We start from the raw sequence: 50,883 nt of genomic DNA, 5'->3' as shown, positions 1-50,883 counted from the left end.
GAGATAATCTCTCAAGAAATTTGACCCCCTCACATTCACACAAACAGACCTGGGAATGCTAATGCTTGGAGCTCAGAGAAAGCTTTGTTTTCTGCTTTGAAGATGTTTTCGGAGAACGTGTATGTAGGCCATATCAAAAAAGATGAATGAATTGCTTCCATAACATCATGATTATGTTCATGTTCCCCCCACCCCCCATCTGTTTGGATGTTATATTGTACTGGATATTGGGCAGAATAAGCTCCTGGGAGCTTTAAGCTGCTCAGGAAGGACATTCCAGTTCTGGAGTGTCCTTCAGTAGCAAGTGTACTAATAAAGGCAAGGGGGGGGGGGGGGGGAGGGGGGAGGAAGGCCATTCGCTTTTGAAGTTTTTCTTCTTTCTTCTCTCTGAACCTGGTTTCTACTTGGCAACTCATCTAAGGCCTGCGTGGCTGAGCCTCCGATGAAACACTGACAGACACAGTTGGTGACAGCATCCAGGAACGGAGGGAGAGCGGTGCTTAGATCCGTGGGCAGGGGCCTCACGCACTGCGGTCCACGGTATGCTGTGCCGCAGTCCTTCGGGACCCGACCTTTGGGATTAATTCCCTTCCACTGTCACTCAGACCCTGTGTATTTCATTGTAATAAGGCTAATCCTGCTTGAGTATTGCACTCAAAAACCTGCGACCAGGGAAAAAGACAATTGCTTCACATTGTAAAGAAGTCAGGAATATGAATATGTATATATATATATATATATATATATATATATATATATTAGTTGTTATATAAATGAAAGGATACATAAATTGCTAAAGAAGGCATTGCACCTCGGTAATACAAAGAAAATACATTGTAGGCAAGCCATTGTCATCATCACCCAACATATTGGAAACAGATGAAATGTAGAAGCATTGCTAATGATTTTTCGAGGAGGTTATGATGTCATGCCATGGTGTTTTTTTAGGCGTGATATCGCCGGTCTGCTCCGAAGTGGTCACATGGATCTGGTGTCTCTTCTTCAGTAACGTTTGAAACTCAGGTTACGCGTGCCTTTGGAGTGAAAGTGAGATGCTATGGCCGCCTTGTTTCTCTGCAGAGCTGGGGGCAGTTTAAATGACATCAGACATACCAGCACCTCCCAAATGTGGAAAGTAGGACAGGAAGGGGAAGAGGGTTTAAGATCATTCTAAAAATAAAGATAGCTTGAGATTGTGATGATTGTACATCCATGTTTCACTTTTAACTCCAGTATGATTAAATATTAGTTCATACCAATACAGTGCAAAGTTAAACGCCATTTCAAGGTTCTGCTTACAAACCAAACCGCTTGCAAAAGCCTGATAAATTATATGAGCCCCCAGTCATATGTGAACAAATACCAATTGTACCTACACAGTAACATGCTGTACAGTTTGGTGTATTTACATTATTCTGCTTACTTGAAGGATAGTTCGCTTCATAGTTTTTTTTTTTTTGATGTTTCAGTTTTAGTGTTTTTGATTGGCCCAGACAGGTTGAATGTGCAATGTAGGATATTTTAGACATTTACAGAAGTTTCTGAAAACCTGCCAGCTTTATAATAGTTGCTAATGGACATTTGGGGGTTGTGGTTTACAGCAAGAAAATGCAATTAAAGTAACTCTGTACATATGAACAAAATAATTTAGTTTATTCATAATTATAAACATAAATATCAGTTTTTATGCCTATACTTTGAGTCCAACCAAAAATAATATTAAATGTCTTTTTTAAAGAATAATCAGGCAATATATTTTTTGATGGACTGTCTATTCACATAAGCTTTCTAACAATAATTTATGAGAACAATTTCAGCACTCACCTTGTTGACAATATCCTGGGTAATTTCAGCAAACAATGAGTCACAGTTTTCCTCTATAGGACATGCACAAAGCAATGCATGTCTGTTTCTATACGTATGTCAAATTTGGAATGCCTCCATGAAATATTTTAAGCCATTCTGTCTTCACTACGCATGCGAGTTGAACAAATTAATTTGTTGCATTAGTTTTTGTCTGTAAGCTATCCGTTAAAAGCATTTTACAACCTTTTACACATCAGCAAAAAAAAAGTTTTTGAAGTTTACTGGCTGGGCTGTTACGTGCCTTAAAACATGAACCAATGACATTTTCTATGGCCAAACTAACAAATAGATAATCCCATCGCCCATCAATCATGCTGAAAAGCTGCAAGGGTCAATATTGCGTTGCTGTGCAGCTGGACTTCGATGAACATGTGTGAAATGCAAGTGTTCTGTAGCAGGAAGATTTACACACACTCCCCCAACACGCACAGAGACACACACACAGACACACACTCCCCCAGAGAGAAAAAAAAACACAGCACAATGCCCATGGAATAGCTTAATTCGACAGGCTGATTTACACCCGTCCTGCCCAGCACCTGCTCACATTGTTTCCCAGGATGGGGGAATCCTTTAAAGAGGGTAATAAAACAGGAATGCAGCTTCACAACAACCCCCCCCCCCCCAAACCCCCCACCCCCACCCCCTCCTCCCATCCAAAAAAAATGAAAGATCCCTTTATATTTTGGAGGGAAATCAGAGGATTATTGGTTGCATACGAGAGAATGTAACTAAATGAATAATAAACCACATTTAATAGGACCAGAATTGCATCACTGTGCATGCTTTGGTCACATGCTAGGCACTCCGAGGTAAAACTCTTTAAGTTTTCCCACTTGTGGCTTTTAAACTGCCAGAGACCAGGAAAAGGCGCACGGCTGTGCGTGGAAGGGTTCCCAGTCAAAGCGGCTCCAGAAAGGCCGACGGTTCGGAGGGGTCCCTGCGGAGTCCCGTGTGCGTCTTTTGTCTCTTTCCGGCAGTTGCCTGGGGCCATATGGACGTCTGCCTCGGCGCGGTCTCTGACCCCCTCTGACGGGGCCCGCGAAGTCACGGAAAGAGTGAGGTCACCCATGTAGTGTTCAATCTGCCCAGGCCTCGGCTGCATTTCATTTCCGCTCGGCGCCCCGCTCTCCTTTACGCGGCATCTGACCCAGAGAGCAAAAAACCTGGCAACAGGCAGCTGCCTTCTGCATAATGCACAGGCCCTCCCCCCTCTTTAATATTAACCACCGGCTGTCACTAGTCAACCCTCTGGCTTTTTTTTTTTTTTTATTCTTCTTTTTTTTTTTAAAAAAAAACAGGCTCTTGACCTGAAATAGGCCTCCTTGACTGGGCATAAGTCATTATCACATTCAAGGAAAAGGCAGGAGCTAAAATGCTAAAGAAACATAACCTAGTTGGAAGTGGATCTTTTAGTATGCGACATATTTGTTTAGAAAAGTTTATTGCAAATCAGTATGACAATTGATGTAGCTATCTCAGTGAATTTGAACTTATGAACTTATAACCTATGTGAGTTAAATTAGCAAATTCATATTTTCATCCCTCTGACAATAGCTTTTTTGAATTAAATTAATGAAATTCTTATCCCAGAAATATCTAATAGTCTACAATCTGCTTCCATTACTTTTTTTTACAGTTAGCCTTGTACTTCTCTAATTCACTAAGAGCTACTGCAGTTTGGATCAATGACATTAATCAATAAAACGCCTGGATGTAATCCATCCTTTGTTTTGCTTTTTTCATGCACATACTTAGACCAAGGTCATACCACCATAAATTCAAACTGTATGCTGTAATATGACTCTGTAAAGTATTTGAAGGAAACAGAAAGGGAACGAGCCGTGGATGGATTTCAATGTGACCTCACCTTGAAAACAGATTGGAGATATGAAAGTGATTTTCACTTTCATATTCTAAAGCCTAAATGTGAAGTTTACCAAAAATGGATTATTAAACATGCCATTTTAGAATGGCCATTCTCAAAAAAAATGTCATGGTTGCAGTTGATTGTTAGTGAAATACATATTTTATAAAGCAGTATGAACATTTAGCCTTTTACATCGACTAAAAGAAACTCAAGTTGTATTTGTCCACAGTTCAGTTGTCGTACTCTAGTGTTTTGTGTATAAACAGTTTAAACTGAAATAATATGAAATAATGGATTTATAAGTTAAACTGTATCAAACTAAGTGGAAAGTGAGGGGGGGGGTATTGCAGGCGTTTAGAGTACAGATATTAGATTTCAGCAGAGGACTTGTCTTCCTCGGAGAGTAAACCCATGTCCTTCAGTATAACCTTCTCCAGGGCCAGGTAATCTTGATACTCCTTCTGGGCTTTCTCCTCGATCTGTTCCACCAGCATCTCTGGCACGACCGACTCCTGAGAGAGGAAAACAATCCAAATGAACTCTAATGAAACACACTCCCCCAACCCCCTCCACCTCAATTATCTAAAAGACAGTGTGATTGCTTTCAGGATGACTGTAGTTTTTCAAAACACAGCAAATACGCTGTTTCCAAGGCATCAAGCCTGGACTGATTGCAACCAACAGTAGTCATCTTAATGTTTTAGTTATTGTTGAACTGACGAAAAAGCTTGATGATGTTTGTTTTTTGATTTTAAAATTTCAATTTCAACCAACCAGCCATTCTAGGGAATCTCAGGAATACACACAGCTCTACAAATGGTAATCAGCTGTGTTTGTTTTATTTTTCAGTAAATTGTAAACAGGAATTTAGTTAGCGATATTTTACTTGCATGTAAATATTGTTGAGACGCTCATTAGCACATTCAGACCAGCAATAAAATCAATGTACTTATAGCAGAGTTAAGACATGGTGAGAACACGAAGACAAAGAACCTAGTGACTGAGCACCATGTTTTTCCTTTTTATTGTTTACCATTTTCTTCCTTAGCTCCTCAGCGTCCATCTCCCTCTTCTCTTTTGCTCTCATCTCCAGCTGCTTCTCAATGTAAATCAGCCTCTCCACCTCCCTCTCAAAGTATCTGCCCACATTGAGCTTCTGTTAGACCATCAAAAAATGTTCAATGTTAGTGATACAACCAGGATCAGGTAAGATTGATCATAAAATTGCCAAGTCAATAATGAACAGCAGTACAGCTGATTGATAAATCCACATGGTCAGCAAGCCCATGCAATGTTTGGATCTACAACACAGCCTTTAATTGATTGCAAACAATTAAATACCACTTTAGCAAGCTGAGGCTACTAGACCCAGGTTGACATTGAGGATGCAATTCCATTTGAACAATAATCACAGAGGAAGGTGGTCTTGATATGCATACAAGGAACCGCCATAAATAATCAAACTACAGATGGTCTAGCTTTTAACTTAACTATAAAGTTGTTTGTTGGAGGTTATGCATGACGGAGCCTTCATTGACAGAAAAAAAAAGACTGACCTCTTTGCTCTGAGGACTGCGAAGTGCCCATGGAATCTCTAGAATATGGACCGTGCCAAAATGATCAGAAACGGCCAAAAGGTGCTGTTTAGCTGGAAAAAAAACCCCACAGATATCAAGTAGTGCTTGTACGCAAGATGAGCTCATTTTACTATCGAGTAAGAGCATTTAAAGATGTTTCAGTGTTCATGTTTCAGCATGTGCCATGTGCCAAAAACTCTTTTAATAATCATGATCAACCATTGGGACCCCAAATGAAGTGACACACAGGATACTATCCAGGGCTTGATGCTGGTGATACGGGTGGTGCTGATGTTCTGGGTCTGTATCGGCTCGTGGGTCTTCTCCAAGAGGTCCCACACCTCGATGTTTCCATCCTCTTTCCCAATGAAGAACACTCCCGGTCTGGACAGGGACCAGTGTCCCACAGTGCCTCTCTTCGCTGCACAGGACACCTGAATGAGGGGTCCTTGCTGAAATGAAATCAGCAAGACTGGGATGAACCAAAGAGGCTTCAAATAAGCTTTACTATATAGGGGGAAAAAAGGTGATCAAGCACTGCATAAAGGTCAACACAAGAGTCTGAGGACTACTTTAGCAGGTATATTTCTGGCTTCCCAAGACAATTTAAATTGCATTCATTTAAAATGAACATGTTAAAAGGTATCCGACTGTTTTGTCACTCAAAATTCAATGTCTTAAGTTTGTTTCTACTTGTGTTCGCAAAGATTTACTCTTCTCAGTCACATTTTCCGCACTAAATAAGGACAGAATGGCCTTTTAGAACACTAAATCAAACATACAATATTGATTGCCCTCTCAGCCCTGTATTTAGAACACAAGAAAAATAAAAAAGTTTATGAACCCATAATGGCAAAAAGTCACCTTCCACTATTGTGCTAAACTAGGTCAAATTGGAGCATTATTGTATAAACAAGGAGGAAGATCGCTCCTTGTTTATGTTGCCATGGGACGTCACATGTTCAATCAATGCCCAATCATTATTTAAAATCAATGCACATTAGGCTTATAGTCCACCAAACAACATGCATTGCATTTGCACAAGTGGATGCTTTGCGGGCAGAGATGCCCTTAAACTTGAAACAAAATACTAGCTTTTGTTTTATATGCATTTGTAGACAGATGGAACAATACTGGGAAGAACAATGTTCCCCCTGAGGGGTTTCATAAGGGAATGCCAAGGATACTAATCTTAACCATTTCTTAATACTGCTCGAAAAACCAATATATTATTCTTTTCAAATGACGCTGCTACTTTAAGTCCACATGTGTCAAATTGGCCTGTGCTGCCAAAACATGCCAGTGCCTCCTCGGCCCTATTTAAAACTTGCTCACCAACTGTCTGCAAAAAGCAGCTTCCTTAAAACAGAGCTGATCGGAGTTTGACAGGTCCTGTAGAAGTCTATTGTAGGTTAATTTACCATGACCCCCTCCTTCCAGATGGCCAAAGTCCAGCCTCCCACGGTCAGGATTATGTCTTTGAAAAAAGGTGACCTCAGCACAGTGTTCACTGGGCCATCGTGTACAATGAAGCAGCGAGAGGGCTTGGCACCTGAGGCAGGAAAGAGGTGTGAAATACGGGACAGCTGCGTGCTCGGGAAGATCTGGGGCGCTGAGCCCCGTCCAGCCGAGCACAATGCCGCCAACGCAGCAGAAGTGTTTCCAGGAAAATGAGTGCGAGCGAAGCGGGTGCCTTGTGTCGGTAATGATCTGTTTAAATATTAAGCCAAAGTCTATGTGCCAGAACTCCGGTATCCGGATAATGATGCTGGAGGGGAATGAGTCTATATTCCATGGAAAACATTCTTGTGTTTATAGAGTACTTATGTCCTCACGATGAGAGCATAAATGGAATCACTGAATATAAATACCAAAGATCAATCAACCTAAAGGCTAAGAGTGAATTTGAAATGAAACTAATTAATCGGGACTGTTAGGCCCATTTGCAGACTGGACTAGATCATCTGCACTAACAATGTAATACCCTTGAGAATCAGTCTTATTTGGGCAGTGTAAATGCAAAGTAAAATCCAATAAACTGATTATCCTCTGGCAGTATCTTAAATGGGCCCTCTAGCAGAATAAATTAGTTGCACAACACAAAGTAGTATTCTACAGTTTAATGTTAACATCCAATGCAATTTACTTACTGAACAGTCTTCCGGAGTCATTATCCTTTTCCATTTTCCAATCTGTATATATCAGTTCTCCATCCTGATGTTAAAACAGATTAAAAACACTTCAATAATGTCTTTAGGAAAATGGCTTTGATTAGATATTACATGCATTTTAATTACATCACGTTGAAATTGATTTAACTAATTATTGATCAATTTCCGTATTTCAATTCTTGGTGTTTACTTTTCTCCCATAGCGGAATGTGCAATGCTAAAAGACCAACAGTACTTATAAGCCTCATCACTGCAACATCCTGTCAATTCAAGAGAGCACAGACAAGCATTCTTGTTCCTCTCAAGTGCGTTCTGTCAGCAATCTGTGGCTGGCAGGCACGGCTTTGTTGCAGGCAGACTGCAGCCGCGTGCTCGGCCAGAGAAGTCGCTGTACAGAACAGGGAAAACCCTGCTGACTGGCACCATCCTTCTGTGGGCAATGCTATGTGCAATCATGTGACTCTAGCAAGCTTAATATCTGTAATTGGCACTACATATTGTGCTCTCCCAAGGTTCAGAGATGGCTTGGACATACAGTATGAGATTAGGTGAAATATCAATCAAAATCCATTTATGCAAAGATAGCTTTTCGTTTGGATGCTCAATTTATACTATTCCACTATACTCACCTCCATTCCAATATATAACTTGGTGCTGATATCCTCTAGTACTTTCAGTTGTTTGGCCGAAGGAACTCTCAGCCGTTCATACTCAACCTTTCCTTCAGAGTTCCCTACATTCTGATTAGATTTATCTGCAAAAAGTAAAACGTAAAGGTTTTACTACAGTGTAAGTGGTGATCACATATTTGTGCACTGTGATTGGTGATCTCGTGTCCTTGTGTTGAATACACTCATTTAAGTATATCCGTAATCATTCACTGTCACAAATTCCAGTTGAATTTATCTGTGGAGCAGCAATTCTCTAAACGTGATTGGTGTTACTCAGTAATGTTGCAAGGAATTGATGACTTTTGTTCCAAAAAGACCCCACTGTCAAGAATGACACAGGTCTATTGCTCGCTCTGTTTAATCACACTAGTACTGCTTAGCAATTCCTACATCTAAAAAGCCTATCTTATGCTGTGACCTCTACATGAGCACTCATCTATCAGGGGAAACAGGGGAACTGATAAGCACATATAAATTAATATGGCAAAAAAAAAAAAAACATCCTTCAAACTGACCACTAATATCTGCTTGGATTTATTCCACAGCGTATCAATAACATCACTTCATCAAAGGCATATTAATGACAAAATAAAGCTCAAAAGCGGACTTCTTACCAAAGTGATAAACGCGAACATCATTTGGCCCAAGGGTCCAAATTAGTCAGCTGACAATTGACAATGCTAATACCCTAAACCAAGGCCACCCTGTCTGAGCTTCTGCTTAATAAAAAACTGTATGAAACCGGAGAGGAGAGCCAGCCATGCCCTGCTGATCACGGCGCTCACTGATCCACAGTAGGGTCCCAGACAGAGGGCAGATTGAGCTCTCTCTCTCTCAGCCGCTGCCAACCTCCCTCCCCGGCCAGAGGCCGCGCGGCCTGGGGTCAGCGCTATCACGCACTCAATCTGGGGATCGCGCGCTCGCTGGACGCCCATCCCTGCCCTCCGGCCTCGGCGTTGCCCCGGCGACTCTTTCTCTGACGGAGGGACGGAAGAATGCTCACCGATGCCGCCGCCCGGCTGGTTCTCGCTGGAGTCCATCATACTGAATTTCAGAGGGCTATATTCACCGCTGGAGTCTATCTTCGGCAGATTGACCTGTTGAAGATTATTGGTCTTTATTGCCAGATTGTGAGAATTTATTCAATTAAACAAATAGATTATCAGAGCTCTACCTAAAACTGTATGAGAGCAACTTGCTATTACTCCATGCTGTATTCAGAGCCGTTTATGGGTTGTACTCGGCAAAAGATTTTTAACCAACTTTTTTCCCCACAATTACTACGCTGTTCCTTTTGAGTTAGTGCTGTGCTACCCGAGCCAATGCACCAGGAGCATTGTAGTTGCGAAATAAGTACCCGTCCAATGCATTTGCGTGTGAGCTAGTGACTATTTTCCACACAGTAATACAAGAAAGAACTGGTGGTAATCAGAGAAGAGCCTGAGGACAATTTGTAGCCTGCGGGGGAAACTGGCGCACTGATGGAAGGATCTAATGTGGCAGTAACCTAAGAATCCCTGGCTGATCCACACCCGCCCCACCTCTGGAAGGACAAGGTCAATTGTGGCCTGCCGCCGCAGACTCACGGTCAGAGTCAGCTAATGACACAGGCCAGGCACAAACGTTTCAGGCGCGGGCCGGTGCTCACGGGTAACACCGTCTGAGCCGAGGAGGCCTTAGGGAAATCGTTTTGAGGCAGGCAGAGATTACTGGCTGCTGTACCCGGAACAGAGGCTTCCAGGACAGGTCCAAGTGTTTGAAAGTGTTGGGAACGCCGTGCGGATTCTCCAGCGGGATCTCTTCTTTCTGCTTCTTGTCGGTGACGGACTGCGTGGCCGCCCTTGGAGCTCGGATATCCCAGAACATCACACAGCTAACCGACACACACACACACACACACGACCAGAAACAAAAAAACACGTCACTTTTGACAAAAAAAATATTCAGAAGCATTGAATAGTGTTCACTTTAGCCTGAACAACACTTGAAAAGTAGGCTTCATACCAGTCAGGGGCACAAGTAAGAATCTGTACACACATCAGATTCTTGTTTTCTAAAGGTATCCCTGTTCTGGAGACCTAAACAAAGGAGAATATTGTAATTAGAATTCATTAGATTAGACTACATAAAAGACAACAAAACACAAGATGAATATGCACACTCTATAAAAGAACATTTTATTTTACAGTGAAGACACAGTGAAAATGAAAATGAGAGTATTTTACACTGACCCATCCCTACATCACCATGAAATGGTCAAACGCTACTTTAAAGGTGAATAACTCTTGTGTTGGTAGCTTTTTAACTAGTGCACCTGATTTTAATGTCGTACCACTTTATGTTATAAACCCAGAGCCTAAAGTTTCCCTGTCTGTTTTAACAGAAGCAACTTAAAAATTTTTTTAAAAACTTTGTACCAACTTAAAAAAAAAAAGAATTATTGTACCTAGTTATTCAAATCAAAGCTAGTCATAACTGGTTAGTTAACTAGCTGCCTGATAACTATCAAACTCAGCTAGCAAATAATGCATCATTAGTTTTATTGTCCTTTTAGTTTCCGCTAGGCCTCCAAACAATATAGAGCTGCTGCTCTCCATTTACACCTGCCATCATTTTCATTGGGTCTAGGGAAAAGGCGTTCAGTGCTACTATGCTGATCACAAAGGAAAGTTGGCTAACTGGGGATAATTATATTTTATTGGGAATTCATGTTCACCATATGTTCTATTCTTTCGAAATTGATGAAACTATTCCATATAGTGTTTTGTGTCTGTGAGGTTATGTTCACTCCCCAAGGTCCCCTTCATCACCGTTTGCTGTTGTTAACCAAATGACTGTCAGCTGACATAAAGGAGGCCTTTCTCTAGTGTGAACTCCACAACCCTCTCTGACCTCTCTGGTAGGAGGCTCATATTTACAGCCCCCAGATCCAGACCTGCCCATCACAATATTTTAAAAGCCTATTATGAATTTCACCTTTGACCCTGAAAGCAAAGCTTTCCGTGAGCCATTTTAGTTATCTGTTAATCGAGCTAAGAGTCCTGTCCAAGTCTGAAGTGGTTTTAGTCTAATTAGCTCCATAAATCCAGCAGCACTTCCATTTAAAAATGAGAGTGAAATCACTAAGGCGATGGGTTTACCCTTTTAACTCATTTGTGTAAATATTTGCGTGTAAAGTGGACATGAAGCATTAAACATGTCATATTTTAAATTCCTGGTAGCCTGTGTCTGCATTACATCGGAGAGCTATCACAGTGGACAGCTAAATGGACCCTATAGAATATTTAATTTACACTGAAACCAGTCCTGACATCTGCATGATTTTTATGTCTAGGCTTAATTTTATTTTAATTTATGAAAACCTGCAACCTCAAACACTTATATTAAACATGCAAACACAAATATGAATACAGAAATCTTGAACCAGATACACATGCACTGGTTTCTTCATACACCTTTGGCTCCTAGTGTCCAGGCTTTTCGTACCTCAAAGTAGTCTGGCAGCCATTGTACATCACTAATTGGTGCTTTGTGGCTATTCTCTATGCCTGAAACAGCACAGTAGCGCATTACAGGAGTTTCATTTGCTTGTTTATCTTCAAAGCCTGGCTGTAAAGTCAAATAAACAGAGAAACATTAGTTATGCATTCAAACTCAAACTGCTTCAATAACATGGCTTAAATTCTTCTTTAGATTTCAATTAATTTGTGTGGTAATAAGTAAGCTGCCATAAGCAAGCCATTTTAATGTATCTATTTGTACATGCTTTGTTGTCTTTTTTTCTGATTTCAATAAGGCCTTATTCAGGCATTCATTGAATCGAACTGTGAATGTCTGAAGAGTACAATAATATAAAATCTAATTTGTATTAATATTTCAAACGGGAACAAGTGGGTTTTCAATTACAGACCAGCTAATGCTTTCTTCCTCTCAAAACATCAATAACTTGTCTATGGGGACAGGGCTGAAAACCAGCAGGATTACTTTGGCTAGCTTGACAGCAGTATCGAATCGGATGGTTCCAGGGCATAATATACAGTATATCTCTGATAAGAATGGCAGAACATACAGTACCTACTACTTACGAAGTGTTAGTAATTTGGCAGCAAAAAACCCAGAGATGAGAGTCCAAATTTATAAGCATATTCTTGCTAAACTACCCAGTGTAGCAATATGAAATATTTAGCATGTAAATATAAACAATGCGGCTTGTTTTTGCCGCATTATTAAAGTCCAGGTGAGATTAAATGATATAACCTGATATAACAGCTATTCTACATCTCTGCTATTCACACACTGAACCAGCTATAAAAACAGAACCTTAAGTTGTTGTACTGTGTTCTATAGGTGGTAATGGCAAACTATTTTTAACGGTCTAATCTGTCTGTCGCATCAGCCTTGTTTCACAGTTGGTCTGGATTCAAAGGCAGCGTTGCTTGGGAACCTGACGTCAGACTTTGTCCGACCATCACCTGTAAAATCTTGGACACATACAATGATCATGGTGCCCCGAATATGATATAAAATACAAACTGTACTGATAAAATCCACAGTGTAATGCATTTAATATTAAATTGAAGGGAGTTTGACACAAACGTGGTGCTGATCTTGTATACACAAACAAATTATCTACGGTGAAAACATGATAGTGTACTATGACAAGATCCTAGCTGCATAACAGCAAGAGAGCAGCATGCTGCTAAGTCTTATGTAAACTCCAGGGAATAAACAGTGACAGCTAGGTTTCTGCAGGTTGTCTTACCAGTAGAAAGAGGCCTCAAATACAGTAATTAAAAGATGAGGATTTTAAAAAAATAATTACAAGCTACTGTCTCAGTTTCCTCAAATCGCAACAATATACGACAACCAAATTATTTATCACCTTTATTCACATTTACCCCTTGTATTCTGTGAGGAGGGGAAAAAAATGCACAACAACAAGAACAGCCACAGTCAATAGATTTTCTTTTAAAAAATGATTTCAGTTCCTGGCAGCTATACTCACTAAAGTATTTGTGTTTGCAGAGGCGCTGCCTGCCCCTCCAGTGCGTGCGGTTTGCAGTCGTTCTGCGTAGGCCGATATGTCCCACAGGGCAACCTGGGACCACAACACAATGACTATTTCAGACGGCCGACTCCATTTCAAAGGCCCTGTTGCCATTACTCATCAAAACCTCGCGCTCCCTCCATTTTACACGAAGAGCATTTCACTGTTCTGCTTCGGTGGCATTCTGGCATTAACTTTACACACACACACACACGCGCGAAAAAAGACCTTGAAAAGAAAATGTGTTCATCCTAGCACGCCTGAGACTGAAGGGAACCGCATTCTTGAGGAGGTTACATAACACCGCTTCATAAGAAAAAGCGTCCGTCTGGTGAAAGTCAGAAGGGCACTGAAAAGGAGAGTCAACACCTGTCCATTCATGCAGCCGCCGACGATTATGTCGGGATCGGAAGGGCAGAACTGAAAGGAGTGGACATCGTCCGGGCACTCCAGCACCAACTGCGGGAGACAAAGCCATCAGATCGCTGCGTGACAAAGCAGTGCTTACTATTACCTGTTTTCAATCTTTTCTGTGTCAACTGGTTTCTTGTGTTTCATGGTAGTTAATTTAATTTGGATATTTGTTCTGTAATTTACTGCATCCCTGCAAAGTTCACGCATCAATGATCCTGTTGTATTACGTTCAAATCTAATCAAAAGTCAATATTAAGTTATTGCATTCTGCAAAACCAGTGATGTGCTTTTAAGTAATGGCCGTTCTACATGGACTCTTCAGACTTCATCTTTATTTTTAAAGACTCTCAAACAGACAAAGTTGAGACTGAAAAAATTAGTTGTAACCTGTCAGTGTGGATTTAAAGAGTGGAGGAAAATGAAAGAGGAGATTTCAGCATACCTGGGGGTTAAGGGGATCAGAGAAGTTCCAGAAGAGAATGAGAGAAGGGTTTAGAAGCAGCTTAGTTGAGTCATTGATCCTCTCTTCAAAGGACAGCCTCTCTGTTAGTGCTACTGCGATCACCCCTGTCATAACCACATCACAGAGACCAAACCATAAGATCGAAGACTTCGCCCTGTCAACTCCGCTCCAATTTTTGAATTCTGTGGTTATCCCCATTCCCATTCCAATTGAGGAGTCAAGTGTTGCAATAGCTTGACTCCCACACCACAGACTCTACAGTTCTCAAATAGACTGTTTAAAAGAACCATAAAACAATATAAATCGTCTGGCTAACTTGATTGCATTTATATTACATGTTTATCATGTAGTTGTTCGCAGTGAAGTAGGAACACTGTGAATGTACTAACCAACAACAGTACAAAACAGTTCACTGAAGCAGTTTAAGTCAGGACAGCTACATTACTCAAGGCTTCTGCAGCCAGTGCCTAAACTAGGATTCAAACCTGCAGCCTTCTTGTACCAAATGCTTTTCCTTAACCAAACAGGCCAAACTTGTGTACCTGAGTCCCTTTCATTTTCAGTTCTTTGTTCCAGGTAATCCTTAACGATTTAATTGCCCCTAAGCAGTAGGACCCAATAGTGCTGAATGATAACCATGATTCACAGGTCACACCAATGCCCCAGGGCCTGTAGTGCACTGAAGGTGATGGGGTGCTGTCTTACCGCTGATGGTGGGGTGCCAGTTCATGTAGCTGACGGTCTTCTCCTTGCTGAACTTCAAATCTGTGAAGGACTGATATTCCTTTAAGTGGGTGTCAGTTTTCCCCCCAAAAATGACATCCTCTTCGGTGAGTGCCCGCCAGTCATCGAAGAACACGTCCATGATCTCATTCTGCTGGAGTGCGATCTCAAATCTGTCCAGTGGAAACAAGGCCATGTCCAAACAACCAACAGGTTCACCAGTGTACAAAACAGGCAGTGTATAACATTTGAACAAATACAGGCTTATATTTCATTTGAACCTGTCTTCTGCAACAGAAATGACACCACTGCATAGTAATGATATTGATGATTATGAAGCTGTTTAAGGAAAGGGTTTTGCAGTGTGCTTTGTAATGCATACCTTACTAAGGTTCACAGAATGATTAATATACTTCATGGAGGTTACAGTTCAGTTAGTAAGGAAAATGAATCTGCTTGCAAGCATAGTTCCTGAAACATGCATGTTACCCAATATTTGCCAACAAGTCATAATATGTCAACCAGAAATAAGTATTACCTTGAGGCAACCAAATTGACAAAATTCTTAAGGTTTTCAGAATTCATGCAATTTTCTTTTTCTTCTGCTGTGAACTCTCTGGGTTCATACTGTGTATACATATTCCTTGGATATTTCCTAAAAGACACAGTTGTTATAATTTCATTTAAAATGACAAATCTGCTCTCAAATTACAGGGTATATGGCTCTATCAAACAATACTTCAGTTTTGAATTTGAATTTTGATGTATTAAGACATAGTATGTTCAGTTTATAATTTCCCTTAATTAAAATAAATGAGAGGCCTGGAATAACAATACACAATTATTTCATCACAGGAGAGTAGCAAGCGACAATTCTAATATGCCCTCTAAGACATTCCAGTACATACTTTAATATTATGTATATGCTTTGAACACACTGTACATTATTAGGTTAAATAAATCAGAATTTGTAGCTTAAAATATTCACCATGCAGTCTGAGTGCTGGAACTCTTGAGGCTGGGAACAGCCTGTATCCCAGTGCTTCTCTCCAGCATCTGAATGCTGAAGTTTTTGTCTTGGTAGGGCATGCATTCCATGTGCCCGTGCGGGGTCTCTGAGGCGTTGCGATCTGAGAACACGACAGGAGCTCCGAATTCCCTGCGCACTCTGGAGATCTTGTATTTTAACTGAATGGGACACAGAAGGGCATTGAAAACCTCTGCTCACACAGATGAAAGGTAACTGGAACCACGTTGGACAGAAACCGAAACAGCTGATTATCTAAATATTATTTGAAGGGTATTTGGATGACAAGTTCATTCCAGAAGAACAGATATTTCCAAAAAGATTTTGACATTTGAAGGCAAAAGGTGCCGAATTTAGTTAGTATCGTTATATATGGTTTTCCATCTAAAATGGTCTTTGAAACATTACTAGCATCAGATGTGGACAAAATACGTTGTGGGACAATAATTCTAAAACAAAAAAAGGACAAAACTTGCTTTGATTTATACCCACAATTGTTATAAAATGCAAATAATGTCATTTTCAACAAGGCTTCACATTATGTTCAAATGTCCCTTATTAAGAGCCTCCAGAGGGAAATTTGTTTGCAAGTACGTCACTGATCCAGAAGGATATATTAGGTGGATATACTGGAGATGTTTTTACCCTTGATCTGGTGTCCACTACAGACTCCTCCTCGATCTCCTGCTCGCTGCCCAGGGATACCCATGGCTTGGGTTCCGGCGTCTTGCATATGAAGGAATCTAGCAACTCGTCCTCCAGGGCCTGCTCATCTACTGATACTGGAGGCTGCAAACAACGCTCAGACATTTAAGCATCTTTCCGTAACAAGAGCACAAACTGCTGACAGACAACTCAATGTCCCGAACCAAATTACTATCAGATGTTTCACTTCAAAAGTTCTATTTTTAAACATGGTTGCTGTTTGGCAACATCCCACCCTGTGGCGATCTGAAGCCAAAAACACATGGTAAAACCAAATCAAGTGCAAATGGGACAGATGGGGAAGCTGGAGCAAAAAGCAACATTTTAAAACATGTAATTTGTGCAGCAATATGATCCCCATTCACAACTCTAAATGATCACAGTAATAAAGGATTACATTTTATTGTTTACAATACAATCTTTGCCGTTATTTCACATTTATATTTTATGATACTACCACATTACAGTTGGCCAATGGGGGGACCCTGAGATTCAACAGTGAGAACTGGGACACTGCTTTGTTTTTCCTTTATATACTGTCCAACATACCAATTTTATCACAGGAAATATCATCTGTATTCAGTTAAGTGAATAATGTTGTGAATATTAAATATCACAATATTTACAGAACACATATGTGCATATTTACAGGGAAAACAAAAATAGAGGAGTAATTTTAACTCCACTATAAATAATTTTGACAGCAGTGAATCCTTTCCATAAACAAGAATGCTTTGAAGATAACGAATCGCCTTACATTAAGGACTCTTTCTTTGGCTTCTTCCGTTAAAACAAGATAGAAGCTCTGCCCGTAGGTGAAATCTCTGTCAAAGACCAGTAAGAGTTCATCAGCTGGATAGTTCTGCAGTCAATACAAAAGAAATTCAATGTTAGATTCAAAAAAACAGAAAGGGATAATCAACTTTCATTTTGCAGTGGTTGCGGTATTGCATACATACAACAGAACACAGAGCAATAAAGCTATAACTTTATAAAGCAATAAAAGTTTATACTCATTAGGTTAGAGAATCAGACAGCGTAGACTATCCGTGTTATCGTCCGTGTTATCACAGGACGATTCTCCTGATGTTTAAACATTAGGTCTTTCCCAGTCAGACAATAAGAGGAGGGATATGATCTGAGCTGAAGCACTCCGAGCGGGATCAGTAAGGCTTGTAGGCCCATCTTTCCTGTGGCTGAAACGCTAAACTCTATGGATGTACATTGCAGCTTCAGAATGTTGTGGAAGTGTTCTGAAACAGGGAGGAGAAATGACTCACCAGCACCACCTGCTTGACGGGGTGGAAATCGGACACCGCGGCCCTCTTCTTCATGTCCTGCTTGATGTCCTCCTTTTTGAGGAATTTGAAGGGGTTGTCCTTGGTGACGTCCTCGTCGGCGCGGCATTCAAAGAGCTCCTGTGTCGCGGCGGTGATCACCATGGGGAAGATGTCGTTTGGCACACCTAGTGGTAGTTTTCACATTTCACATGAGTGAGGAGCATATGATAAACTGTCTAGCATTAGTATTACAGCTTCCCAGCACTGGGCCATGGGTCTATCTGACATTAAATACAAAGAGGCTTCTGCACTTCTATAGTCACAACTATGAGGTCCACCTGTTAACAATGGCTGTTCTAGTGGCCCATACAGTACTCTACAGTGTTAACCAGTACAAAGCAGTGCTCTGCCATGGTTAATTGTCAAGCAGTGAACATAAAGTACTGAAAATGGGGAAGTGAATATTTTAAACATTTATTTTGGGGGGAAATACATGTATAATTGGAGAATCATTAGTAAAGTACATTATTACTGAGAATAAGTTATAGCTCAGTACTTGTATTACTTATTTTTTAACGTCTGTTGGTTCATCTTCATGAAGCATGTGAGTAATTTTGGAGGGCACTGTATATTTATAATGGAATCCTGAGGGGAAACAAATGACATTACATGAAACAATTGAAGCGATTCCCTTTTTCCAAAATATTCTGCACAAAATCAACTTTTATAAGTTTAGCAACCAATCCAATTCAACCACTACTAAGTTCTTTGCTCGATAGCACACTACACAGAGCTGACAAAGATCTGCACTACCTGCTTACTGATGGGAATAACCAGTGTGATTTTCGCTTGTTTGTAAACATGCTATTTATGACTACATTAAGTCCAAAAAGGACAACAACATTCAGGCTTCGGCCCTTAGAAAACCATTGCAGACAGATGTGCAGCATACAGACCTAAACCAAACTTTTCAATAGAGCACTTGCCATAGTAAACACAGCGTTGTATAATTACAGTTCACATTGCACTGGTCGCCTCTTCAAAGCTTTTCAACGAGATTGCTGAAGAGATCCAGAAAGCACTGAAGTTATATTCAGTAACCACTTCCAAAGAGGGTGTGTCATCCGTTTTATAAACCATGAGAAAGAACAGTGTCAGTGTCAGAGTAGATCAAGTGCTTACTCCATATAAAAATGCGGACTTAGTGTTGACTCCTACAAACACATGCTTTTCTTATCATGCACTCAATCCAGTGCAACTACTTAATTATCTGAACATGTGCCTACATTAGCGCTACTTATTTTACAACTAATTTTCAATGATGTTGAATAAATTACTATGTTTCTTACGCTTGTTCAAATTGCCATTATATGAGGACACTGTAGAGAAGTGAAGCTCCTCATGAAACTATATGGTTTAAACACTGTCATGAAGTACCACATGCCCACAGGTTTTACAACAGTTAACTGTGAATAACATCAAAGCACAAGTTTTTACCTGATGAAAATAACAGTAAATCTTACCAGAGTCATCAACACTTCCAACAGATGAGCGATCATTCCTTTTGTCTAAAATACATATAAACAAACTTTTAAAAAAATGTGTACATCTACAAACACTACATTTAGACATTACACAATCCAACAATCTATATGTAATAGTATACACGGTTCAATTATTATTTAATTACAAATTAAGTTCATTGTCAACCTTACCTTTCGATTTCACACTGGCCTTACTGCTTGCCCTACTTGCTGAGCCCTTTGACTTCTTTGGAGCCATTTCTGACGAAGCTGTTTTCCTACAATGTTAGCACAAATTTGAATTAAGTTCAAATCGTTAAGGGCCTCTAGAATATAAAACTTAAAAGAACTTTGAGCTTGTTGATGATGTGTGCTGATTCCCTGCAATATGAAATTTCACCATTTCCAAAACTTCCAAACGTTATGGAGCCAGTCAAGGTATCGTTAAGCACTTGGCGACATCTGGCGGATACCAAATATTCATGAAGGCGTTTTTTTAACGACCAACTATGCAATGTGCTCTCCTGTTGTACCTCGCTATTTTACATTAATATTTCTATGAATTCATAGTGTAGATTGCAGAATAATATAGACTAGTAAGAGGAAGCTAGCGAGTACTTTACTAGTCAGAAATCTATACCGTTACTGCGCTAACGTTAACTTCACTGTGCTGCATTCTGCCATTTGTTCTGTGATAGTTTACATAACGTTAACTCTCGGCATACTACTAGGCAACGTTAGTTTGTGTCACTACGCCAATGGCAAAATAATAGGTTAATAAATGCGTATGAATAATTTTGACTGAAGTACTAATACACGAACCTGAATGTTATGGAAAACTATCGTTATGCACCGAAAACATTAACTAGATTATAGCTATGATAGACTAGATAGCTAACACGTACCACTAGTGAGCTATTTCTCACAAAACTGACACTGACCTCTTTGGGGACCTTTCTGGGTAATACAACACATGTATAAAATCACGTCTTAACTCACCTACTTTACTTTTCCCACATTACAGAAATTGGAGTTATTTTGCTAACGTAGCTAATCAGAAAATAAACTCTAACAAGTTTCCGGCGTCAACAGTGTTGCTAATGGTTACAGACGGACACTTTCCAGATCCAATTATACTGCCTGGTGTGAGCCTCGCGTCTTCTCTTTCTTTTTTGGTCACGCCTACACCCTCTTAAAGGGTGTCGATAACGGTGGTAAAGTGGATGTTGGTAAACACCTTCAGAATGTGTTTATGTTTGAGAAGAAACATGTCTTGTTCTTTCTGATATTATCAAATATAGCAATAAATACAGAATAATTCATATGCCCATTTTATTTTCTATTATGGCCAAGATCTAAAACTATTTTGGCTAGATCGTGTTCAAGTAGCTTTAATTCACAAAAACATTGAAGATAAGACTACAATTGAAATAGTCTCAGTTTCTACTTGGATGCGCCTTGCTACGATGAACAATGCGCAGCCTTTTTCAACAGTGTTTCCAGCAGAGTCCATTTGCAAATCATAGGTGATTAAAGTGGTTTGGTTCTTTCAGTTGAGCATCATTGAATGGTGAGTATCACCAGCCTGGGAGATAAATTCAAACAGTTGTTTCGACAAGGAGCGGCTGGGATTACAATCTCAAGTGCTGCAAACCTGATTTGCAGGCATTGAGAAGATCATGTGGAATGTTGAGCGTTTGTTCTGTTTGTTATGAAATAGTTTAAATCTGCAGCGGTTTTGGTCGTCGCTTTAATTTTGAATATGGAAGACCATGGATTCTGTTCAGGTTGTGGGATGCAGTTTGTTTTTCAATGTTGCTCAGATCAAAATTCGTGGGCAGGTAAATGCACACAGTGGGTTTGTTAGCCGCTTTTGAAATGATGAATTGGACACATCATAAATCAGTTCGTTAATAATTCTAATGTATGATACTTGTTTCCGAAATTAAACATCATGGAATAAAGGTACAAGGGAATTATCTCCATTGAAATTTAACTACACACAATTTGCATGCCAGTCCGCGTCATGGGTAAAGGAATTTCATTCGAAACCGGGCCAGGAAACCAGGGAACCGTAGGCTACCTGTCAAGCAGGAAACAGTTGATGACTGGGAAATGTTTCGACTGTTGTTTTTCTATAGGCCTACATATAGGATGCGATTCGTTTGGACTAACAAACAAACTAATACATTGGCGTCGAATTAAGTATATTGTGGCTCTTTTTATTGTGACTGGCAACTGGTTGATGTGATCTAGACTAGATTTTTCCATGTCTTCAGGTTTTGACAGTAGGTTGTTCAGTGAAAAGTCTTGAAGAGGGGGAAAAGTATTTTTTTACATAGTGAAATATAGGCTATAGGTGAGTATTATTTATTTTATTTTTTCGATTATGTGGTACCGTTTGTCAGGCAATGGGCAGAGGAATGTTCAAGTCCAGATTTAGGCTAATGCAATTTTGTATACACTAGACTATGTAACGTAGGCGTCTATGTGTACTGAATCGTTTAGCCTATCATCGTAGGCTACTGGTATTATTTCAGCGACTGTGAACCCTATGATTAGACCTCATTGAAATTAGATGTATAACTGTAGATCATCTTCAACCGTTTAAAAAGAGCAGATTCACCAAAATGCAGAATTCTTCAAAAATGTGCTTTTCAAGTTCCCGCTACTGCTCCATACTGCCTATTCTTTAGACTTTTGAAATGTACCTCCTTGGAGTTCTCAAAATGGGAAAATGTTTTAACCATGCAAATCTGTAACCTGACCTAAATGTGTTCAATCTTACCAACATATGATAATGGCAGAAAAGGAGTGACATATATGCTGTTTGTGAACTCTGGACTAGTTGGGGAGTGCCTTTTGCAGAGGAGAGGCTGGGCTCAGGCTTAATTGACTCCAAGCTCACTTGGATTTTCAGAGATGGAGGAGTTGGAACAACCTGTGGTTAACACATCTATGAGTGACCCCTCTTCTTGGACCAACTCTGACCTGGACCTGGACTCGGATGCTGTTGAGAATTTCAGGAGGAAACTCAAGTACTTTTTCATGAATCCATGTGAGAAATTCAGGGCACGTGGGCGAAAACCATGGAAGCTGATGTTGCAGATTCTTAAAATTGCCGTTATTACAATTCAGGTGAGGATGCCTTTTTGGATGCTTGTCATGAAATATGAAACAGAGATTTGCATGTTATTGTAATTATTCAAAGCTGACTCCTTTGTAAAAAGGCAGTGTCTGACTACTTTTGTTCTTATTTCCCTCAGTTGGTCTCTTTTGGACTAAGTAACCAAATGGTTGTTACATTCAAAGAAGAGAATCTGATGTCATTTAAGCATCTTTTTCTGAAAGGATATAATGACCAGAGCTCTGGCACGTATGCTGTGTACACACAAAATGAGGTGTATGAACACATCTATTTCATAATTGACCAGGTAAGCACAAAGATGTTATTTCATTTGAAGCTAAAATTCATTTTCAGTATTTGTTGTGAAACTAGGGAAATAACATCTAATGAAAATCAGCTGTTTAAAATTAATTTATCATATTCCATGGTCAGAATATAGTTCTCAACACTGTAAGAAGAACCTATATCCTCGTGTTCTACTTTCATTATCATTTGCTGATTCTGGTATGTAGTGCATAGTGATAGTGTCACTGAATGCATAATGTGATAAATGACTGCAGTCTCAGCAGTTCCAGGAATGTTGTTTGACGGGTCTTGTATTTTTGTTAAAAAATCAGGTGAATGTAACTACATTCTACCTCAAGTCATTCTGTGCAGAAGTTGTCATTCTGTCAAATTAATGTAATGTAATCATAACCTATTGCAGTAAGGAGACAGTCCTGAAGTTATGGAATAAATTTATTCAGGCTACTTGTCTAACACTGTTGTTTGAAGGTCCAGAAGACTGGATTCAGATTGTGGGTATATTCTCTAGAGGTGATAATTAATTGACTACCTAATATTTCTTTCAAATTTTTAACCCAATTATAAACATTCAATTGTTATAAACACGTTTATATTATTGTGACCTGTTCAGCAGATAATGACAGAATGGGCATGTATCCTGCACTCATTGATATTCATATCTGTGAAACACGTCATATGTAAGCCAGTCTCTGTTGCTACGTTAGAGCAGCTTGTCCTGTGCAGAAACATTAGACTACCAGGCAACACAAAATAAAGCAACACTAGCCCAAATAAAGCAAGGGGTTGATTTCACATATATAGGCTTAAAAGCTATTTAATTATCACTAGCTAATGAGGGGCCTACTTACCGATACATCACGCGTCTGTTGTGCCACAGTAAGGAGCAACAGGAGTCACTTGCAGCAACAGTTAGGAGGGAAGTGAAGGGAGGGAAGGCACTGCACCATGCACCAGCGCTTGCTTTTTAGCAAAGCCATATTGGTTTGTGTCGATAGCTGGTGAAGGCTTCCTCATGAAAGTGGACATTAACTTGGGGTTATTGCAATATTACAGTGCCTGCCTATATTTTTATTTTTTTTGTCAGAATCATTAAAAAATATTTCTGGGCCATTTTGTAGATACATTTTTTAAAATTAAAACGGCACATAGGCAAAGAATTCACAGATTTCAGTTTCCTGGACGTTTAACCATTTCTGAACTTGTAAAAGGGTAATAATGTGTTAACGCTAATTTTCAATACTCAGACTAAGAATAAAACCACAGTATGCTCAACATACCTCCAGTATTAACACTATGACCTTTATTGACATTGCTAGGGAGAGAGAGACAACATAGGTCTAATTCTGCAAGTAGCAAGAGAAGTTGTGGAAGACTATCTCACTTTGTCATCTTTCTCCTTTTTGGTTATTGTCACAAAACACTGTATGGTCATTGAGAAACTTCCTTCAGTTAGGACAGCAAAAGTTAATAATTTATTTGGTTTTACTAGCTGGTGTCCATTATGCAGTCATTTCACAGAGGACTTTGCTTCATGACTGCTGTTTTTATTTCTTGAGTTATTTTAACATTTCTGTTGGCATATTATCTCAAGACTGAATACCCATGACTGTGAAATTATTTCTTCCTTTTAGTATTTACACCTGCATAACATCACTGTGGGAAACCATGCTTATGAGAAAAATGGTGGAATCTATACACCACTGTCCCTCTGCCAGGATTTCTATAAAAATGGAAGCATTTGGCCTGGGAATGAGACCTTTGACATTGATGCTCAGATTGAAACAGGTATCAGAAACCAATCTGAGTACTCTTTCTTCATGCAGATTAAGGAGTTGTCTGGATTTGCAGTTGCAGTTGCAATTGCCTGTGGAAAAGCCACAAAGGTCATGGAAATGATTACTACTTGACTTGTGACTGCTAAAATGGGAAGTGGGGCAAATTTTTACTTGTGCAGTGCTGTGTTGCACTATTTTTCCAAGAACTGTGAGTTCTTATTTCAGTTTAAATAAAAATGTGATTGCATTGTCATACTGGGGCATGGTCTAGATTTTAAAGTTTGTATTGTCTTGTTTTTTCTTACAGAATGTATTGAAATACACCCACTAAATCCTTTAGCAGAAGCTAAACTTGATGCAACTTGGCTGAATTTCACTCTGTACTTTAAAAGGTGTGGCCTCTTTATTCCAGTCTGACCACCAAATATAATGAAACAGGCTTCTGATGTACCACTTTAAATCAATATGGGAGAGCCAGCGACATGCATTTCCTTGTGGTTTTTAACTGGCTATGGGTTGTAAATCTTTGCATATTTAGCACATTTTGCAAAACATTTGTCACTATATTCTTCACATCATACCCTTACCTAACCACCTCAACCCCCAACAAAAAAAATATAGTGTGACAGTTGCAACTTAACATTCCTGGGCTGGCATAAGGAGAAAACTTGTGATGAATGAAGCTCAACAGGGAGAGCTCATCCTACTCTGGTCAGCTAACACTATGAGATGATGGCGACTAGCAGTCAAGTTGATTTTTCTGTAAATCTAAATTAGCTCAAGGCTGCTTGTACTTGGGAGGCAGACGGCAAGCTCAGTAAGCACATCAGGACTCAGAGCAGTTATCCCACCTGATCATAAACATTGTGTTCAAGGGAGGGAAGCACTGGGTTTTCTTTTCCGTGTATGATTTTCCTTTGTCATCCAGACTGTTATCTGTAGATATTGACTTCACGCTGAAGGCTATAAATCTTCAGACAGTACGCCATCACGAGCTGCCGGACTGCTATGACTTCACTGTCATGGTAAGTCATATGACCTGCCATGTATAGCCTGTGGAATCTGTTTTATATGGACCACAATTACTTGGCGATAACAGGCATATATCATTTTATTTTTGCTGACAGTTTCTCTATGTTTTATCAATTTGCCATGTATTTTATAAACGTATAGCTTAAATTAGATAAATGTGTAAAAGGAACATGCTGCAGTTAACTGCTGCATTCTCTGGAGCTTTATTGGTGTGCTGTTTACTGAGCAAATAAAGAGCTATGGTTTGGTCTGTGAAATCTCACCTTTACACTTGACACTTCTTTTCTAACGTTGCCTTTATGTTGGGAAACATTAACAGATAACCTTCGACAACAACGTTCACAGTGGAAGAATACAAATTAATCTAGACAATGAAGTTGACATCAAAGAATGTAAAGACTGGAACATAACAGGGGCATGTAAGTAATGTGTTGGTTTGTTTCATATTTTTTATTTTTTTTGGTAATGTATTGCTGCAGTATACATTTTGGACACAAGGTGGCAGTTTGATCATGTAAAAAATCTAAAGGAAGACTGATGAGGGGGATTAGAACGCAATGCATCAGTTCAAGGTAAAACAGGATTTTTGTTTGATTCCTTTTTAAAGTGCATTCCCATTCTCTCTGCAGCTGCCCGGAACATCTACTATATCTTGCTTTTTGATTCCTTCATCATTTTAATCTGCTTGGCTTCCCTAGTTCTATGCACCCGATCAGTTTGCAGTGGGATCCAACTTCACTTTGTAAGTACAGGATATATTCTGTATGTGTCTGGTTTGCAGAGTAAACTGGCCTTGTTCAGAAGATGAGTAAGATTCTTTATTGAAATATGGTTAGATAACTTAGAGAAATGAAGACATAACATATTAATGCAGTCCTCATCTAATTGTTTCTGCGTAATCTGTTTCAGGAATACGCTGCCTTTTTCCAGACATGCCACCATAAGAATGTGAGCTGGTCTGAAAGAATGGAGTTTGTAAATGGCTGGTATATTCTTATCATCATCAGCGACTCACTAACCATTGTTGGTTCCATTCTTAAAATTGAAATTCAGGCAAAGGTAAGAACTTTTTGCATGTGTAAATCTTTGCTTCGAAAAGAAGTGCATACTAGCAGAGAAACAAAATACAATTAAAATTGTGACACTTGTTTGCATTAATGAGCCAGTCATCTGAGCCAGAATGATTAGATTTTTCTCTTCTCAAAACTGATAGTGCTCAGTCCTGTGTTGCACATAACGCATGCTCTCATGTATCTGTTAACTCTATTTGATACTTTTGGTCAGGTAGTCTATACCAGAAGCAAGGTCTGTAACAGTAAATTAATAAATAATAATTCTAAAAAATAATAAATAATTCTTATTTTCTTATTTACAGTGATTAAAATAATAATAATAATTAATTTTTTTGCTTTTCTTTCAGAATTTAACAAGTTATGATGTCTGTAGCATTTTGCTGGGGACAGCCACAATGCTCGTCTGGGTTGGAGTCATTCGGTACTTGGGCTTCTTTAAGAAATACAATGTAAGAACTTTCTCAGTCTTTGTATGTATATAGTATCGGTGTCTGGACATCCAGTGCTAGAAGAAGGTCAGTGGTTGTAAAAATGGGGCTCCAGTGCCTGCGGAGGACTTGGAATCATGTTTCTTTTATCCTTTGCTTCCAACTACTCTGTAGAGCAGGGGGTCCAATCTTTTCTAAAGTGCTGGTGTGGGTGCAGGTTTTTGTTTTAGCCCAGCACAACAACACCTGATTCAGCTAATTAATGATTTATAGTCTTCAATGAAGACGTTTCAGGTAGAATCAGGAGTCTTAGTACTTGGCAAAAAAAAAATAAAAAAAATAAATGCTCTCTGGCACTTTTTGGATAAGTTAGGACACCTTTACTTTAGAACCTTCTACTTTATGAAAAATCATAATTTCCATAAGACCTGTTTCGATTTTACATCTACCCTATCCATCTACATACGAGCCAGCCCTAGGCTTTTGGAGGCCCTAAACAAGAATATTGTTCTGGCCCCAAAGTGTCTCCAAAAAAAATAAAAATGATTGTATGGCCCATGGATAGTTATGATGCTAAATAACTGTATGGAGTGTTTATGCCAACAGGCAGCTGTGATCTACAGCTAGGGCATTTGCCATGCCATGCTGCCATACTGATTAAAATTGTAACCATTATGCCACAATACATAGACTGACAATAGGATGTAATAATGTCGACCTATCATGACCCATCAGAATGTAAGGAGGTCGGATTTTTTCTAACTAGGACACTTAAATTTCAGATCCTTATCCTGACCTTGAGAGCGGCTTTTCCAAACGTGATCCGGTTCTGCTGTTGTGTGGCCATGATCTACCTGGGTTACTGCTTCTGTGGTTGGATTGTTTTGGGGCCTTACCATGAGAAAGCAAGTATTTCATCAGAGGGATATATGCAATGGACAGTTGACATTTGCAGGTATTCTGTAAAAAACTGCCTGCTTCTCTTATTTTCCAGTTCCGAACCATTAACACTGTGTCGGAGTGCCTGTTTTCCCTCATCAATGGAGATGACATGTTTCCGACTTTCAAGAATATGCAACAGAAGAGCTACCTGGTCTGGCTGTTCAGCAGACTGTACCTGTACTCCTTTGTCTCACTCTTCATCTATATGGTGCTCAGCCTCTTCATCACGCTCATTACTGATACATATGAAACTATTAAGGTAAGATTTGTTTATTTTTTTGCGCATCCATTCTTTTTGGCTTTGAGAAATTATATGGACACCCACTTCCGTTCTTTATTTCAGCAACACCAACGCGACGGTTTTATTGAGACGGACCTGCAAGCATTCATAGGAGAGTGCAAAGACCCCCCCAGTTCAGGAAGGTACAGGGTTGAAACAAGTTCTACATGCTTCTGCTGCTGCTCTTCCAGGTGAGGAGCTGTAAAGGAAGTGGATTTGGGATTTTAACTGGGATAAATGACAACATTCATACTAAAGTTATTAGGAATATTAAGAAAACATAGCGTCTCACAATGTTACTGTTTTTATAAATCATGAATTTAAAAAACTAATTTTGAGTTTCTACTCATCCTTATTTCTCAAGCAGGTTTTATGCTATTGTTACATTTTACATGCATTTCTATTGCCAGGATTTGATTTTTCCTTGAAAAGGTTCAACAAGGATGTCAGTGATGTTTTGTTACGCATTACCGGCATGTTTAATGATTAATCCACTGTTCTTTAAACGTTGCTGAACTTGACCTTTGTTTGAAATTTGAACCAAAATAGGCTCTGACATGTTACACCACATCACATTTGTTTTCATAGGGTGAAAAAATGTATTCGCTTGATTTAGCAAACTTGTTTTTCCCTTTGTACAAAACTGATCTACTTGTGAGTGGCAGTCCATTCATAATTTGTTTTTGCTGTGTTACAGGTTTGAAGAATCTGAAGAGAAGCTACAATGTTAGGCTCAGGAAGTTGTGTTTTCTGCACCCATTGCACATTTGTCTCAGATGCCAGGGAAATGAGTGCTCTTCTGTTTACATTCAATTGTGTTAATGAGTTCTCTTTCGTTTACGTTCAGTCGTGTTAATGTATAAACCGTGCTACATATTACAAGTACTTGAATGTGAAATATCAATATTTTCTATGAAAAGTGAGTATTATTAAGATTTTCAGTAGCCCAACAAGGCTCTGCAGTGATACATTTTTCTCTTGCTTTTTGAAGTGCCTGCCTTAATAGACTTTACACTTATGTTGCCACAGCTGAATGGAAATCAAAATGAATATGTTGACCACTTGAATGTGTTGTTCTTTTGTATCAATGGCCATTCTCAAATCACCTCAACGTCACCCAGTGAGGGAGGAACCAAGATGGATGGATAATTCTGTTCCTCATCACAGAAGGCTGCAAACACCTGCAATCTTTACAAATTAAACTGTACTCTAGTGCAATAACTAAATTGTACAGCTGGAGGAGGATGTCAGGATAAAACGAAACAGCTGGCTGCGTGCAATACATAGACTTTTTTTCAATGGTGGGACGGGCCTATTATACTATAACTACTGGACATTTGAAATTGCCAAATGGAGGAATTAACCATTTACAGTAATATCCCCTTCAAAATAAAGCATTAATTCATTAATGTGATTTGGCGAAACGTAAGAGGCTTGTTATGTTTGCCTTGTGATTTGTACACACAGCAACCATTCCACATTCAAGCATACCTGAACTCTATATATCTGAATTACTGTTTACATACATTTTCAAAAGGGTTTTTGGTATGATTTACCTATTTTGGGGCACTTGATGTACAAATTTGAAATGTTAGCATTTTCAATCCAATGAATACTGCAACCAAAATAGGTTCCATGATGTGGGCCACCTGGAAACAACATAAGGACTAGCAGGTAATTGGCCCAATCATAAATCTCTATTGGTATCTTAATAGAAATGGAGTTGGCGGCGTAGAAAAATAACCACTTTCAGATTTAGTCTCATGCATACAGAGCATGATTTATAAAGGCAGGACAAGTCATTTGCCCAATATTCCAGGAAGTTAGGAAACAATCTGACAACACTGACATGCGCACAGGAACACAGCTGAGTGAAGAGTTCACTGGCTTATATGAGAAGGGCTAAGAATCAAAATAACACTAAACTTTGATAGGGAACTGAAAACACACAAAGGGAAATTTTACGTCCATCTTTGGTGACTAACTATTCTGTAATGGCCTCCACATCAGACCACTAAATGCCTGAGAAACCGCAACAAACCTGGTTTACCTTTGTCCTGGAGAATAGGTCCTTGCTCAACTCTGGTTATATCATGTCCTCAGTCTTTACAGGTTGAAAAAACAATTTATTTGATTAGGCTGCATAGTCATTGGTATGTAGCTAAAACATTAACGTCACCTATAATCAGGAAAAGGTTGATCAACAATTTGTGGATATTCAATGCTGAACAAACACATATGCTATATGTACTGAGGATTGTGGGGCAATCATTTTCCCTTATTCCAGAGGACAGGCTAAATTGTGGATTCAGTAATAAAGTAGTTCAAATCCAATTGTAATTTGACAGCCATTGCGTTCCATCAGAAGCACGGTAAATTAAAGTAACCCAATATGTAGCGGCTTAATATATTATTTACAAAGGGATCTCACGGGCACTGGATGGTATACTGATTTTTAGGAACAACTTTCCTCCAGGTTGAAAAAGAAAAAAGCAGGCACGTTTCATCAAACTTCATCTTGGAACAAGGCCAACACGCACCTCGCACACACGTGACCCCCGGGTTGAAACTCCGCAGTTACACTAATTTGGCATCTGACCTAACGCACGGATATCTTTAAAAGGATAATGGACAATGATACGGATTTTTTTGTGAAATATAACGAAGGAACTGACTCTGTACGGTAGGGGTTTTCCCTGGTGGATGTATTTTTACGTTGTGACGTTAAGCTATTTTGATATTGTGGTGTGAAAAGTTTAACATTTGGCTACAAGTGAAACGGAAATTAGGTCGACGACAACATTTTGCACTCATGCTACAAATAATTATGTGCTTAAGTAACCGACGCATTTGGATAAACAATATTTCCAGAGACAAAATTCGGTTTTGCAACCATTCACTGTAAAAAAAAAAAAAAGATGGGTTTGAAATTTAGCCTATATGTAGCCTAAAGAATGAAAACTTACGGCGCGGTATAGCCTATCAGTTTCCTCATGAACTAGCTACAATGCCTGCGCTAAATATTTGCAAACTCGTCCTGTTTCAGGTTAGATGGTATTTTTTAAATTAATTTGTAAATGCAAAAAGCAACTGGAGTAATTATAAAATAGCCTTAAGCCGACGGTATGAAGCATACTGAGTTGCGGTTAACTTAATAATTTAGCAATTTTTGTAGTGGTTCGAACAGGAAACATGACGTGTTAAGGGGGGCGATTTTTGTTATTAAAATTTTGAGACGCTAAAATACGCAAATGCGGCTAAATGCTAGATGCAAATAGTTGCTGGAATGACGCCTTATTACCAGAATGGCGGATTGTTAAAACCCTTATTTTCGGCAAAGTTCTATTGAAAATTTCAATGTTTACGTTCCCCTTTTTTATTTTCAAGTATCATTTCATAACATGCCTGTAGCATGCTGTCTGTTTGATCTGAAGAAAATATACTGGTTAAGTGGATTTGTTAGGTTTTTATACTTTTTATTTGGAATTTTATTTATTTTTGTTATTATCTTGGCTTGTGTATAACTACAGTTTGTGGTTTTCTTTGGAGAACTGACTACTTTTATTGGTTTGCAGCACTACAATTACCCACGATATGGCGAATGAAGAGGATATTCTGAAAGACGATCTCAGATACTACTTCATGAATCCGTGTGACAAATACAGAGCGCGTCGACAGATTCCATGGAAACTCGGGGTGCAAATATTGAAAATCATCATGATTACTACACAGGTGGTATAGGCCTTTATATATTGATTATGGCTATAGCCTCTGCATTTGAGACCCAGTAATCCCCGACCATTACTAGAAAATTATCAATATGCGGGGGTTTCATTACTGATACAAATTTTCGTTGTTACCCGTAAAATGACTAGTCCCTCTCAACAGACACTACAATTATTTATGGTTTGCTTTCATTTTCAAAGCTTGTCCTTTTTGGGCTGAACAATCAGCTTGTGGTTTCCTACAAGGAGGAGAATGCTTTGGCCTTCAAGAACTTGTTTCTGAAGGGTTACAGTGGAGTTGATGAGAATGACTACTGTGTGGCAGTATACTCTCAGGAGGATTTTTATGACCACCTCTTTTATGTGTTTGATCAGGTAAGTTTGTTTTTCCCTCAATTTTATTTTCTGTTTCATAATATCAATGTCTTTTTATGACAGGTGAGAAAGTATTAGCTGATTTGTGTTTGTGTGTGTGTGTGTATGCACTACGTGTGTATATGTATGTATGTGTATATATATATATATGTGTGTGTGTGTGTGTGTGTGTGTATAGTTGTAGTGTACTAATTGTCACAATATTGTGATATTAACACTATGTTATGTCCTGTGTTTTTAAACAATGTGCAAATAAAGTAACTAAACTAGCTAACTGTCACCACCTACTGGTGATGCTCATTAAAACACAATAATCGCTCAAGTGAAAATTTGTTTACAGTAGGTTTAGTGTCATCCACCGAAAGCTTGTCAGTTCAGTTCTGGAAACTGGTCCAAAAATAATATAAATAAATTTCCTGTAGCTGACTTTCTTTTCTGCCTTTTATCCATTTGTATGGTATTTTGTACTCTGTCTCTCATTGTACTATTATTGTTGTTGGCTGTGGATTCTGTAGACTGAGCTCTCCTGAAGAAAGAGACTCAGTGAGACCTCCCTGATTAAATAAATAAATAAGTAAATAAATGCAAATAATAATCAGTGAATTGTGTTTCCTATAGTACAGGCAGTTAAAGAACCTCACCGTGGGTCCTGTGGGCTATGCTGAGGATGACAGTAAACTGGTGCCCCTAGTCATCTGTAAGGAGCACTATAAGAGAGGCACTGTGGAGCCATCTGATGAGTTTTATGACATTGATGCCCAGATAGAGAGAGGTGCTGCTCTTTTGCTGGAAATAAATAAGTAAAATAAAGCATATGTATAAAACTGGTAAATGTCCAAACTTGACAAAAATCTAATTTTTTCACATTAATTTTTATCTTGCAGTTTGCTTGTCACTTGATCCCACGAGTCTGGACAGCTGGAAAACAAACAATGAATCATTTTTTGTCCTTGACTTTTACAGGTAAAAAAAAATGGAGATATTTTTATTGACACACAAAGATTTTGCACATCTAAATAAATGTCACCTTGTTCTATTTCTTGTAATGCAGGCTTATAGGTGTTACGATCTCCTTCCAACTTAAAGGAATCAACCTACAAACAGTTCGCTCCCTTGAGTTGCCAGACTGTTACACATTCTTTTTGACAGTAAGTTTGTGAGGTAACGTGATTTGATGAATAACCTACCACCTCAGGATCCGTGTTATAAACATCTGTTTGAGTATTTTTGTGTAAATTTCATTATGTAACACTTTATTTTGTTTTTAGATTACGTTTGATAACCATTCTCACAGTGGAAAAATTAAAATCCTTTTAGAAATTGATGCTATCAGCAGTGCTTGCAAAAACTGGAAGATTTCAGGAACTGGTAAGCTTGGTCTTTTTACTGCATACCAAGTCAACCTTAATTAGCGGATTCGGCTGTATATTAATGAGTTTAATGAGATGAATTTTCAGTACTTTTGTAAATAAAAACTGTCTAATGCACCAGATATTGATTGGGTGATCTGCTCAATTTATTCTCTGAAGTTCCGGAGAAGAAGGTATAGATTCTCCCCTTTCCTGTATTGTATGCTAAGAGAAATGGTTTTCTATTTTAGCTCAGAAGAACACCCACTACCTTCTGGTGTTTGATGGCTTTGTTATTTTGGTCTGTCTAACCTCTGCGGTGCTTTGCACCCGATCAATTGTGCTGGCAGTGAAATTACTTCAGGTAAACCTCATTGTTTCCCTTTGTGCACCTGGGTAATGTAGTATCTTTGGCATAGAGATGATCTGATGATTGAGCATTATTTGTCAGATCGCACAGTGGAGCACCATTGCATGACAATTGAGGCAGAGTGTTACACATTTCTTTACCTTTCCTTTCACAGAGATTTTCCACATTCTTTCATGTGCACTACAAGCGTAAAGTGTGCAAGGCTGACCAGAAGGAATTCTTCAATGGGTGGTACATCTTGGTCATCATCAGTGACATTATGGCAATAGTGGGATCTATACTGAAGATGGAAATACAATCTAAGGTAGTTTTTAAATTAAAGGCTGAACGTGTATTTGTTTCATGCAGGGTTCCTCGTTTGTTGTTGTCCATTAGTGTTCGGTCTTCACAAACCATACCTGCAACCATTTGGATTATTGCATGGGATTGTTACATTTCCTGTACATTTTCCAATACATTGTTTTCTTGCTATTTATGGTGTGTGATTCTTTTAAGTTGCTCTAAAATGTTCAGCTTATTTTATTTTATTTTTCAGCTTAAGTTACAGTTTTTAGACAGAGCCAGAAAATGTACTCTTACATTAATATACCCTTACAATTAAAGCCTAAGAAGTCACAAGTGGCCCTTCACAATCTGCCATGACCTTATACATTCCACAAGTCAGTTCACTTACATTGATCAGGGTGAATGGTATTTAATGTTACTGTTAGAATTCTTTTTAGTTACTGAATTGTATCATTTTGTACATATGAGTGTTATAGTATGTCATCTCTGTTTACACGCCAGGAATTAGTTGAGTATTTGGATAATACAATTTTATTACAGAGCAATAAATTGATGGTTACCTTGTATCTATCTCCTTGTTCCTCTTTAGTCACAGAATGTTCTGCTCGTATTGCTCACTGTTAGCCTGATCATTGTTTTGTTCCTACTCCAGGAAGCTTAATGTTGCAGCCTCTGACCTGCTTTTATAGTGCACTTATCTCACAGCACTGCAGTATAATTCAGCCCTCTTTTATTGTTATGCATCTTTTATCTTGAAGAAAATTGGCATTCTGCTGTAATTAGAACGGTAAAGAATATTACAACTTGCATAATGTTTAAATGAATTAGCTGTAGTCTTTGGAACAAGAGAGCAGTATCCAGAGGAGGAGAGGTGGTTAAGCTGAAAGTTGTAAACGTTGAACATGTTCATGTCGAATTGCCATAAACTAAAATAGCGGTTCTTTTGTCACAGTCCTTGCAAGACTTTACTACGTGCCATGGGGGAAAATTAAAAATTAAAAAAATGTTTTAACCCCTTTAGAGCCTGACCAGCTATGATGTCTGCAGCATTTTCCTGGGGACCTCAACCCTGATGGTGTGGGTTGGAGTGATCCGATACCTTGGATATTTTCAGAAGTACAATGTAAGAGAGCATAGCCCGTGCGAACGTACAGTATCACGAGTCTTAAAGGTCTTTACACTGGGACTTCCAGGAGGAGATGCTGCAGTATTTGCTGTGATTTCCAGGTGCTCATTCTTACCATGAAGGCAGCGTTCCCCAAGGTCCTGCGCTTCTGCTGCTGTGCTGGAATGATCTACCTCGGCTACACCTTCTGTGGATGGATCGTCCTTGGGCCTTACCATGAAAAGGTGAAGGTGTTTTCTTGTTCCTGTTCCACCCGAAACCACCCAACTATGTAAACGGATTACTTATTGCCCTTAATCAATGCTGCTAACCAAAGGTTGGAGGTACTTGGATGTTCACCATTCGGACTGAATGTTCAGCATCATGCATTTAGCACTGTCCAGTCAAGCCAATATCATGGTTGTCTCTTCCCTTCCATTAAGTGGCCATGTTGGTCAGATCCTGTACAGCATATTGACTTCCCTATAATGTATTGTCCCTGCTATGGCCTGAAGTGATGAATGCTGTCAAAAGGTGGCAGTATTTCTACAAGTTCTGAATACCTCTGAGCTCTTTTCATGGCAAATGTTGCTTTTCGCTTAGTCTGCCCCACACTAACAGATTTTTATCTAGTGTATTTGCAGCTACTCTGCGTGATAACTCGAACCATGTGAAATTGCACATATACACCCCTACGCAACCTTAGGTGGTGCAGACTTGATGTGTGTCCTATTTTATTCTACTTTTTCTTTTTGAATCAGAAAGCCCCAGTTATTTTTTTGCCACTCTTGCAAAGTTGATATCTAATTTCAGACAAACCATGTTTGCTAGGCATGGCCAAGTTAGTTTTCATTGCTAATATAATGACATTTATATGTCACAAGCCCTTTTTAGATAAGAGTGGACACCCCTGGCCTTGAGCCTATGCTTTGTGCATTTTTTTCCACACCGGGCAAATATTTAATAAAATGATTGAATCATTCATATATACAATAGCTGTGCTGTATACGTGGCTCCCTGTGTGACTATTACTGTGCATAATTTTCTCTCTTTGCTGTTCCTTCCATGTTCGTGGGCTGCAGTTTGAAGGCCTGAGCCGGGTGGCGGAGTGCTTGTTCTCTCTCGTGAACGGGGACGATATGTTTGCGACCTTCGCTCAGTTCCAGGAGATGAGTGTGCTGGTGTGGGTCTTCAGCAGAGTCTACCTGTACTCTTTCATTTCGCTCTTCATCTATATGGTGCTCAGCCTCTTCATCGCGCTCATTACCGACGCCTACGAGACCATCAAGGTACTGCAGCAAGACGTTGTCCCAGTCATTAGCCATGATGCACACGTGCACACAGACACATGCATACATACATACATGCATACATGCATGCATACATACTGTACATATATACATACATACATGCATACATACATGGCCTTTTTGTTGGTTACATGTATATATTTACAATGAGAGACAGTGTTTAATGTCATCATAAGCCCCATGACTTAGACTAGTCTGACTTTTTTTTGTTTTGTTTATTTGAGAATGTGTTTTCCTTTTACACAGAACTACCAGAAAACAGGTTTTCCAGTGACAGATCTCCAAAAGTTTCTGAAAGACCACAAGGACTTCCCCTGTTCTGAGGACAGCCGGGAATTGGAAAGAGACTGCCTGTTTCTCTGCTGCTGTAGAAGGTACAGTGCGCAATATCTGCCATCAGCGGCAGAGGATCATTTCCTCCACGTCGAGGTTAGCCCACTGTAGCATGAGAAATGAAATTAGCGGTCAGGAAAAATGCGGACACACCCTGCAACGTGCTGATTACAGGGAAACCTGGGATGACTCTGGGAAAAATCCTCCCTCTTGGCTGTAATTGTCTCATAATTAACAAGCAGGCATCCAGGCGAAAGTGCAACACTGCGCAGTGCATGTATGCCTTCAAGCATATTGGTCATTGAGGTTCAATTTGAGTATCTTGAGCAGAAGCTGACTGAAACATGTACTCTACTACATTAAAGACTCATGCACACGATATACATTTTTTAAATCACCAACAAGTTGATGGCAACTAAAGCTGACATTTAAAAAAAAAAACGAACAAACTTGACAACAGTAAAACTGAGGAAGTCGGGGGTGCACACCACCAGGTTTTCAAGACCAGGACTCTGCCTTTGGGTGTGACATCCATACATTCTCTATGCTAATGCTGCTTTTAAAGGGCGTATAAATAGGCTTAGCAATATTTAACATGTACATGAGTACATACACTTAGTGGCACCTTTATTAGGTACTAGGGGTGGGGAAATACATGTACTTGTCGATGCAGATGACAAAAAATAGATTATATTAATTCTATTTTTAGGTTTGCAAATGGTTTATTCTCCTGACAATTGTATTGAGAACTATGATAGCTAGCTAAATTCTACTGATGGCACTATGTGAACAGCACACAGTTGTAACCGTGCATTGATGTTCTGTTGTAACAGACAGAAGTGCATCACGTTTGCTTCTGTTATATGGCTACAAAGAGATCTGACATTCTTGGGAAGAACATACCTCAATAAAATGGAAAGCCTGTATTTACCCTGCATCTTCATTGTCGCTAAATTCAAAGTTTGTTAGAGCTATGAACGAACTCCATTTTAATTTTATTTGGAGGAATCAAATTTTTCATAGTATAAAGGATGAAGTATGTTTGAAAGCCATAGTTTTTTGAAAGTTGAACCGGTTGAAACAACACAGCTACTATGAAAGTAAGTGTGTGGCCCACTTTGGGCTTTTCAGTATTGTGGGGAAGAAGGACCTTGACAGAACTTGTAAATTATGCAAGCTTTGCTGCAAGAAGTTGAAGTACTTTGCCAATTTTACAAACATGAGACCTCACCTCGCTTGCTATCACCCAGTATTGAAGGAAGTTGAATAGCCTGTAGTAGCGAACAACCAGCACACACCAACCTATTTTATTTCAAAAGACCTGCACTCATCATCACAGAAAACAGGGGCTTTCACTAGATGATCCACACAACGGAGCCCAGGTACAGCCCATTGTTTTTTTCACTGACAAAGCAGTACCCACTCTGTGTAACGAGACCAAGGAAAACATTATGTGGATCAGTGCTTTCGTGATGATCGACAGATTCCTCGAGCAGCAGCCAGCTGTTTTCGCCACTCTCCTTTGTCCTCAGGTGTCCTCAACCAACATTTGCGCGCTCAGTGAAACATGTCACCAACGCCGAAGAAATGGTGAAGGCCATGTCAACAAACACCACCACTACGTTGTCCGAGATCTCTCTATTGCATGTACAACTCTTCCATGACACATAAACCAACTTCAACCAAGTCAAATGCAGTCAGTGAAGATTTGACCAAGAGATACACAGGTGTACTGGAAAATAATATAGCCCACACAGCCTCAGCCCTCGACCCCAGATTTAAGACACAGCGTACTCTTACAGCAAAGCATTTGGACCAGATTTTATTTCTACACTAGCCAGTGGTGGACGATAAAGTACACTTTTCTACATTAATTTAATTTGTAATTAATTAATACATTTTTTCATTTATTTTAAGTTGCTGAAGGACAATATGCAAAAAAGCTTTCATTTCAAGTATTTTTTTTTTTGTATTTTCATCTTGTTTTTATTTTTGTATGAAGAAATGTTTGTCCATCTGAGAGCTGTGCTGCTGTGTTCAAATTGCAGTGGACTACCCTGCCAGCTACATGTTTCATGCGTTATGGGCCTGTTATGACTGATGCACTGTGGTTCAGTTTTTGTATTGGTTTTCATGCCCTTAAAAGCCTGAGAGGAGGCGCTCTACTATGCAGTATATGTTGAAATACTTGACATTTATTTACATAATAAAATAAGTTAAAAGTAAATTCTATTTACATTTTAAATTCATTTTACATTTTTTTTTGATGTATAATATATTTACTGTGGGATGTATTCAACTGCTTACTGCAATCAAATCTATTGTATAAAATCGATAATTACACTAAATTCGAGAATCATTTTGAAATTGTTGAAATTGAATTGTGACCCCAAGAATCTAAATTGAATTGAATTGTGTGATTACTAGATTTCCACCTCTAGTTGACTGGCTATAAAGGGATGCTGATGGTCTATGTATGCTGTGTCATTCAAATTATGCTCAATTGGTATTAAAGGGCCTAATGTGTGGCAAGAAAAAATCCACACATTACACCTCCACCACCGGCCTGCACCATTGACACAAGACCAGATGGATCCATTCATGCTGTTTACGCTACCTGACCCTACCCCCTGCCTGTTGAAGCAGATATCGAGATTTGTCAGACCATGCAACATTTGTCCAGTCTTCAAACCTACTGTTTTGGTGATCACATTCCCACTGTAGCCTCATTTTCCTGTTCTTAGTTGACGAAAGTGGAACCCAGTGTAGTCTTCCGCTTCTGTAGCCCATCTGCTTCAAGGTTCAACATGTTTTCAGAGATGCCCTTCTGCACGTCACTGTTGTAAACAGTTGTGGATTGAGCAACTGTGGCCTTTCTGTTAGTTTGAATGAGTCTGCCCATTCTCCTCTAACCTCTTATAAACAAGTTCACAGAATTTTTGTAATCACTCCATTTTCTGTAAACTCTAGAGGCTGTAGTGCCTGAAAATCCCAGGAGTTGTTTCTGAGATCCTGGAACCACCACGTCTGGCACTAATAATTCTACCACGGTTACTTTGATCATGCGTCTTTCCCATTCTAATGTTTGTTCAAACAAATAAGCCTCTTCATTATGTCTACATGCTTTATGTAATACTGAGTTGCATCCTATTTGCGTTAACGATTAAGTGGACCTAATAAAGTGTCCACTGATACTTGCATGGACAAATGACGTTCCCCCAAAACTGGACTCGACTACAGAAAAATAACAAAGAGCAATCAAACTCCCAGCTTGTTTCTTATTTGTATGGAACGAAATAAATGCGAAACAATCATTTTGTAATGTTTAGGGTCTCCATCATGTTAAGTAATTAAATATTTCCTTTGCTGTGTTTCTCTTTGTTTTGCTTTCAAATGTTTCAAAGAGTTTGGGGGACCGTGAAATGAATATATCAAAGTAGGTCATACAAATCTGATAGCTCTTGTCAAATTATTGTAAATCAATGGCTCCTTGTTGTGCAGTGGCTTGTTAACGGATGTAAAATTGTGTAGAAATATTAAAGAAAAAACATAATTTTTTGTTAGCAAGTCCAGACAAACCTAGGTAATTCAACCAAATCAGCCATCTGCTGCAGGGCTGTTTTTCATTGAAAGACGGTTACCTAACCCCCCCCCCCCCCCCCCCCATTCTGAACGGTGCTAGGTGGTGTCAGAGGAATCCAAATATGTTTCATATCCAGTGCTCACCAGAGAAAGTATTAGCACTGGTTTTAACCCATAGTATTTTTTACAGTATCATTCAAATTTACACTGTATTCAAAGAGTTAAAAATTATACATGAGGAAAAACATCCTACAAAATACATAACAGGCAACTGAAATGTTTACCACTCAGCATTCTTTACTGGCAAATTGATGTTGTGTGTAAATTGAGAAGGGTCTCTTGCAAGTAGTGTGTGTGAAAGCTGAGCTGATTGGATTAGTCACTCTGAGTAAAGTGCTTTCTTTTATTTTCTTTTGCAATTTGTGTATGTTTTATGTAAGTTTTTGTATATTTGGTTAGTGGTAAGATTAATTTTTTATCCACGTTTGTCTTTGCATTTCTTGATTATTGATCTGTCATATAAGTGTTAAAATATTAAAATGTTCATATATTTATTTATAGTGAAAGACATTGAGCTTTTGCTCCTCTGCTGTAAGCATTATTGCTTAACAATATAAGAGCTGACATACTCTTAACCTTCACAGAATATAATGTTTCAGAAGACAATAGTGGACTTCTGTTTATCTGCAGAAAGGTTTTTGTCACTCTAAGCAGGGGATGGATTACAATTTAAGTTAATTTCATTTCAAGATATGATCGCTGAGATGCGTCTGCCAGGAGTGCCTGTCTCAGTTTCATTCTTGCTGAAATTCTTACCTTACAATGAAATGCCACATTACTGTATCTTCCGTCACTTCCTTTGGAAATCTGTGCAGTGCACTGTCCTTTTAAATGCCTTGGAGGTATGCAGATGATAGAATGTGGGCAAAGAAATGTTCCCTCCATTATATCACTCTACCCTGTAAGAGGAACACACTTTGTATTTATTTTGCAGTTTTTTGTGAGCATGTCTCACAAACAGACATTTTGGTGTAGAATGCAATGTGTATAAATCGCCCATCTGAAAGATTGTGGGAGATTCAGTCTAATTAATGCTTGATCTGTTTCCTTCGTGCAGGCCTCCGAAAGATGATGACATCTTGCTTATTAGCTGAAGACGGCAGCAACAAAGGCCGTAAGGACTACTGGAAGAAGTACTGACTTGGGAAGGGATTATAAGAGTGTTGCCTGCCGTAACATGCTATATTGTATGAGCGACATGTTCAAGATAATAACAATTAAGATCATTCTACCGATATAACCATTGTTTTCCACAGGGAGCACGTGAAAGCTCTTAGTGACAATGTTTTGTATAATGTATAATTTCACTTTAAACTGATATCTAGGGAATAGACATATCCGCTCAGCATTAGCCAGAGAAAGTGTACTTAATTGTATCAATTGATTTTGTAATGACAAATAATTTGTAAAAATGGATGCCAGTGCAATTAAGGATGGAGAGCCACTCCATTATGGTTTACAGTAACTTGACTACTTGTACAATAAAGGCGTTGTTGCTTTGTGTTTACACTGATGCATCACTTATGTGCATTCATTTCTATAAATCTAAATGTGAAGTGAAAAATTGCAGAAATATTAGTACATTTGCTATCATTTTCCAAAATAATACCTAAATATTTGTATTTATATGCCAATATCTTGAGAAAGTATATCTCTAGAAGATGCAACAAACATGGCTCAATTATTGTTACTCTTTTTGCTTTTAATGTAAGCCACACAGTTACTCCATCAAAAATGCTTCACTGACTCTGAAAATATTTTTTCCAGCAGGACTATTAGTCAATATATTAATAAAGGCTAACAAAGTATATAAAATTATACATGTACATTATTTTTTTCTTGACTACAATATTAAAGCTTGTGGAGCTCTCTTAATCTGTAATCACCAGTGAGTATTCTTAATAAGAAATTTTTTTCCTTGAATACTCTATTAAACATGTAGTATATAATCCAGTTACTTTACATGATTAGTCTGTAATAGAACTTCTCATTGAAATGGTATAATGTCCTATTTTATTTTTGAAACTGGCAGGCATGTTAGAAGCAAGTCTTGTTTTATAGCCAAACAAATGATACAATGTCTGGGCAAGCCTGTACCTGACTGACTTGCCTATTGATAATCTTTTATTAATTATGTGTCATGAATATTACTGAGCCTTTATCACTGCAGTGAATGTCACTGCACTGTCTTCAACCCCCCCCCCCCCCCCCCCCCCAAAAAAAAAAAAAAGATATATAAATAAAATGCATTAAAACTATTCCAAACGTCCCCACTTCCACTCCTGCTCGGTTCCTAGAAGGCAATTACAGCTTTCTGGGTATGTGCGAAGAGGGCTGGCATATGGAAGTTTGAAGATGCAGTGTAATTCAAGCATATTTCCACGCTTGGTTTATTTTCTGAGCCGTTTGTTTTGGTGAGAGCATTATGACTCTAGTGGAAAGCAACTGTCAGACTTCTAAGCCAAACCATTTAAACTGAGCACTCTCTTAAAATCTTGGGTGCTTTTAGTAGAAAATAAATTTAGGCCTCTAGGATTTTCGTCCATAAATGAACACTGCAAGTGATATTTTCAGAGGTCAGGTCGAAATACATTGCATTTAACATATGTAGCCTACTAAAATGCACAATACAGTTCTTATTATTCCTTGAATGTGAATTCTGTCATGCACCAGATTTAATAAAATTATCCTTTAGAAATTGTCTTCAAAATATGTGTCACATAAAATATGGAGCGGTAGGCTATATTAATCACATTGGCTCGCATAAGAATGCCATTTTATTTAATGTCCAATGCCCAGTCCGGCAAGGAGCCTTGGTGAATGACAACATTGTTTTAAGACGTATCTGAAAATGATTATATACTGTACTTCAAACACAGTTCAAATGTCTTTCTTTTTGAGATAAGACAAGATAATAGGCTATATGTATGTATTACAGCACCTCGAAACCTATTCGTTCAGCCTATATGCGAATCCAGTAGGTTATAGAATGACAGGAAACGCAAGATAGTTCATGGTGCTGCTTCGCATAAGATTACAGGGATGACCATTCATCTGTATTTTCATACTATCTGCAGGGTCGAGGCAAGCGCACACGTCTTGCGGTTGTTGTATGCATTCCAACCACACGCATCCACGCCCGCTGCGTCAGCGTTCTTGCAAAACTTTCTCACACACGAAACGCACTTGCGCTTCCTTGTTCGTTCACTCAAGTAGAATGGAAACCGTGTTGAGATTCATGAACCAAGTCCCGAAACGACAGAAAGCGCGTTATCAAAATAACGAATACTAGAAGTCATTTAAACAAGGTAACATACGTCTGGTAAGTAAGCTGCTTTATCTGTATCTATCGTATTTTAGCTAATTCACTATTATGATTACGTTTCGACTTTCGAACGTCAGAAACTGGAGCCCAATAAATTGGAGCGCTAGGTAAAGGCTAAAGATAAAATTTGGAGGAAAAAACGTTTCAATGGTAAAATAATAATAATAAAAATGAAAATGTGGCTAGTGGGTGCATCTCGCATAATAAATAGGTTTGTTTTAAAATAAAGCAAAAGGATTAAGTCTACGAGCTCTTGTTACCTGTTGTATTGTTAACCAACACCACGTGAAATAAAATACCTGCCTATACACAAACTATTTGATATGTTTTGTAGTAGTTCTGGCAGCAACCTAACTTTGAATAAGCAGCCTCGATCCATAACCTGGTCTAAGCTGTAGCGGTTAGAACCGCATGTGAAGTGGATACACGTATCTTTACACGATACAGCTTGATAGCAAAGATAAAGCAGTAGAGATACGCTACGTATTTATGTCCTTAACTTAAAATAAAGTGTATTTACGTAAAATCTGGATCATTCTTTTAAACTTTACCCTTCACCTTTCCTTCATTTGTTTTAATTTTATTACAGCATGCTCAGTATTTAAAAGGTGAAGTATTCTAATTACAAGACACGGTACATTCACTACGAACGGGACCTGTTCTTTACACTCTGAAAGTACTGTTTACAGACATTTAGTGTTAGATTCTGTGGTTTTATTTTAATTTTTTTAAATTATATTAGAATTACTGAAAAGCATATATTTCTTGCAGCGAGTGAACATGATTGTATCCACTGAGGTGAACATTTGCTATGAGTGTATGAGCGTCAATATGAAGGTCATCTTGGTTAATGCAATTTACTAATGACTAGTTCATCTGTGAACAGGCTATCATGTCCTATATCGATACATTTTAATTCATTATTCTGTTTGAAGACATGTGGCCTCAGAGTTTTAATGTACATTAAAACTTTTATGGAATCACAACCTGCTAAAATTCTCATCACACTTTTCAGGCTTTTCAGTTTTTACTTTGAGAATAGTCCGTATTATCCACCTGGATGTCATTCTGTTTTGATATGAATATGGCACCCATTTATAATAAAGTGTGTGTCCCAGTATTTTTCTGAAATTAGTTCACCCCTAAAAAGTAAAGAACTTAAGCAGTGCATCTGTGTGGAATGGTCATGTTTCTGTGTCTTTCAGGAGTAAATACAAAGATGGCCAATCAGACCAACTGCCACTATAATGAGTCCATGGGTTTCTTCTACGACAACAGCAAGCATATAAGTGATGGCTGGAATTCCACAAACCTCATCATTGTCCAGTGCATTGGTTCCGTCTTCTGCTGTTTCATCCTGTTCTCCAATGCCATGGTTATTGCGGTGGTGATTACCAACAAGAGATTCCACTACCCCTTTTACTACCTTCTAGCGAACCTGGCTGCCTCAGACTTCTTGGCTGGATTAGCCTATGTGTACCTTATGTTCAACACAGGTCAAGTGTCCAGACAGCTTACTTTGCAGATGTACTTCTTTCGCCAGAGCCTGCTCGATGCCAGTCTCTCAGCCTCCTTGGCTAACCTGCTTGTGATTGCACTGGAGCGCTACATTGCGATCATGAATTGGAAGGTTCACAGTAACCTCACCAAGAGGCGAGTGACCTTCTTGATTGTGCTAGTGTGGACCATTTCCATATTCATGGGTGCCGTCCCCTCCCTAGGTTGGAACTGCATCTGTAACCTGGATCAGTGTTCCCAACTAGCCCCCATCTACAGCAGGAGCTACCTCATTTTTTGGTCTATGTCAAACTTGGTGTTGTTCCTGGTCATGGTATCAATCTACCTGAAGATTTACACATACGTTAAGAGGAAAACATCTGTTATGTCCTCACATACGCGTAGCTCCTTAAACCGCAAGAAGACACCAATAAGACTGATAAAGACTGTGATGACAGTGTTAGGTGAGTTCCAGTATTGTCTCCATACCTTCATTTTCAGGTGTTGCACATTGTTTTTGGAAGATGTTCTACCTTGTAACGGTATGATGACACATGCTATTTGAGGATCTGTACTTAGGGCAATCAAATTTTATTGGTTGTTGTTGTAAAACATTATTTAAAAAATTATAAATTGTTATGAAACAAATTAACTTGAGTCAATATGTGGGAACAAAAATCCTTTACTGAATTGATAGAGTCATAGTCACATCCCAAAGTCTAGTTTTACTTTCACCAAGAGAGGTGAGATGCAATATATTCCCATAGGATTCGTATCTGTGTTTCCCTGACAATGTGAGAAAGTCCTCCAAATGGAAATTTGAGTATATCTAATCATAATGGAATTTCCTGAGGACATAACCACTTGCATGCTCAGAAATCTGTTATATAAGGCATGATGCTATATAGTCCTGCATTTTTTAATTTTCTGAAGTTAATTTTATATATACCAGGGTATTGAGGATATAATTTAGATGTACTTCTATGAATTGGCTAGATTGACCACATTAATTTATGGCTAATGGCCATGTGCTATGGGTGAGGCAGAAATGTTTTTTGGAGTGTCTGGGATCCTGCTAGCCCATAATCAGTTGGGTTTGCAGGATTGCATTCGCATCTTGTTACGTATGAAATGAGAAGTAAAGTAACTGAGACGACCGTACAACAGTGAAATAATTTCCTCCCTAGACCTTTACGTATATGTATAACTGTATGGCTAGCTTATATGAGTAAATACAAAGAGCCAATGAAATAGAAAATGAGAATATGTTGGCATCTTGAGAACTAGGGGTGGGATTGAATGAAAATGAGATGCAGTAGTAGGGGTATTCACTCCCTCTAACCAATAATAGTTGTTCTGGTAAAACAGGTTTTATCTTAATTGCCAGTGGACCCGTGTCAGATTTCTTTTATACAAACAAAGCATGTACGCAGTGAAATGTTCAGTGTTAAATAATCTTGCATATGTAAGTACATATGGACAGTTTGCTTTGTATGGCCCATTTAACATTTTGCATTTCAATATTTATTTTTCATTTCAAAATTACAATGTGACAGGCAAGATTACGAGCTTGGCTCAACAGTGTTTCTCTGTACTGTTCAGTCCTGCGTCATTACAAATTAGATATATGGAGAAACTACTGATATTCCAAACATGGTTTTTGCATTATTTTATTTTAAATGATTGGCCCTTGTGCAAGTTTATGCGATCTCTCAGACAATGTAGGGCAAACAGGAAAATCTCAGGATATGTAGTCTAGTTATGCAACAAGATTTTTTAAAATTTAAATTTAGGGCATTGTGCTGTCTTACATGAAGTTCTAGTGTCAGAAAATTTTAAATCACCTGTAGATTTCAGTCCATAAAAAAGCATAGATGGGTAGATGGTTATAATGGTGAACTTTAATTATCTCTATTTCTTGAACTGTTGGACATTCATTTCCAATATTCACAATATTATCATTGGTATGCCATGAACTGAGTGTATAATCATTTCAATAGATACGTAGCTCTTACTTCAATGGAGAGGGTTTTTTTTGGTTCTATGCAGACATATTTTAACAAAAAAGGGTGATGACTATCGTCCATTAATTTCATGAGAAATTAGTTTCTAATCGATGCTCCATACAATGTTTTTTGGCATAGAATGTCAAGAAAGGTAGAAGAAGGAAAAAAGCAATTGTGTTATGGTCCACAATTCTTATCCATTTTTCCTTAATTCTCACTATAAAGAACAATTGAAAGTGGGCTTCTGTTCCTTCTGTGCAGTGTAGAAGTGAGAGGAACATAGTCGTTCTGAACTGAGCAGCAGTTTTGCATCACTTTGAATTCTGTCATGCACAAATATTTGAACAAATGTTATATAGGTGGATGACTGGCACAACAAATTCTTTGGGTGGTGGATGGATGGATGGATGGCTCACAAATTATAGTCATGTTATGCTCAAGTCAACATTCATAAAAGTGTAATATTAACCTGCAGCTACAGATTGTGCTGGAATTATCGTCTTCAAGGTCTACAGATACTTGATAGAAAGATCCATGCCCTGGTGTAAATGTGCCTGTGCATGTCTCTCACAGTCCTGTATGTAGTATGCAAAGAGATCTATTTAAGCAAATTTGTGGGGCTGTTCATCAAATCTCAGATAGAAATATGAGCAGGTGGTTAAGCTCATATTTTAAATTCCACCATTATTTTATTAAAACAAAATGTCTTATTTTACAAGTTGAACTGGCCCAGTTCCATTCATAATGCGCCGGCACAACTGCGCCTTCTCTCCTGTTGCCATCTTACCTATCAAATGACTATGTAATGTACTATAATTGTGAAGATTGGAGCTAAATTGCTGCTTCATTGTGTTCTAGAGTGTTTATATTGCTCTTTCTGTGTAGCAGGATTTTAGGAAAGGACCACTGGTCTAGTGTGTCCTGACTCATCCTGTAAGGAATGGTCAAGAGTCAGCCATCTTGGCTGTTCTGGAGGCATTGATTAGATGAGGCTCTTGGCCATTCTTCCAGTGATCTGTATCCCTGGGTCTTCACAATACTTATGTTTAATGTCCTAGTACGCATATATACATCAGATCCTTTGACTGTTACTGTGGCTGTATTACAGCATGTCATTTCATGGTCATAACCAACAGACACATTCCAACGGATTAAATAATAAATGCCAATAATAAATACTAGATTAAAATTAGCAAAACAGTTTCCAACAAATTATATGTACAGTATCAAGCTGTATTCTTACAGGCATTGTTAAACAGCTTGCTCTCTCATTCAGGAATTGAAAAACTGGTTAAACCGGTCTGGACGCTTTTTAATACTTTTTACTCACCAGTCACCACCAATGAATACAAGCCTTTGCATACACATGCATGTCAGTAACTGATAAAGCACTCGTATCACTACTTTCTGGCTATATGCAGTTCAGCGTAAGGATCAGTTGGAATATTCAAAGATGTGAGCATGTGCACATGTATCGTGTTCAAAAAGATTGTCATGTATGTAACATTTTGTTTATTTTTTATATTTGGCACCATGAATGGCTTTTCATGTTGGCTGTAGTTGAAGCACCTTGTATAGGGTATTCACAACTGGGACAGTATAAGGTTCACACTGCCATCTAATGGCCATTTAATGTGTAGTATTAACTCTTACATTGCATTCATCTGGCCACAGATGCCAATATTAATCATTTTAGCATTCATTTTGCGAGTTGGCACGTTTTATTTGTACATGTACCAGCTAGCTAGTTAAATTTAAAAACGGTATCCCCAAGAGGAATTTGGCTTTCTCATGCTTTGGTCAATTTACAAGTGTGGTGACTGGCTAAGGTTAGCTAGAGCAGCCGCTTTGAATTGGCCTTTGTCTATTTTGTTCGAAACAGCTTTTTACCTGCGCTAATCAATGACAGAAATACACTGAAGATGTAGACGCTTACTAAAATGGTGCCTAATCTAGGAAGAGGGAGCAAGCAGCGTCCTTTCATTTTGGAAGCTCATAGTATGCATATTTATTTTATCGAAGAATGTTCATGGTTTTTGTGGGGGGATTATTTAATGCTCATTTTTGTGTGTTTGGGGGGGTGGGGGGAATCAAATACTCAAATGAAATTTTTCCTTAGTTCAGTGCACTGTGCTTGTGCTATGCATCACTCTAGCCAGCTAGCCTCCCAGGAATAGAATTGCATTATCCCCACAGTCCATTTGCAATCACCACTCATTTCTGCTTGTTTTATATTACTTAATGTGCCATAAATACTTGTTAAATTTGTAACATTGCGCATTATTCTGCGAAGTAGGAAGAACTACCTTAAAATGTATACATTCTTTTAGATATGTGCACGTCTTTGTTTTGGAGACTGACCCACATGTTTTATTTGATTAGAAGGATTGAATATTGTGCACAGGCATGGAGAGTATACCGTGAAACACAAAGAAGCCCTGTCTAATTGGTGCATGATAAAATCTTCTTTTTTTTTTTTGAAGCTATGCACCATAGATTTTCTTTTTACTGCTTACCACACATCAATTTTTTTTCCATTTTAAAGGCTTTGTTTATTCCTTGAAATCTTTTATGAGAGAAAGGGTGTGTTCTTCCAGGTATTGCAGGAGGCCTTGTTTTGGTTCTGCAAAGTTAGTGACTGGGCAAGTCAAAGCACGCACCGTTCTCTCTGTATCCTGAAGTGACAGCTCTGTGTCTCAGCATGTTGGGCTGAGAACAGAATAGTGAACGTTGAGAGTATCGTCCATTGTATTCTGTACACTGAAAAATTGTCTGTATTTGGTGTGTGTGTGTTTGTGTGTTTATAATGTATAGGTCAAGGTTATCAAACTCTAGTCCTGAAGTGCCAGATTGTATGCAGATTATTTTTCATTAAGCAGCCAGTTTAGGCTTTGAAAAAAAGGTGTGTGGACCTTTTAGTCAGTTTATTTACATTACATCACATTACATGACACGTGACACTCCTGGTATAGACAGCCAAGGACAGCACCACAAGAATGCTTTTTTAATGTTCGCTTTTTCTGCATAGATATTTGACAATTCTCATTATCCCTCATGATACTCCTCTCATACTTTTAATTTTAAAGGGTGCATTCAGCTTGCTAGTGAACATGATCTAACCTGTGGACCATGTCTTAAGATGGCGTAGCAGAATAAGTACTAGGTCAGGCATTGCTTTGTTTTTTGAGGGAAGAATTCTCTGAAAAAGTGGTTAGGCTGGTTCTGAAATAGATCTTTCGGGGGGGGGGGGGGGGGGGGGGT

The 50,883-nt window shown here is 38.8% G+C and overlaps 4 protein-coding genes across 12 annotated transcripts in view; 3 read left to right on the top strand and 1 right to left on the bottom strand.

Annotated features, from left to right (window-relative positions):
• Positions 1-3,876: 3,876 nt before the first annotated feature.
• dnai3 (dynein axonemal intermediate chain 3) lies at positions 3,877-20,449 on the bottom strand. Its single transcript, XM_035412580.1, has 23 exons — positions 20,337-20,449; positions 19,530-19,615; positions 19,338-19,382; positions 17,815-17,999; positions 17,292-17,396; positions 16,475-16,618; positions 15,791-15,990; positions 15,341-15,457; positions 14,785-14,975; positions 14,059-14,183; positions 13,572-13,661; positions 13,161-13,253; positions 11,642-11,764; positions 10,160-10,233; positions 9,878-10,028; positions 9,159-9,252; positions 8,114-8,238; positions 7,464-7,527; positions 6,735-6,865; positions 5,561-5,765; positions 5,293-5,384; positions 4,770-4,892; positions 3,877-4,248 (listed from the first exon to the last, which is right to left on the bottom strand). Exons 2-23 carry the CDS (start codon positions 19,594-19,596, stop codon positions 4,105-4,107), a joined length of 2,688 nt encoding a protein of 895 aa, XP_035268471.1. The 5' UTR covers positions 19,597-19,615; positions 20,337-20,449; the 3' UTR covers positions 3,877-4,104.
• A 114-nt stretch (positions 20,450-20,563) lies between these two features.
• Positions 20,564-29,738, top strand: mcoln3b (mucolipin 3b). 5 transcript variants are annotated; one of them, XM_035412718.1, is made up of 15 exons: positions 20,564-20,907; positions 21,617-21,696; positions 22,258-22,475; positions 22,604-22,771; positions 24,402-24,555; positions 24,853-24,937; positions 25,474-25,570; positions 25,897-25,996; positions 26,207-26,319; positions 26,487-26,636; positions 26,998-27,099; positions 27,861-27,983; positions 28,073-28,279; positions 28,364-28,491; positions 28,998-29,738. In XM_035412718.1, exons 3-15 carry the CDS (start codon positions 22,260-22,262, stop codon positions 29,029-29,031), a joined length of 1,677 nt encoding a protein of 558 aa, XP_035268609.1. In that variant the 5' UTR covers positions 20,564-20,907; positions 21,617-21,696; positions 22,258-22,259; the 3' UTR covers positions 29,032-29,738. The 5 variants fall into 5 exon arrangements, with proteins under 5 accessions (XP_035268609.1, XP_035268611.1, XP_035268608.1 ...); XM_035412719.1 differs by lacking the exon at positions 20,564-20,907 and adding an exon at positions 21,104-21,178; XM_035412720.1 differs by lacking the exon at positions 21,617-21,696 and having other exon boundaries at positions 20,564-20,863.
• A 1,093-nt stretch (positions 29,739-30,831) lies between these two features.
• Positions 30,832-42,307, top strand: mcoln2 (mucolipin 2). Of its 4 annotated transcripts, none has more exons than XM_035414888.1 (14): positions 30,832-30,983; positions 31,876-32,032; positions 32,227-32,400; positions 33,019-33,172; positions 33,285-33,363; positions 33,452-33,548; positions 33,669-33,768; positions 34,001-34,113; positions 34,274-34,423; positions 35,426-35,527; positions 35,632-35,754; positions 36,592-36,798; positions 37,066-37,193; positions 41,852-42,307. In XM_035414888.1, exons 1-14 carry the CDS (start codon positions 30,928-30,930, stop codon positions 41,886-41,888), a joined length of 1,677 nt encoding a protein of 558 aa, XP_035270779.1. In that variant the 5' UTR covers positions 30,832-30,927; the 3' UTR covers positions 41,889-42,307. The 4 variants fall into 4 exon arrangements, with proteins under 4 accessions (XP_035270779.1, XP_035270776.1, XP_035270780.1 ...); XM_035414885.1 differs by lacking the exon at positions 41,852-42,307 and adding an exon at positions 38,685-40,525; XM_035414887.1 differs by lacking the exon at positions 41,852-42,307 and adding an exon at positions 38,685-40,525 and having other exon boundaries at positions 30,841-30,978.
• Positions 42,308-43,887: 1,580 nt separating this feature from the next.
• The window catches only part of lpar3 (lysophosphatidic acid receptor 3), a 10,897-nt gene continuing 3,901 nt past the window's right edge, over positions 43,888-50,883 (top strand). The window contains exons 1-2 of one of the 2 annotated variants that reach the window (XM_035412155.1): positions 43,888-44,102; positions 45,325-46,080. In XM_035412155.1, the coding sequence (XP_035268046.1) occupies positions 45,339-46,080 (742 nt within the window). In that variant the 5' untranslated portion in view covers positions 43,888-44,102; positions 45,325-45,338. Of the gene's footprint in view, positions 44,117-45,324; positions 46,081-50,883 lie in introns of both variants that reach the window. The other variant, XM_035412154.1, reaches the window with a different exon arrangement.

This window comes from Anguilla anguilla, chromosome 4 (genome assembly GCF_013347855.1).
Source record: "Anguilla anguilla isolate fAngAng1 chromosome 4, fAngAng1.pri, whole genome shotgun sequence".
Classification (NCBI taxonomy): domain Eukaryota; kingdom Metazoa; phylum Chordata; class Actinopteri; order Anguilliformes; family Anguillidae; genus Anguilla; species Anguilla anguilla.
Note: the sequence above shows the minus strand (reverse complement) of the source record. Positions and strands in the feature narration are given on the sequence as shown.

What these genes read in the sequence shown, in the direction of transcription:
- mcoln3b (XM_035412716.1), top strand. Translation starts at nt 21,100, where the DNA reads ATGGAAGACCATGGATTCTGTTCAGGTTGTGGGATGCAGTTTGTTTTT. An exon ending in AGATCAAAATTCGTGGGCAG is followed by an intron (nt 21,179 to 22,257) that starts GTAAATGCACAC and finishes TTGGATTTTCAG; the next exon opens with AGATGGAGGAGTTGGAACAA. An exon ending in CTGGAACATAACAGGGGCAT is followed by an intron (nt 25,997 to 26,206) that starts GTAAGTAATGTG and finishes TTCTCTCTGCAG; the next exon opens with CTGCCCGGAACATCTACTAT.
- mcoln2 (XM_035414885.1), top strand. Translation starts at nt 30,928, where the DNA reads ATGGACAATGATACGGATTTTTTTGTGAAATATAACGAAGGAACTGAC. An exon ending in TGGCAGTGAAATTACTTCAG is followed by an intron (nt 34,114 to 34,273) that starts GTAAACCTCATT and finishes TTCCTTTCACAG; the next exon opens with AGATTTTCCACATTCTTTCA. An exon ending in TTTCTCTGCTGCTGTAGAAG is followed by an intron (nt 37,194 to 38,684) that starts GTACAGTGCGCA and finishes CTTTGTCCTCAG; the next exon opens with GTGTCCTCAACCAACATTTG.
- dnai3 (XM_035412580.1), bottom strand. Translation starts at nt 19,596, where the DNA reads ATGGCTCCAAAGAAGTCAAAGGGCTCAGCAAGTAGGGCAAGCAGTAAG. An exon ending in CTGATCCCCTTAACCCCCAG is followed by an intron (nt 13,662 to 14,058) that starts GTATGCTGAAAT and finishes TGTCTCCCGCAG; the next exon opens with TTGGTGCTGGAGTGCCCGGA. An exon ending in CAAGCCCTGGATAGTATCCT is followed by an intron (nt 5,385 to 5,560) that starts GTGTGTCACTTC and finishes TTTTTTTTCCAG; the next exon opens with CTAAACAGCACCTTTTGGCC.